The 72,089-nt window shown below is 38.2% G+C and overlaps 1 non-coding gene across 1 annotated transcript; it reads right to left on the bottom strand.

Moving 5' to 3' along the window:
- Positions 1–17,441: 17,441 nt before the first annotated feature.
- On the bottom strand, positions 17,442–17,514 carry Trnak-cuu (transfer RNA lysine (anticodon CUU)). Its single transcript has one exon. It is a non-coding gene; the product is annotated as a tRNA-Lys (tRNA).
- Positions 17,515–72,089: the final 54,575 nt, after the last annotated feature.

Consider the following 72,089-nt stretch of genomic DNA (forward strand, 5'->3'; position numbering starts at 1 on the left):
AAATGGAAAGTGTGGCTAACACATATTATCCCATGAACCATACAGAAGAAACTTATATATAACATGATTATAAATTATCATAATACATGTTATTCTTTCCCAAACAATATAAATTTACAATGTAAAAAAATACACATAGGAATAGCAAATCCTTAAACTTAAACAAAGGCAAAGCATAAGAAATTATTATCAAACATTCATCTTAATTGTGCTTGAAATAATTATAAATTGTCTCAATAGAAGACTCAAAATGAAATACCTATGTGAAGGGTATGATGGAAGTCAACTGTAAGATAAAAGAAAAGAAGAGACAATGAACCAGAGGACTGACCCCAGGCAGTCAAAGTGTTATGGGTAAGATCCATATTAAGAGCTGAAGGCAGAAGGTTGAGCCATGTGTACTGTACTTGCTAGAATTCACACTAATTAAATAAGAAAGAAAATAAGCTATGCAAATAACTAATGATCTATATTTTATTAAAGTTAGTTACCAACACAGTATTATTAAAATAACTGTCATATATTATAAGGTGATATATGCATTGATAATGCATGATCATTTTTTTGGTTTTGAATATTAGCATATAGAATCTTAAAAGAGAAGGAACAGGTGTTCTCTATGTCTATGAAAAGCAAGCAGTGATGCTTGAGGAAAAGTAAAACAGAAAACTTACTGTTCTAAAAATGTGTGACTGTTTCTCACAGTTTTGTCTGAATTACTTTTCAGTTTGCAGTGTTTTAATCAGTACTGCACCTTTGAAAATAAATTTGGGTGCTCATACTTGTTTTGAGCAGGCACTTAATGTATAACTAATCACTTAGCTATTGCTGAGTGATTGACTGCCCCTGTGAAAGTACACACATAATACTCACTTTAAGCCTTAACAATATATCAATAAGTAGAAAGTTATGAAACAAATTAAGACAATTATCTGAAGCATCCTAGCAAAAACAGTTGCTTTTACCCTTGAGTACTTGATCAATAAAATATCATTATTTTCTGGAACTTGCTATGATTTGGGAAAGTGGTTTTCAAGCTTGCCTCTTTTTAGTCAATGAAGAAGTGTCTGTATGCAAATTAATAATGTAAAGAAGCTCCTCATGGCCTACATAAGGACCAAGTACAAATAACTTCTCAATTGTCAGCCTAATTAGTGAGACTATTTGGGAGTAATTAAAGACTATGCTATATAACATATTACTATATTAATTATATGTTAACATGATTATATTAAACTTATATAAAGAAGAACAATATTCTCTTATAAATATTTTACTCCATTGCTCTGTCTTTCTGACTTGAGTTTATTTGAATATACTAGTGGTATATAGGACCTAAGAGAATGTCAGGTATATTGTCACCTAAGTCTAAAATGCAGCTACAATTATTTATCACTGACTTTTCAATGTGAGGTTTGTCTTCAAATTGGTTGGTAGAGAAATAATTAGAAGTTGGTCATTTTTCTGAAAATGAGTTTTAAAATGCTTCATATTTATAAAAACCAATTCACAATACTTGAGATTTTTATGCTTACTTCAAGAACTGTATGTATCTAATGCAGTAATATGAAAAAAACACTATTTTCTCTCCTCATATAACTCTCATTTCATCTGTCATCTATCTATATAACTGAAGCAGGCCTTGAATTCCTGATCCCCTGCCTTTACTTCTTGAATGTTGTGATTATTGCTGTGTACAAGCACTCCTGGTATTATCGCCCTGTTCAAAAGCAAGCAGGCAGGTAGCTGAGGGATGGGAGGAAGTGAGAGAGATAATAATGACAAGTCAACCCAAACAAACAAAATACGAAGAGTAAATTTAACTAAGGAAGTGAAAGGCTGCAATGAACATTACAAAACACAGATTAAAGAGATAGAAGAAAACATAGGGGGAAAAGTGGGGAATTGGTCTTTATACAGTAGTAAAATGTTCCTAATATATAAATGGATACACAGATTCAAGGTAATAATGATGAAACTACCAAAGGCAATATTCACAAAGCTGGAGTGAACTACCATGAAGTGAATATGGAAACAAAAGACTTCAATGAGTCAAAATAACCTTGAGTAAGAGGAAAGAAAATAAGAAGGCCTTCTGACACCTGATGTCAAGACATATTGCCAGAGAGAAGAACCAGTAGACAAGATGATAGCATTAAAATGTTCACATAGACTAATAAACAGTGTAGAGACTCCAGAAGTAAGCACATGCATTTCCAGCTAATTCTCCACAAGGATGCTAAAAACACACATTGAAAAAGGTGCAGCCTCTTCAACAAATAGTGCTGGAGACCAGTCACTCTCATGAGGTTGGAACTTGACCCCTGGCTCTGAGTCTGTTTAGATGCTAAAAGATCAAAGGTCTAAATGGAAGAAAGGGCTTTGAAATATGGGCACATGTAATGATTTTCAGGCCCATACAAAAAAAGCACAGGACAAACACACACATGCGCGTGCGCACACACACACACACACACACACACACACACAATGATAAATGAGATGGCATCAAACTGAACATCTTCAACATAGCAAAGGAAACAATTAACAAAGTAAAAACTAAACTAAAACCTACAATTGGAAGACATTTGCCAACTCTTCACCTGACAGTTAATATGTAGAATGTAAAAGAAAACTAAAAACGTAACAAGAAAACACAGTCTGATTTATAAATGGGCAAACAGCTCTAAATAGGTATTTCTCAGTGGAAAATAATGACTAATACAAATATTATATTCACAATGCTCAACATTATTAACCAAAGAAATGCATATTAATATTACAACATGATTTCATTTTTCTTTAGTTAGAATGACTATTATACACACACATATATATAAATTTATATATACATATATATTACATATACATACACAGTTACTTGTAGGCAAGGGCCAGGGAATGGGTTAGTGAGTAAAGCATGCTAGGCAAGCATAAGGACTGAAGTTCAGATCTCCAGAATCCATGTCATTGCCAAGAAGCGTGAGGGTCACCTGTATATCCATACTTGGAAGGTGGAGCCAGATTCCCCAGAGCAAAGTGGATAGCTGTACTTCTTTGATGTGCGAGCTTGTGTTCAATTGAGAAATCAAACACCAATGAGTAACCAAATAACATGGATAAAGCAATCCAGAAAAACCAGCATCAACTTCTGATTTACACACACACACACACACACACACACACACACACACACACACACGCATGCACCTTCACACAAATGTGCAGCCACATATATGGGAACACACATACACACAGTACACATGTATCCTTGTAAAATATATGTCCATAAGCAGAGGAATTATAGGGGAAAGTCATTGGTGTATAAATTATTTCAGCCATAATGGAGATACAGAAGATCCCCCTGAAACCAGAAACCCATGTGATCCTCCTACTCTGTTCCTGGTATGTTCCAAAGGATAGTAAATAACCATTCCAAAGACATGCCTTCATTAATGTCTGTGTTTATGCATCACTATTCTTAGTATCTGAGGTTTTGGATCCACCTAGGTGACCAGCAACAGATGAATGCATTAACATGTTTGATATATGTATGGGATGTTATTTGGTCATTAAATAATTTTTATCCCTTATGATAAATGTATGAAACTGGAAGATACTGTGATACTTGAAGTAAGCTAGACACATTGCCATGTGGAAGCTGAAGATAATCATTCTGACAGTGATTTGGTTTGATGTCCAAGAGAAGCTTCTATTTGAGCCATCCACATACATATATTGATGAAAACATAACACTGGACCTCATTAATATGTACAATTGTCACATGTTAATACAAATAAAATAGAAATGAGTCACTCTAGTATTTTTAACACATAAAAATAAGCTATAATTGTTGCAGTATTAAAAACAAATGATAAACTACCAATTATATTCAGAACAAGTACTATTTTTCACTCTAAGGAGATTAAAACATTTTCTATTAATTTCCCATTTACTAAAAAAAAATCAAAACTGTGCTCATGGCTACATTGTACATCCTTTCACAATTTGAAGTGTTTTTTACAGAATCTGGATGAAAGCACAAATAACTTCGATAAACTTCTAGAGTAGCAAATCAGGAGGTAAAGGCCACTGGCATAAGCACAGTGGAAAGAGGAGGAGGAGAGTGGAGGCAGTGACTGTATTTGTAAAGAACACGGAAGGCTCTCTGAAAGTAAAACAGAAGAGAGCTTTAGCATTCATCCTGTCTAGACTTGACACGGGACTACAAGTTGTGACTATCATGATGAGGCGTGGGAGTTTAATGTCTTGGCTCAGAAAAGAATTCAATGAGCAGAAAGGCTCAGGGAGTGGTCACTGAATTTAGGATGTAAAGAATAATTTTATACCGGAACATCTTTCATCTTTCCAGTCAGGTATGAAGAAACTGGTTGGCAAGTTTCTCCAAATCAAACATCATAAGAATCTGAGAAAAACTAGTGAATGCAAATTTCAATTATTTGAAATATTATTTGCAAAGCAAGGAATGCCTGCTCCCATTACAGCAAGCCCAGGCATTGACACACATGGGTGGTAATGAGAGCTTTCATTATTTTGAGGAGAGCCACACAATTAGTGATGGAAATGATCAGATTTTATCAATCGTTAGAAAAACAGTGATTCCTCTGTGAGGGCAAGTACCCCAGCTCTGGCATATACTATGCGAAGCTAAAGCAAGCCCAAAGAGTTTGGTGTGTTGACACAGTGGAAAATACGGATGCCTACAGGAAAGGCATCAAAGACGGCTAAGTAGAACCAGCCAGCCACCCAAATGCCTGCCAGGAAAGGAAAGAAACTGGGAAGGACAGAGAATTCTAACAGTTCCACTTGGCACCCCAGAGTTGGTGTGTCCCTTCTTGTTATTCTTATTGTGATCCTTTGTTCCTCATTGCCTGCTCCTTGCCTAGTACAAAAGCATGTGCTACTCAACATAAAATAATCACTGGGGAGACTGATTACGATGGTACTATAAAGTTATTCACTTAAAAAAAAACATATTTTCTTATCAGCCTGCCATCATGGTCACACCCATAATCCCAATATTGGAGAAGTGGAACTTGAGGACAGCCAGGGCTACATAACAGCACCCTGCCCCAAGTAGGAATAAATAAGAAAGATCTTTATCTTTCAGCTAATTATAAATAAACAAATATCTACCTCAGCTTGGCCATAAAACTGAGCAAAACACATCAACGGAAGGATCTCTCATTGTACTGTACATTCCACGCTATGTCATAACTAACCTCTTGACTGATGCCTGATGATGCCTTTGAAAACAGCCTCACCCATGCAGTGTCCCAGCACATTCACAGTGTGCTACTCAGATGCTGCCTAGCACTTTCCCATGCTTTACTCCTGGGCCTGAGCTCATTAATGGAAACTTTTGTCTTACCCTTTCTGGCCTCTATACACTTAATGTCAACTTCTAAATAACATTAAAGGATAGTAGTGCCATCTGCCTCTATTTTCTGAAGAAGTCTCATTGGGCAGGGAACAGAGGTCAAAATTAAATTTGCATCAGGGTGAATATCATGTCCAGATGTTAGCAAATGGGTCTAAAGTGATTACAAAGAACTTTAAATGCATATATCAATCCTTGGATGAGCCCATTCACATCAGGCTGCATCCCTCCCTCTCCTGTGTATCTGTTTGGTTAATTATTTCTCCCTGTTAGACTATAAATTCCATATAGCAACCCTGCAGCACCTTCTTTGTAAAGTAAATCATTATCCTTTGTCAAAGGAGTGCATAATTGCAACAAAATAACAGTTCAAAACTGCTTACAATTGGTTTTTTACATTTGACAAATAGGAAAGAGAATAATTGCCTCCAGACAACATATAACCTTGATTTAAATGACTTATTATGCACACTTTACACACATGCTGCAAAAATAATCTCCCTCCCTCAAAGCAGTTCTCCTTGCTGACAAATGAACTTGTTAGGTGGAAAAAATATATGTGTGTGTGTGTGTGTGTGTGTGTGTGTGTATGTATATATATATATATATATATATATATATATATATATATATATATATGTATGTATGTATGTATATATACACACACATAAAAATTCCCCTGTCTGTTTTATAACTCATGTATCTTATCTCTGCCCCATTTTTACCTCATTACCCTCCTTCGTAATCTGAGACATCATTTTCATCTGTGTTAAGGTCATAAAAGGAGAGTCAGCACAAATCTAAAAAATACAGAAGCCTATGACACAATTAAGGCAGGAAAATGAAGGTAAGAGTGGAGTTCATGGTCTTTGTTCTCTCTAATGCATCTGCCGTTGATGTTCTAGTGATGTCTGAACAGAGGGGGAAGGGAAGGGCTGCAGCTAGACAGCAGTGCCATAGACCCTCCAGTTCTATTCTTCCCCACTAAGCCAATTCCAGCTCTGCTTTCCATTTTCTTTCATCACAGGCAATGGTTATTACATAAATATTTGCAAAATGTTTAAAGGCACTTTAAGGATTTATGATCTAGAAGACTCATTGTCTTCCATAATTTTAAGTCTCTACTTCAAATGTTATTACGTCACTGGTCAAGTAACTTGCAGACTCTATATGCTGCATTGAGAGGTCAGTCTAACTCCCCTGGAAAGGAATGTCATTAGGTGGGAAAAGAGAAAATGTGTGTACAAAGGAGGACACATTTTAAACTATTTGAGAAGGGCCACCAGGTACTAATCTAGGAGTGAGCAGGCAGAAGTGATGAGATAATCATATCTGTGTTCCCAGAGCAGTCATGTATCCCATGAGAATATAAAGAGATCATAGCAAGTGCACTCTAGAGAGTTAAACCAGGTTATGTGAAGATACAGCATGACTGAGGGGCAACAATAGATAAGGTATTGAGGAAAGCCCTCTGGAGAGAGATGGTATTTAAGCAGAAACATACCTGATGAGAACGGAAATAACAAGAGAAAACAAAATGAAAAGTCATCCCTTCAGAGAGAGGTTAAGTGCACAGAGCATGGATATGAAAGAGCTTTGTGTTCTGAGAGGAGAGAATTCAGAGGATGGGACTGGGTGGGAGTGTGTGGATTAGACAGGCTAACAGGAACCAGACAATGTGGTCCAGCATGAAGAGTGTGGTGGTTATTGTAACTGCAATGAAAAAGTCTCTATAGTTTGAAGTTTTAATAGTTCTGTTAAAAATAACTGTGGCTTCTACGTGGAAAATGAATTATAAAGAGTCAAGAAAAGTTAAGACCTTATTATCAGACTTTTGAGAGCACACTAAAATAAATGAGTATAACTTATACCGCAATGTTAATAGTTAATCTAGAAAGAAACAGATTGATCTGGCATATTTGAGGATAAGAGAGGCTGAAAGAGAAGAGACTGATATAGAGGGATCCTCCTTAAATTCTTGTCATATGGATAACTTGTGATCTTACATGTGGTGGTTTATGAACTCTCAAAATCAATTAATTGGTGGAAAATAACATGCTAACAGTTTTGGTTGACATGTAGATTTCTTTCAAGTTATTGTTTTTTTTATCAGTATACAATAATGTTTTAGATCCATTATATTTTGTAACAAAGTGCATCTTTGTGGTTCTACTTCTTTTCTATCTCCCAACTCCCTAGTATTCCTGTCCCCTCACTGTAGTCTGCCACAACTTGACAAGACTCTCTTTCTCTTTCATGCCTCATGTGTCCTTTTCCTTCCCATCACCTGATATGAGCCTCTGTGTTAGTCACTGTGTGAAGAAGTCAAACAAGCAAGTAGAATATGGCTAAGGTTTCACATAAAGATGAGGAAAGGTCAATGACACACCCAAAGTAATGTTTTGGACCTTTTACAGTTGCTGAAGAGGTTGTGAGACATGGGATTACTGTCTCATTTGTTGGTTACATTGCTACATTTTAATGTAAAGCAAAAGGCACATACCTTTCTGTTACAGAGCTCACTAACATTTAAAAATAAAAAGGCTTACTATGCCTCAAATAACTTTTAGTCAATCAATAATATGTGTATCTCTTCACTTTTAATCAAAACATTTAAAAATAGAATCATTTTAAAAAGACATTGTTCCTTCCTGAAAGTTTCCATCAATATGTTTAAAATAACATCTGGACTATTTTATTTCTATTATGTATATGAATATGTGTGTATGTGGGTGTGTGCCACATGTGTGCAGGTGCTTGTGAAGGCCAGAAAAGGTCTTTGGATCTTCTGGAGCTGTACTTACAGGCTGTTGGGAGCCACCTAGCATGGGTGCTGAATTGAACTTCCATCTTCTGAATGGGCAGGAAGCACTCTGAATTGAGGCACCATCTCTTCAACCTCTCAAATGATACCTGACTTTAAAATTCACCTTTATTGTTCAAATTCTACTTTCTAATTGCTTAGCATAATTAGGCACTTCCTAGACAATAAATTATTTACATATGCTTCTCTTGTTGTGTATGTTATTTTCAAATTTTGCTCTTATGTGAGATGTGTTCATAGGGTTTTTTTTTTTCTCTTCTTTCTTTCCTTTTTTTCATTTTGGACTGTTAAATAGGTGACTAGTTTCATCCAAATATCTACCAGAATGATTATTCTTTTTTATTATATACCTTTTATTCTATAATTGTGGTATATGAAAATATGGTTCATTTTTCTGTCCTTCCCCTTCCCACAAAAACTGTGATTACAAAATTTTCACCAGAAATTGTACAGTTAAACTGTTCTTTGCATCTTACAATTTATAGTGAATCTATAGTACTGACTTTAGTTAACTAAATTCCCCATCCTCTTTCTTCTCCATATATAATATGCCTTTATTTAACTGCTTAGCTCTTTCAAATGTTTAAATGTAATTTTCTTTTAAGAGTTGAACGCTTTGAACTAGTCACAATGCATTATATTTTTGTGCATAAAACGCATGCAAAGACAGAAAAGGAGGCTTTTCTCCCTATTTTTAAAGTGATTTTTTCACCACTAAAACATATAGCTGAGTCTGGAGAAATAAATACTTAAAGATAAAAAGATGACATTCTTTATGGATTTCCGTGGTTGTTGGAAAATGATTTAATGATAGCTTCCAGTCGGGGAGAATCTCTTTTATTAAATTACATGTTTCTTTGATTAATACTTAGCTGAGTTTTTCTAACCAGCTCCTGATGGTGGTCTGCTCGCCTGGCTAGGGTAGTGGAGACTATGTATAAGTAGGCAGAGAATTCCACCCTCACTATTAATCTATCATTCTTAGTTTCTCAAAGAATGCAGAATGATTCCCTGTTGGTGTTGGGGGGAGTGGGCAGGGGGATGCTGCTGTTGTTTTCTGGTGAATTATTTTGTTTGTTTGTTTTTGCTTTGTTTTGTTTCTGTGTGTCAAGGTCTCAGGTAGGTACAGCTGGCATTGATCTCCCAATTTTCTTGCCTCTAACTTTTGAATGATGAATTAATGGTATGTGCAACCATACCTGGCTCCGTATTAACGGACCTAAGGTCCATACCACAGCCTCATTCCCCTGCTTAAATGTTTCCAGGGTTTTGCCAATATATTTAGTATCAAACCCAACTCTTCACCAGGGTCTATGAGGTGTGTAGACTTTGTAATTTGCTCTCATCCCATGTTCATCTCCTATAAGATGTTCTCTTGCTGCTTCAGAATAAGCAAGCTGATTCTACTGCCTGGCTTTTCCTATGGCTTGGATGGAGCATTGGATTCCCAGATCTTTTTATGCTGAGCTTCCTCCATGACTGAGGTCAGTCTTTAGCTGTCACTTCCTCAGAGACATATTCCCTGCTCCAATATTTCGGATTTATTGACCACCATTGCTTATAAAAACCATATCTAACCTTTCTTAGATTTTATCTGCTTCATACTTTCCATGCCTTTTAATTATTTTGTTTTGACTTTTCTGTTTATTTATACTTGAAATTATTATTGCTTTCTTGTCTACTATCAAACATGTTTTGTTTTGTCTTACTTGATTATTAATTTTTTAGACCTGAGAATTTCCTAAGTACATAATCATGTCTTAATCCAATCTGTACCTCATCTCCCCTCTGCTATTTCTCACCTATTTCCCCCACTACCACTTTTCACTTCCAATTTCATTCCTTTTTTGCTTCAAACCCACTCACTCCACTTAGTGTTGCCTCTAACTCATGGGCATAGGTGCAGGATCATGAGTAACCTCTCAGGCGATGCACTCCAGAACAGACTCTCCCTCCACAGCAGTCATCAAGTATCAATAGCACCTCTGCTCAGGATGGGGCTTGGTGATCCCCTCCTCCCTCCCTGCTGAGATTTTTGTCTGTTTGAACTTGTGTGGGTCTTAGGACTGTATGTAGCCCAGTTGCGGTGAGTGAGCTCATATGTACAATGGCCCTGTCCTGTACAAAAACACTGATGGCTGGTCAGTTTTATATCGGCTTGACACAAGCTAAAGTCATCTATGAGGAGGGAACCTCAATTAAGAAAATTCCTCCATAAGACTGGCTGTAAGCAAGCCTGTATGGAATTTTCTTCATTGGTGATTGGTGGAGTAGAGCTCAGCCCACTGTGGGTGGTAGTCTTGGTGAGCAAGCAAGCCCTGATGAGCAAGCTAGTAGACAGCATCCTTCCACGGGCTCTGCATCAGCTCCTGCCTCCAAGACCCTGCCCTGTTTGAGTTTTTGTCCAGACTTCTTTCAGTGATAGACTAGGCTGTGTCACATATGTGGAGGTTTCAGTCAAATAAACCTTTTCCTCTCCAGGTTGCTTTTGGTCCTGGTGTTTCTTCATAGCAATAGTAACCTTAACTAGGACAACTGTCAAGTATATTGTTTTACATTTAGAACTCACAACAGTGTCAAAAAAATAAAAAAAATTTATGAAATCAATGACTGAAATACGGTTTCAAGAACATTAAAATATTATTTCAATCTAGTAAAACAAGTTTTATTACCTTCAGCTTAGGAAAACTAGTGGAATGCTCACATTATGTCCCTTCTCTGTAAAAGAAAAAAAAATTCACTAAAATTCCTTTTTTTAAACTATTTTTTAACTATTAATTTGACTTGTTGAAATAATGTAGATGACATTTATCTCATCACTTTGTTAGCTGTCAGAGTTGCAATGTGAACAGTGTCGTATGTTCTAACAGTTGGCTCCTAGTTGGCACTGTCCTGGGAAATTGTTGAATCAATAGGAGGTGAGACCTTGCTGGTAGGTGGATACCACTAGGGGTAGATAACTGAGGGTTATGTCACCCCTCCAGTACTAGGTTGACTCTCTCTCCATTTCCTGTCGTGCCTTTAAAAAGTAACTGGTCACACTGCTCAGGCCACATTTAGGCAGCCATGTTGGTAAGGTCAGCCCTGAAGACACAGACATACAAGTAATATCATATGGACTGAGCATGTTGTATTTATATATATTTAGGAATACACATGCACACATACACACATATCAACAATTAAAGAAAAAGAGACCATGAATTTGAAGGAAATAAAGGATGGATACATGGGGGAGGGGGGTTGGCGAGAAGAAGGAGAAGGAGAAAATGGTGTAATTATAATCTCAAAAAATTTTTTAAAATATTATAATAAAAACATGATTGGTCACTAAAACCTTCTGCAGCCTTGGGCCAAGCCATTCCAACTGCCATGCTTCCCTTGCCATGATAGATTCCATACTTTTTTTTTTTTTTTCCATCTTACCCTTAACATTACACATAAATACGCTTCTCTTTCTTGGGGGTGTTCTCTCGGGTGTTTTACCACAGAGAAAAGAAAATTAACCGATACATTACTAATAAATTCATAAATCAACACTTAAAATAGTTGTGGTAACAGAGATGGCAAAAACAAAGACTGAATCTAAGTACCCATTATAGTCTGGATTTTTGGAAAGCGTCTTTCATTGGTTAAGCAGAGTTGATTATACAAGCAGAGACGTGTCTGTGGTTTGAAGCTAGTGCCCCTTCCCTTCACCCTCGTCTTAGGGCCACCATCAGATCCCATGGGAACCTGATGCCTCAAACAAAGGCAATGTTTCCACCCTCAGACAGAAGGCAGGACGCACTGGGCGAGTGTGCTCGGGAATGAAGCTTGTTTCTGAGGCTCAGGACCCAATCACGGCTTGACGCCTCAGGCAAGGAATGTCAGGACAAGAATTCATCTGCCTTTGCCACGCTCTGTGCACCTCTTCAGGCTTTGCGATGTACTGGAATGCTTCCACAATATCTTTCCTAGGATGCTCTACAGTCAGGCTAAAAATATCAGAAACAGTGAAGCTAAAAATAACTTTCATCTGTTCATCTCTGTTTTTGTCTATTTCAGAACATGAAATTGCTATTTACCTAGTCAGTTATTGCTTGTCTAAATCTCCCACGAAGCACCAAAGCCTCTGTGTTCTGCGTCTCAACACTCCCTTGTAGGTGTCTCAGGTTTACCTGTGGCCAGCCCTCCTCTTCTTACCATTATCATAATTTCATCTTCCATGTGTCTGGATTCCAACACAGAATGCTTACATCTGACTTTTCTTACACTTCATCACCCCTCGGAGTTATATTCTCATGACTGGCACAGGCTTTGAGAAGAGAAACATTACTACTTTTCATTTCACTGCTTGAAATCCTATCATGACTCCCCTACAGCGTTCCAGAGGCAGTTCAGGTCCCTTGACCAAATGTGTAAGGCTCTTCATTTCCAAGTGCTCAAACAGTACACTGACTAGAAGCTATGGCCATATTCCAGAGGTCCTACATATCCAGGACATCACACCTGTTGCCTGTCCGTTGATAGCCTGCTTTCCTGTTTAACTCTTCATTCAGTTACCAACCCAAAGTTCACATCTTCTGTGGTATGTCCTGTACTTCCCCATTTGTAGTAAATTTCGTTTTTCCTTCCCTGTGCACTTGACTATCAAAGTCTCAGCATTTATTTACTATGCTGAAATACATAATGAATCAGAATATAACCTCTTGAGTGCAGAAACTACTCTTTCTCTGAATTGAAGGAACAAATATCCTAGAAATTCAGCACAAAACCTAATATAGAGGCTGTTCACAGAGCCTGTTCATTATTTAAAGCATAAAAGAAATATAAGTTGGGTGGAGATGGTGCTCGCCTTTAATCCCAGCACTCGGGAGGCAGAGGCAGACAGATCTCTGTGAGTTCAAGGCCAGCCTGGTCTACAGCAAAGCTATACACAAAGAAACACTGTCTCGAAAAACCAAAAAAAAAAAAAAAAAAAGAAAGAAAGAAAGAAAGAAATATGAGTGGAAAAAGAACTACTTTCCCCTCATGCAATGTAAATAAAAAATGAACAAAGTATCCTTTCCCCTAATTAATTAATAGTTGTCATGTTACAGCCTTTGTAGAAATCCAAAGGAAACCCATGGAAGGACATGTCCCTGATTTCTGCCAAGCTGGTCATCTCTTTGGGTCAAATTTCATCTGGCTTCTGGGTGTTCTACCTGCTTTCTGCTAGCCTTTCCTCTCAAAGCTTTCTTTAAATCCGTGAAGCTCTTTATATTTCACATCATCAGAGAGTCTCAGGAAAGTCGGGATTGAGAGGATAATGAGGTTAGCAAGTCCCATCTCCAAAGGAGCCCAAATCATCTATTTTGACAGGTGTAGCATTCAAGGATAATTCATGGCCTATCTGCAAATGCACTGTGACAAATTTTATGGAAGTAATGAAATTTTAGTAATCCTAGACAGCCCCACCATGATCTCTGCTATTGAATATGTTTTCCTGGAGATAAGGGGCCTAGAAAAAGAGATTAAAGCTGCTCTTTTAATGAGATTGAGGGAGGGTGGCTTTGAGATTTATGATATGATAGTAAATTGGCTACAAGTGAAAAAGAAGAGTTTATGGAATTGGCTATTACAAAGCATAACCACGGTGAAAGATTTGTTAATGGTTTTATGACTGAGGTTCTGTATACCAGGCTTTCTTTTAACTAAGTGTCTTCGTGTAGCCAAAATAATAACAACAAAAACTTGAAGTGTAGCTAGCTATCCAAGTAACACAAGGTGATTGGGATGGGGAAGGGATACTTTTAAATAATTGAAACTTAGCAGGAAAGGTTAGGGAGTAGAAAGTTTCTAATCTTCCTTTAATGAATTTCTTTCTTCAGTTCAAGACCCAGAGAGATAAATGTGATAATTCCAGCCAATTACATGAACATATTCTAAACTTTCCTCACCTCTCCTGTTCCTTTTGATATTCTTAACCTAACGAATTTTCCTTCCTTCTAAATTCCACACAAAACCCATTAATGAGGTTGTAATGCATTTTAGCAATTTCTTTTAAAACACTGACTAATATTAGAAATGAAAGTTATTCTCCAACACACTGAAAGGGGCATTAGGAACTTTATAATTAGCAAGCTTATAAAAAATGGCAAAAATATATTTATTTTGACAGCAAAATATTGAACCCAATTCCATAGCCTTATTCTTTCTTCAGTGTTTGGTGCCTTTATTCATATGGTTTTACAACTGCCTTGAAGTTTACCCTTAAAATAGATGAGCTGTCTCTTAAAGATGCCCAGCTCCTATCAGTTGGCACTCATTATTTAGTCTGTTGCCCTAGATCTCCCCAGCCCAACCAAGCTTATTTCTGTCTCTACAACATGCCTATTCTTTACATTTCAGGTGCACAACGTATGCTCTTTTGTGACTGATTTCTTTCCTTAAAGTCCATCATTATTACAGCACATATTATTACTGAATAGCATCCCACTGTACTGATAGATCATATTTTATTTGTCCATTTGTCAGCTGAGATATATTTGGGACTTTCTACTCGATTTTTTATGAGTAACGTGTGAGTATGTGTAGGCACAGATTTTTTTTAAGATTTACTTTTATTGTACGTATATGGATGTTTCATCTGTATATATGTAAGTACACTACATGGATATCTGGTGCCTACAGAGGCCAGAAAAGAGCACTGGATCACTTGGAACTGGCATCATGGATGGATGGGTACTGGGGATAGAGCACAGGTCCTCTACAAGACCAGTAAGTGCTTTTAACCGCTGAGTCATTCTCTGGTCCTGTGTGAGCAAGTTCTGTGTGTGTATGAATTAATATTTCTGTATTTGGTGTTTCTAGCTCAGAATAATTTGCTGGGTCATACAAAAATTCCTTGTTTAATATTTTGAGAAATTAGTAATTGTTTTCCAAGTTAGGAGAAACACTTTAAGATAGCCGGGCGGTGGTGGTGCACGCCTTTAATCCTAGCACTTGGGAGGCAGAAGCAGGGGGATCTTTGTGAGTTCAAGGCCAGCCTGGTCTACAGAGCGAAATCCAGGAAAGGCGCAAAGCTACACAGAGAAACTCTGTCTCAAAAAACCAAAAAAAAAAAAAAAAAAAAAAAAAAAAAAAAAAAAAAAGATTCCTCAGGCAGTATTTAAATTTCCCCAGATACTCTTTGAAAATACCAATCTCTTGTCTTTTTGGTGTTTTGAGACAGGGTCTCTCTGATAGCCCTAGCTATCCTGGAAGTCCCTATGTAGCCCCAGCTGGCATGGAACTCATCAGGTAGACAAGGCTAGACTTGAACTCAGATCTCTTTGCCTCTGCCTCCCAAGTGCTGGGATTAAAACTGTGAACTGCCATGTCTGGGACACTTGTGTTTCTAGTTCTGTTTGGTATTTTTGTAACGACTAAACATACTGAGTATCTATTTTGTGTGCTTATTGGACATTCTTAGATCTCTGGAGAGAAGATTCAGATATTTTTCCCATTCTAAACTGTGTCATCTTTTTAAGTTATAAGAGTGCTTTTTATGCTTTGTATGAAAATTTATTATGATTTACAATTTTTTTCCTTTTTTATTGAGATTTTCTATTCATTTTACATTCCAACCACAGATTCCCCTGTCCTCCCACCCCCCAGCCTTCCCCCGCAACTCACCCCCCATTCCTACCTCCTCCAAGGCAAGGTCTCCCATGGGGAGTCAGCAGAGCCTGGTACATTCAGTTGAGGCAAGTCCAAGCCCCTCCTTCCTGCACCAAGGCTGTGCAAAGTGTCCCATCATAGGTACTCGGTTCCAAAAAGCCGGCTCATGCACTAGGGACGGGTTCTGACCCCACTGCCTGGGGGCCGCCTATACAGTTCAAGCCAAACAACTGTCTCGCCCATCCAGAAGGCCCAGTCCAGCACAATTTTTATACGTTTTCATTCTCTCTCAGACAATGAAGCTTTGGGCCTTTTTCTTTCCCTCCTTCACTCTTTTCTTTCTTTTCTCTCTCTCTCTCTCCCCCTCCTTCCCATTGCCCTGTCTGTCAACTATCTGCCTGCTTTTGCTTTCCAAGTACTGGGATAAAGGCATGGTTGGACTGCCTTTCATTTCTTTTTTTTTAATTGTTTTTATTTATTTTTCCTTTTGAGATTCTAATTTAGTTAAAACATTTCTCTCTTCCCTTTCCTCCTAAACCCTCTCATATACCATTCACTACTCTCCTTCAAATTCATGGCCTCTTTATTTAGCTAGTTGTTATTATATGCATATAGGTATACCTATGCATATATATTCCTAAATACACCCTAATCTTATTTATATCCAATTGAAGAAAAATTAGAATAAATTTTGAAGTTAATGTAAAAAGATGATTTCAATTACACAATGTATCTTAATTTTTAAAAATAGTCTCTCAAGATTATCGTCATTGTGAGAGTTCATACTCTCACCATGGCTTATCTATACAAACACACAGTGATACTGTATCCAGCATAAAGACATATGTCTCATTTTAAACATCTTTTGTCATAGCAATATTTTCCTAGTTTCTTATCTATTTAGCATAACAGTGCTGTCCTTTTATTTAATTGTTGCTGCCTTTTAAGCCACAGCTGTCCTAATCAGCAAATGCAGCTCTGCTGCTACCTCAGCGGTGAGGCCAAAAGGGCCATAGCCAGAGGAAATTCAGTTTCCTCTGGCTCCAACTCTTGAAAAGCTACAAAAGAAACTTAACTAAACCTCTGTCCCTCTAAAGAACTCAAGATGCAAAGGTGAAGGTGGAATTCTGCTCTTCGGAGAGGATGAAGAGCAAGTAGCTCACCTCCTCTCCTTTCTCACATCCTCCAAAAAGCCCTCTTGCTTCTCCTAGCCCTTCCTTATAACCCTTTCTCACCTGGCTACTCCCTACCACTTTCTCACCTGGCTACTCCCTACCACTTTTGTAGTGGGTAGCCATTCCAGCTTTGTTCTGGAAGTTCCAACCCCCATTGAGACTTCGGCGACTGTCACGCCTACAAGGCGGGGCCAAGGGAGGACCCTGGGGACCCGAGATCTGGATCGGACACTCTCTCGGTTCCAGGACCCTGGATGGTGGAGGTGGACAAAGCAGAGCTCCAGAGAACACCGCTGGAATGTGATACACCTTCCCCAGACCCCTCGACCTACCTATCCCTTAATTTGTAAGTTATGTCATTAAATAAATCTCCTTTTAACTACGTGGAGTGGCCTTAATAATTTCACCAATATCTGGCGCCCAACGTGGGGCACGAACCCACAACCCTGAGATTAAGAGTCTCATGCTCTACCGACTGAGCTAGCTGGGCGATATTGGTGAAATTATTAAGGCCACTCCACGTAGTTAAAAGGAGATTTATTTAATGGCATAACTTACAAATTAAGGGATAGGTAGGTCGAGGGGTCTGGGGAAGGTGTATCACAGTCCAGCGGTGTTCTCTGGAGCTCTGCTTTGTCCACCTCCACTATCCAGGGTCCTGGAACCAAGAGAGTGTCCACCGATCCAGATCTCGGGTCCCCAGGCGCCTCCCTTGGCCCCGCCTTGTAGGCGTGACAGTTGCCGAAGTCTCAATGGGGGTTGGAACTTCCAGAACAAAGCTGGAATGGCTACCCACTACAAGGAACTTCCAGAACAAAGCTGGAATGGCTACCCACTACAACTTTCTCACCTGGCTCCTCCCTACCACTTCCTGTCAGCTAGTTGCTGACTCAGCCTCCTGACTGCAGGTGAATTTTATGTAACCAAATACATCTTTGCACCATTAAACAAATGTTCCAAAGCATAAACAAAAGTAACACACCTTAAAATAATATTCTACAACATGACAGCTCCTATTGAATGGCAGCTTGGAACTCTATTTTTCTAGAATGATCCTAGGAGAATCAAGATTGCAAATGCATAAAGCCCTCATTCTAGAATGATGTCCCCACTATCCTATCTGATAGCTTCAGTTTATTGTAAGCTTTAGTCAACCTATCTAGTATGGAAACATGTTAGATAGACTTGTTCTTTTCCATCTTGAAAAGTAAAGATATCACTTACATTTATTCTGTCCTTCCACAAAGTCCAGCTTTAGTACATGATTTGGGTATCAAATGGAAACCCAGGGCCAGGGATGGCAAGAAGCCTCATTGGATAAACTCACCATCTGTGAAGCCTGATTGCCTGAGCTTGATCCCAGACCTCAACATGGTCAAAAGAAAGAACTGACTCTATCCAATATGGTGCCCTCTGACCTCCATATCTTCCTGTAGTTCATATGGGTCACATACATATACATAAACAAGTCAATAAATGTAAAGCAATATAAGTCTAACATGTTTTCAGTTATTTGTACAACTCAAGGGAAAAACACAGCAGGGTTTTTTTTTTTTTGCTTTTGTTTTTGTTTTGCAGTCCTGTCAAAATTAAGTACAAAATGGCGGCACACTTTCAACAGGGATGAGGAGGTTCCACATCAAGACGCTGTAACATCTCATACTCAGTATTCCTCTCCATAGTTACAGATATATTTGCTTGAAATCTTCCTCGTGCTATATCTTGCTGAAACAGATAATCTAAATATGTCTGCTTTCTATCGAGGAGGGAATGACCTCCACCCCTACTGACCTATTCCCCCAAAAGGAAGAACAAGAGGTCATTCTTAACCATTTAGAGGAAAGAACAACCTTATGTCTTTTTCTGTGTTCTCCACTTGTTTACTACACAAATACAATCAGTGTGAAGTGGTGTCAATATCTCTGTGACAATGTAATCTTACATGGAAAAGACGTTGGCCCTTATCCATCACTGGTAATGAGGGCACGTATCCCTCCCTGGTAAAGAAGATTCTAAAATTTCCTTGTTATGTGCAAAGACTGTTTGGCTACTCTTGGTTTACTCATAAAAATGTTCAAGGTGAGTAAGTGACTGTGTGCTCTGTTGGAAATCCTGTTGTTTGGAACATTTCACAGTCAGCCCAGTGATAACATCGTGGTGACCACACAGCTGGAACTTCTCTCCTATGAGTCTAACGACTTTTTCTCTTAATACTCCACCTCCTTTGGTTCCGCCCTTCCAGACAGCACAACACACTGTGTGCTGATTTATTCCACCACGCAGGCTGCTCCTGCCTTTTCTTTGTCCGGAATATATGAAGGTCACAGAGAAAAACAGCGTTTCTCGTGTCCTTACACACTGTTACAGAAGCCAGCACCTCTCCCAGCTTGAGGTTATTATTTGGTGATTTGAGCCCTGCTTGGTCTGAACGGCTTGATTTATATCCTGCCTTCCCTTAGATTAAAAATACTGCTGCTTGTAGATTTCAATGTGTGCTTTCATCGAGGCTTTAAGTTTTATTTGCTTTTTGACATTGCTTCTCCTGTGACTTTACAGAGATGCAATTTCAGTGAGTTTCTTTATCATATTAAATAGATACCATCTCCACCTTAAACACAACTCTAGTCCTTCTTCAACTGGCTTTCTTTTGTCCTTTTTTTTTTAAAGAAACCTGCAAGTATAGGATGGAAGAATAAACTATTGTTAACCTCAGACTCCTTTGAATGCTTGAACATCTGTAGCCCCACTGAACATGCCCTGCAATGTCGAGTTCATTTTCTTACTAAGAAACACATTCCACTTCCAGGGCCTCTTTCTGCTAAAATGTCTGTGTTTTTATTGAAATGGAAACTCTTCCTTTCAACTGTGTCTTCAGTACCTTTCCCTCAATATTAAATTTCTAAACGCTCTCCCTTAGGACACACTTTGAGAACGTTTTATATTTTCTTGCTGCTACCATCCCAAATGCTTAGTCACTTCCACTGTGGGACTTAGGGGATGACTGCTTGGTGGTAATAACCCCCTCCAGATTATATACTGCAGTTCTGTTAACCATCCTAACATACAGGACCAGCATATGTCCAATCAACAGTAATAATCTCACTTCTAAACTCTAACTAATATCTTGAATTGGTTTAACCTAAGACTGGAAACCAGTGCTTGTAGAAGCCACACTGTCCTGTAATTCTTCCAATTAAAAAAAAATCCTTAAAGTCAGATTATGTAACTCTAATTTTGGAGACCCTAAGTAGGGTTGTATACCTAAATTACAGAAGTTGTGTGGATCTGCTTTGATTGCATTTTGCCTTATTAGGTTTGACCTAATGTTTCTCAGAGAATCCTGATAAGCATTGATCCAGACCAGTAAAGCAAGAGTGAGAGATGTTATACAAATAAACAAACAAACAAAAAAAAAAACAGGCAATATGGACAAACCTCTTTACTTGTTGAAAGAAAATATGATGGAGAAATGAAAAAGGAATAATATTATTTCCCAACATTAGACTAAGTGTATATGTGTGTATGTGGCAAAGCATAAGGGAATCAAGTGTGAGACAATATTCTAATTAAATGTGCACTAATTATTGTGTAAACCTAGCCAAAAATAAATGCATAGCTAATAATAAATACTTGCTGGTGAATCAGAAGCAGCGTTATTAAATATAGAGTCAAACTATTGAGTTTCAGAGTTCCCAGGGAAGCCAGGTTATATGTTGTGCACTTACTTAATAACAAGAAACTAACACAGGCAGCAGCCTTACTACAAGGAAAGAAAGCAATGCAGATAGTCTATTCGTGTCAGAAGTAGGACAGGGAGGGCTCAAGTCCAATTATTACTGTGGGGAAAAAATGGAAACTTTATTTTTAAAATATTCTTTAGCATCTTGCCACAGAATACTCCAGCCATTATTCCAGTGGCATAGAAGAAAATAAAAATCCTGACCTCATGGAGAAACAATGCAAAGTTTAAATGCTTACCTGATACTGAATTAAGAAGGTGAGAAAAAAGATGGTAATGGGAGTAAAGGCTCAGTGGATGTGGTACTCAACTTTTAAATGTGATCTAGCAAGAATCTGGTGAAATACTTCTGGGCTTACTGAGAAAGATGGTGGAACTAGTTAAGGAAGTGGGTAAGAATACATCATTTAAGACAGAAGGCTTAGCCTGTGAAAAGGCAGAAATGCCCACTCCTAGTGACCAAGGGAACCGCAATTACCTATCCTACATGGTGAGCACAAAGCAAATTATTAAGGCAGTGGAGTTGGAAATGATGATGGCCTCAGTTGAAGGCTCTTGGTGTTTTGAAATAAAATAGTGTCACTCACCTTTGAGAGAAGTGAGAAGCCATTGGTGAGTGCTGCCAGAAACTAACACTGGAAGGGGATTTCTGGATACTCTACTGAGCACAGGCTGTACGAGAGGGCATGGGAGTTGAATTAGGAAGAAAAATGAGAATGCACTTAGAATAATAGTGTTACAAAATCGAAAATTAGCCACAATCTTGGTGAGATGTTCTCAAAATTCTGAAAACATTTGTAAGGTTTACCAGGACCTTAATATGTTAAATGAGAAAGTTGTAAATTAATAGAATATAGTTATATTTTATGTCCTTAATCTTCAGACCTGTACAAAGTACAAATAAATCAGTATCAAAATAGCAATAGCACAAAGGAAAACATCCAAACAGAGCTAAAAATTCAAATTTATTTTTAATAATATCAAGGAAGTCAATCTTAGATGAATTTGAGACCACCTGAAATTTCTCTAAGTTTGTTGTATATATTAAATGTTATATGATCTGTGTTGTACTAGAGGTATAATTATATGACAATTAAACCAATCCATTCCAGAGCTATCTGGAAAGAGAAAGAATAAATTATTGTAATTTTTAAAGATCATTATTTCAGAACTTTGCCTTCTTTCAAAAGTACAAAGTTAAGACTATAAAGCATAGTTCTTATTTTCTGGGCTTTGAGGAAAAGGTCTCTATCTGTAGTCCCGGCTGTTCTGAAACTCATTATGTACTATGTAGCCCCCACTGGCCTCGAACTCCTAGAAACCTTTCTAACTCAGCTTTGATTTACACACATGTATATGCACCGCTAGCACCTGACTAGTCAACATCCTTTATCTCCATTCATTTTCTCTTATTATCAGTAAAACAAAGTAGGTCACTTTGCTTAAAGTGAGGAAACATTCACTCTCTCTTTTTATTGGTGGGGACTGACATGATAAACTTCTTTATAGTTAGTTTAGTGTCAAAGAAATAAGGGAGAGTTAAATTACATGCAATGAAGTCTGGCTGTGTCTCCTGGAATCTACAAACACAGATCCAATGGCAGGCCACCAGGGTGACTAACAATGTCCCCTATCACCTTGGTGTATCCACAGGCTTCTGCAATTTCTCTATCTTTAGTAGGAGATCAACCTAACAACTGTAAGAAAGTTGCATATGTCAGAATTGATGGATGTCATTTCTCCAATTAAGTGACAGAAGACTGGCTTATATCTTGGCATTCTCTCAACCTGGTACCACCATTTCTTTCTCTCATTAAGTTGCAGGTATACTACAATGCACTCTATTAGGAAACTTATAGGACAAGGAGCCCAGCAAGGGTTCCTGCCAGCAGCATAGGAGGAATTGAAGCCTCCATCTAAGAGCACACTGAGTCCTGTTTAGCATTATTACAATGAACCCTTCAGGAAGAACTGCAGTTGACTGCCACTCTGCCAGAGTTCCAGAAATAGATGGTACAAGGACCCAATGCCTGTGTCCACAACCAGGGGAAAACATGTGTACTTCATTCTTTGTAGCTAATTTAGGAGATACATTGTAACTCATAATAATACAGGGCACTTACATTGTAACTCATAATAATACAGGGCACTTTTTCTACATGACTTGGTTTAAAAGACCAGTGAACAAAACAGTGGAGAAACACTGAGTAGATCCCTTTAATACCCTGATTCTTGTGTCATTTCTGAGGGATGAAGGTCAAGCATAAAAGCAGAAACAAATGAGATTGACTTGAAATAACAATAAACCCTCGAGTACTAGGCTGAAAGGATTCAAAGAGAACAAGACCATATTCTGAGTGCTGAAATGCAAGTGCCATCCTCCCATTCTGCTTTGCCTCAGCCTCCGGAATGGGTGCAGCAGCAAATGTGGGGCTTTTATTATTCTACCCTCTTTTCCATACTTTGTGATTTCAAGACTTTACATTCAAATAGTAAAATGACAGCCTCCCACATGCTTGCGAGATGGAACTAAGTCTGCCATTTAACTATTTCTTTTGCTATTTGACATGCTTCCATTTTCCAACCATTGAAGTTCATTTGGTCTTCCTCTTAAATTGTATTGAAGCAAAAGACACAACCTAAGAAGCACCATCTTTTTTATGGCAGTAAAATTCTTTCTTATTTGTTAAAAGTCTGGGATGGTGTATCTTACAGAGAAAGTTTAGTTATATAATGAATAAACATAGTACTAACAAAGCTGTGACAGTGACTATTGATTGTAAATTTGGAAGGATCTAGAACCATCTTGGATAGAAAGCTCTGGCCATGTCTGAGAGAGTTTCTAGAGTACATTCATTGAAGTCATAAGATTTTACATATGGTAACATTATTACATAATCCCAATTTCTAGATTACAGATAAAGGAGAAAGAGAGCTGGATGCTAGAGCTCTTACTTTGTTTCTTGACTGAAGACAAAATGCAACCAGCTTCCTCAGGCTCCTGTTACCATAACTTCTGTGTAGGGCTGGACTGTAACCTTGAGCTATCAGTCAAGATAAACTCTGCCTTCTTTAAGTTTCTTTGGTTAAGTATTTTTTGTTGTAGCAACAAGAAAATTTACTAAAACAATAGGATCCCAGAAAAGTGGCCCATCACTGTTTGTAACAATGGTGAGTTAGAGAGATGGATCTCTCTTTAGAGTTCTGTTGCTATGACTCCAGGAAATATATTTGCTTTGAATGCAATTACCTTCCACTGTATATTGCTGTGGGATATCTTTCTGTATGCTGTGAATATGTGTTGCTCCTGATTGGTTGATAAATAAAACGCTGATTGGCGAGTAGCCAGACAAGAAGTATAGGCAGGGCGAGCAGATGAGGAGAATTCTGGGAAGAGGAAGGGCTGGGTCAGGAGTCACCAGCCAGACACAGAGGAAGCAAGATGACAAGGCAGAACTGAGAAAAGGTATCAAGCCATGTGACTAAACATAGATAAGAATTATGGGTTAATTTAAGTGTAAGAGCTAGTCAGTAATAAGCCTGAACTAATGGCCAAGCAGTTATAATTAATATAAGCTTCTGAGTGATTATTTTATAAGCAGGCCACAGGACTGCAGAGGCTTGGCGGGACTGGAGAAACTTTCCAACTGCAGTATATTCTTGTATGGTTTTAGAATGGCATAAAATTCTCAGTGTAAGTAGCTTTCATCTACTTGCAGCAGAAAACGACACAACTAGTTACTGCACATGGCTACTTTTCAAAGTCTTCACAAGATGTTTACTCAGTTCAACTTCTTTCTCCCACATTAGCCAATCTGGCTATCATTCTCCAAAGATGAATATATTAGTTATGCTAAAACTCATAGTTAATTTAGAAATTGGATCCTCTCTCTTATTAGCAATGTGTTCTTACATGAGTTATCTTATACTCTTGAAGTTTCTGTTTACTTTCTCTACAATGGTGGTGATAAGCTATAGAACAAATGGTTCATTTTTAGTGGTCATATAAAATAATAAAAATGAAATGTTTTAACTCAAGTCTTTGACTTGAAAACATAAAAGGATTAGGGTTATTGTAAGTAGTATGCCACACCACAATGGATTGTGAATACGAGTGTGAATGTTTGCTCTCATTTAAGGAAAATGATATAATTATATTAATTTTCTTAGCACAGAAATTGAATGACTTGTAACAAAATGAGTAAAACTGAAATAGAAAGGTCAACGTCCCCTACAAGTACAGTAAGTTACTCAAGTATATTGAAATAGAAAATTGGCTTGTGTTACTTTAAGTTATGCCATTAAATTCAATCACTGAAGAAATGGCTTGAGCCAGGTGAGGTAACAGATGACTGTAGTCTCAGGACTTGGGAGGCAAAAGGGGTAGGAGTTCAAGGTTGTCCTCTACTATATAGCAAGTTTGAGGCCATCGTGGGCTACATAAGACCTAGTCTAAAAAAAAAGAGAGAGAGAGAGAGAAAAGGTTGTTTCACAAGGAATTAAAAAGAGCAGCTAGGAATAGTCGATGATTGTTTCTTAGATAATAAGGATAGAGGTTGAAGATGGAATTCTCTTAAGAACAGTAGCCAAGAAAAACTTACTTCATTGGGAGAAAATCGGAGATCATTCATTCTTTGTCACTAGAGCCTCTTATGGAATACTAAACCCTCACCCCACTTACTGGATAACCAGAGACTTCCAGATGGCAAGCTCTCTCTTTTAAAATATTTACTCAACATTGGCATCCTTCATAATATAAATGAGGACTGGGAAAATGGCTCAGCAGGGCAAGCACTTGCTTCCAAGCCTTGCAACCTGAGGTCTATCCCTGGAACCTACATGGTAGAAAGAATCGACCCCCTACAAAGTACCCTCTGACCTCTGCATGTGCCCTGAGGAATGCATGCACACCAAATAAATAAGAAAAATAAATAAATAAATAAATATTTTAAAGTAATATTGATCATAAAACAAAATATACTTTAAGTAATATGCTTTATATTTTTCTTCAAAAACTGGTGCTTTATAAATATATGTACAAGTAATAAAGGCATTCCTTTATTAATCTCTTCTCTAAAACTCATTAAAATTCTATAGTTGCTGAAACCCAATGATAATTTTATCTTCTAGGAGAGCATGAACGCTAGCCTAACTACAAACTTCAGCACATTCCTGCCAAAAGCTGTGGTACTGGGAGCGTTCTAAGGCTTGATGCCTGCATTAAGATATTACTGGCTCTCTGGCTCCCTGGCTCTGGCTCTGTCTGTGTGTCTCTCTCTCTGTCTCTCTGTTTCTATCTCTGTCTCTGTGTGCCTCTGTCTCTGTCTTTGTCTTTGTCTGTGTCTCTTTGTGTTTGTCTTTCTCTCTGTGTCTCTCTCTAAATATACGTGTGTATGTGTGTGTGTGTGTGTGTGTGTGTGTGTGTGTGTGCATTCCTGAGTGTCTATATCTACAACTACTCATGCATTCCATATGTTAACATATACAAAACAAGACAGTAAAGATCTAGCAATTCCTGACCCTAGCAGTTCATGATTTTTCACTTTCTTGAGATGCTACTCTTTGACCTGGCTGTATTACAGAAAACCCTGTGACCATAGCTCCATGCTACAGAGTAGTGGACAGTGTCCCAAACAAGGAACTGACACATATTCATATAAACAAAGTTATAGTTGTAAGGGAAGGGAGGGGACAATCAGTGTCACATGAATGATCAGGCAACACAGAAGAAACTTACAACAATTCAATATATTTTAGAACAAAGGTTTGTAAGAATGATCCACACTGGTCCAAAATTATCTCCATTCCATCTGGAATGCTCAGAGAACTGAGTGGATGATGGTGTGACACATTGGCTCAGAGTAGATGAGGCAAAATCATATCCAAAAAAAATAGTCTTCTCATCTTATTACTTGTAAAGAGCTGACCTTGGCATCTATTTCGACCTCATTGAAAAACAAGGCAAAAATCAGAAAGCATTCTGTAACAAAACTAGGTAAAAGAAAAGTGACATAAAAAAAAGAGAGCTGGGGGGCTGACTCAGCGGGTAGAGTACTTGCCCTGCATATTTAAAAACCCAGAACCCATGTAAGAGTCAGGCATGGCAGCACACATGTAATCCTGCCACTCCTACAGCAAGATGGGAAATAGAGAATTCTAAAGAGCTCCTGGACCCAGCTAGCCTGGCACACACAGCAGCCAACAACAGCAACAATAACAAAAGTGACCCTGTCTCAAACAACATAGAGGTAGAGAAGTGACATCCTACGTTAACTTAGGACCACATGACCTGTGTATACCCCTACACACACAAAACCTTTGAAAAGAAGAAAGATACAAAAGAAAGAGAGAGCAAATGAAGTATTATTTACTAAAAAACAATTAGTGAGCCAGGTGTGGTGGCGCATGCCTTTAATCCCAGCACTCAGGAGGCAGAGGCAGATGGATCCCTGAGTTTGAGGCCAAGCCTGTTTACAGGGTGAGTTTCAGGACAATCAGGACTACCCAGAGAAACCCTGTGCTGAAAAACCAAATGTGTGTGTGTGTGTGTGTGTGTGTGTGTGTGTGTGTATGTAGTGTTACATATAACATTACTTCCACATGTGTGCAATGGGATGCCCCTCCCCATATAAATACATATAAAAAATTTAAATCATTCCACAAAAATCCTAAGCAGCAAGAATGGGCATAGCTGAAAATAACATCACTGGACATTTAAAAAGACGGAAGAAACTGAATTTCATAATAGTCTATCCAAATGTTTAATAGCAAAAGTGATCTACTCACATCTTATAGGGAGGGCACCTGCTGTCTTCTTATCTCTGTGCCTCTTCTCTATGCTGAGAACTACATGAAGACCCAAATTATCCCAACCATGCACTCACCTCCTAAATGTATTTTAGCTATACCATACACTAGAATTCCTTACCTAAATGAGACGTGTGTTCATTTGTACGCTGATCACTTTTGATGGTCCATCCTTCTTGGTCTGTATCACTTGTATATACTTATAGGCAGATTCAGTGTGGCACCTGACCAATGTTTCCTGTAGTTCATGTGCATAATGTCTAGTCATCTCCTAATAAATGTAAGGGAGACACTGAATACTTCTAGTCACAAAGCAGTGGCAAAGGTAACAGGGTGTCACTCTTGGTTGGTGTGACAAAGGTGGTGATGTGGTACCACCACGGTTATATTATACATTAGTTATAATACATAATTTATTATAGTTATGACTATATCATAGTCATGAGCCATGGTGCATTTTTTTCAGTAATGGACATGTTTACAACGCTGGTCTCATAAGACTATATTGCCTACAGAAGGGATAGCTCTTTTAACCTATGTAGCTAAACACAAGGATAGTCACACAATGACAAAAATACCTAAAACCTCATTTTTCAGAATATACCTCTTTATTAAGAGACATGAGACTCTGTAACACAAAAATTTCACAATCTTTAGGACTTTACTATGTTAGAACTGTAAATATTTTGTGCTGGTTGGCTCATTGGTTTAATAAATGCATTTCTTTGTTTTTAAAGTATGTGTATGGGTGTTTTTGTTGCATGTATGTATGTACACTACAGGTGTGCCTGGTACCAAAGGAGGCCAGAAGAGGGTATTAGATCTCCATGGGTTATAGTTACAAAGGGTTGTAAGATACCATGTGGGTACTCAGAATTGAACCTGGGTCTTCTGCAAGAGCAGCCAGTGCTCTTACCTTCTGAATCTTCTCTCCAGCTCAATAAATACATTTTTACAATGATATTTTGACTAATTGCTCTTGACTTGTGATGAGTTTACTGTGACTTCCCCTTTTACATACTACATTACACTAGCATCTACAGTATACTATATCAAATATGTTCCTCTTTCCTGTTCCGTGGTACAGAGTGTCTGCATATTATCTTTGAAAAGAGCAAGCCGTATTTCCCATGCCACTAAGAAAATGAATTCTCCATTATTTTGAGGGTACTTGGTAGTGCAGCCTCCCCCATGAAAGCCTCCAGGTGATCATGATGATAGGATGACATCCCAAATGCACTCTGTAAAACACTACTTAGAAGACACGGGTAAGGTGACCTTAAACTCGTTGAATGAATCTATGCGACAGCAAATGTGGAGGTATAAGAAATCAAGTTCAAGTTTGTAGTGTTTTATTCTTGATGAAACTTAGAAAAGAAGTACTACCATAGGTCTAAGGAGTGGTGAGCAGGGCTGTATTAAGGAAGACCAGATGTAGTTTGGATGGATGGCCTGTGGCATGCTCAAGTATTATATGTGGTCTCCTGTAGACCATGATGCAACAAGGATGGTGGGCAGGGAGGAGGAATAGAGAAACAGACTAGGGCTGATTTTTCTTAAGCTGGCATGGTCTGATACAGACTGCCAAGGAGCTTAAAAACTATAAATCTAAATGTACCATTGTTATGGTGAAGGTGGGAGATTGAAACAGATTTCATTTAATCACCTGTCAGGAATATTTATAGTATTTAATTATAAAGAATGTGATATGAGCATGTTTTGGAGTTATAGGCTCCAATTGAAAACATTTCCCTCTAAAAGAAACAGAGGCTCAGAAGACTTGGGAAGCACATGAAACTTGAAGCTCAGAAAGAGAAATTCAAGTAGCTCACAAAATTTATAAGCCCGGGGAAGCTCAGAAAGTTGCAAGATTCATGGGGATGCCCTCCAAGTGTATATAATCAGGAAACAACTGTTGGGGGAGATGCGTCCCTCTCTGGTGAGGCTTCCTACAAGTTGGGTTAGGTAGCTGCCAGGAAATAAGAGGCATCACCATTGCTTGGCTCGACTTTTCAACAATGCAGCTGCCTTTGAATCACCCATGTTCATGTAACGAACCACTTGTCTATACAACTGTACACAACCCAATCACTCATTGGTTCACTAAGCTAGACCTTAGTGGGATCATTTCTTCAGTCTGCTAGCAGTGCCCTATCCCTATTGAGAAGATATTTGCCCAATTCTCCCCAGGAAAAGTCACAGAGCATTGGTTCTCCATTTGTGATCTGAGCTGAGCATATTTTACCTCTCTTAGAAATTCCCTCAACTAAATAAATAAATGTAAATAGAAGTTCTGACAATGGAAGGCGTAACTTCCTACAGTCTAATTGTAATTATATTCCTAACTTAAAAAAAAAGTCATCCTCACAGCTGAACTTTGATGGTAAGAGACATGAAAGGAAATAAACGTACTATCTTAATATCATCCACACACCAAAAGCATGGAAGTAATATGGATTAAATACTGAAATCTTTTAAAGCACATTTATACACTGAATGTCATATTGCTGCATACAATCACTGTAACTCCAGTCTCTGCAGTATTAGCCTAAAGTCTTTTCATTGGGTTCAGTGACCCAAGTAAAGTCTTTGGATGTACACAGCTGCAGAGAAATATATTCTGATGAACATCAAGTAAGAATTCCAGAGAATCTTCAATATTAAAAACTAGGCAAAGGCTTTCTCCCTACCCCCACCCCCATAATTAGGAAATACGTGTGCTTCTCTCTGATGTTATTTTTCCTATTCAGTGTGGAAATGTGAGGAAGCAGTTTTCTCCTGCACATTCTCACTCAAGAGTCTTTTAACAGGGCCAGGCACACAATCTTCCATTGTGATGAGTTTTCTCATCATCCAAGCTACCTTGATTTCTTTCTCTAGAACACTGTGTACAGAATGGAGGTCAGAAAATTTGTGACCTTCGCTGCCTTCCTCTTCATGCATTCTGAGGGCTGAAGAGCTGGGATTCCATTATCACTACATGATGCCATGTGTTTTTCAAGCTTACAGTGAAGTTCTATGACCTTGTCTAATAGGATTAATTTTTAATATGGTATATAGATTGTGAGAGGCCATTTTTTTCTATGACTCCAAAAGTCAATTATGAAGCAAAACTGAAAAACATCCTCATTATTTTAAAGACCCTCAGTTTCTGAGACCCCATGACTAAATTTTGGGGGTGGGAGTCTCAAGATCCAAGGATCCATAATGGAGAATACACATTTTAGTTTCATCTCACCTTAATGAGAAAAGAATTAAACTAATAGTAGTTAAATATTTCCTGCTACTTTAATATAAATCTTCCTAAAATATGAGCTGTGTGCTGAAAGCAGTGTTCATAGATGAATCATTGTTAACTCAAATCTCAGATGGCATTCCACTAAAGTGACATAATTTAAAAAGTGCTGAATGATAAATAACTTGAGAAATTGCTGTTAGACTGCCACAGAAGCAAAGATGTCCTGAATCGGTGCATACAAGAATCACACTAAGATACATGTAGTTATTACAAAGATAAAATCAGAGCTTCATCAAGTGGTTCAACTAGCAATTGAAGTTAAAAATCTAGGACAGCCAGGAGACTAAACTGAAGGCAGGAGGTGAGGGCTAAGGGTGTGTGTGTAGGGGGGTGTAGGTTACAAAGCTATGTGACTCTGTGTCTCCTTTGTCCCTGTGCTTAACAGACAGAAGGAACAGGAAGAATCCATGATACAGGTTTGGGGAGGTTGATTGAATGCGTAATTGGGAAATATAAATTTACATTGTGTTTATGTCCATTGTCAGAGAAGTAAAGACATGTCCAATGGTCGATAAGCCAGAGCCATTAAAAACTCAATTATGGAAGGGTCTGTGTGCCCCTGACCAGCTCCCCTCCTAATGGCTTTAGGAAGAGAGAGACACATGGGTAATACTCAAATACTGGGCAATCGTTTCGTAATATCTATTTAAAAGGAAGTCTCCAGCTGCCATGGTCAGTGACCAGCGATGGAGAGAGGCCTCCGGTTGACAAAGACAGTGAACATCCTAGCAGTCTTGAAGATGACGCAGGATACTGTGTCCTGCTGCAGCGGTCCAGCAGAGTGCTAGAGCTGTGCCATCCCTTACCAGGAAGGGTAGGATGAAGGGCTGTTATCAGCTAACCTGTGAACACTAGAAACAACGTGCATTACATAGAACATAATGTCACACGTGTAAATGAGAGATATACAAAAGTTTGTCCACAAAGTAATTTTAGAAAGAGACACAATTATTGGAGAATCGTGATTACTTTTAGAAAGGAAGCTGGGATGGAGCTTTGAATGGAAAAACTCGACTCATTTTTAACTTTTTGAGCAAGTATGCCTTTTGAGTATGTTGACCACACAATTCCAATTTTTAAAAAAATGAAATTTAATTATAATCAAATAGAAAAAGCAAGTCTCATTGTGTTAGAAAATGTTTTCTCAGAAAAAAAAATATTTATATAGTTTCAATAAATGAGAGAACAGCAAATTCTTATTTCATAGCCAGTAAGAATGAGTTTACAAGAAAAGAAAACATTGTTTCAATCGATGTACCAAAGAGGGGGAAAGACTACAAACTCTTGCAAACTGGTATCCATTTCTCTCATTAGGGCTTTGGGATTACTATTTAAAGAGACTTGATTATGAAATGATTCTTTTGATACTCCATTTCTATTTTATCCAGCCTGTCTGGAAATGCAGATGGATAAAGTAAATTTCCATTTCCCGACACAGTAGTTTCAGCATTTCTGCTCTACATATTTTTATACTTTGTGTGTACAACTATTTTATATAGTGGGCTTGTTTTATTAACAACAATCTTAAACAATTTTTGGTGGTAGATACTGTCTAAATTTAATTAGAATAAAGTAAATTAATAAAGAGGACAATCAATTCCAAGGCAAAGGTTTCAAACTCTTTTAGCTACAGTTATATGCATTAAGCTTTCTAGAATGTAGAGAACAATGCACCTAAATTTTCTTTTTTTTTTAAAGAAAGGGGAGTAAAACCCTCTGTTCTCCACAGTAACCTATCTTTGTGCAGTCACTGGGGAAGCAATGCTGTGCTGGTCGGTCAGTCCTATGAGCAAGTTAAACACTCGAGCAGGATAAATAATGGGCACATTTTGAAGATATATTAAGAGCTGACCTATTTTATAAGCTTGTTTATCTGGGAAGCTGTAAAGTTAGATTAGCCTTCATGAATTCTCAAGACACAGAAAACCAGTCCTGAAATTCCAATAACACTGACAAATGAAGGAAGTGTGTGTCAGGGCATCGGATGTCTTCCCTGCCTCACCCTAAATGATCCTATGTGATTTTTCAACTGAGGGTAATTTTGCCCCCATAAAGGATATTTAATAATGTATTTATGTAGTTTCTCATTTGCTTTCTTGCTTGCTTTTTTTTTGTTTTTTGAGAGAATCCTAATAATATAAATCTTCATTTAACTTCTGCCTCAATCTCCACAATGCTGGGATTCAAGTATATTGTACCATATTTGGCTTTAGTTGTTTTGGTTTTCACAACTAAGGAATGGAGTGATACTGAGTTTATTAATACTCAGTAGACTCCATGACTGTTGCTTAAAAGCCTAAAGTATCCCTCTATTAAGCCATATTCTTATTACACATGTACAACAAATAATTGTCCATAGGAAAGTGCCGGGGGATCAAGGTTAGGACACCCTGCCTAGATCTGTCCTCACCTGGGGCCTGCCTGCCTCTCCCTGAGCTGGATAAGATTCATTCTATTTCCCCTCTTTCCTCAGCTTAGTAGAGAAGAGAGTGGGGGCCAAGGTTGGAACTAGTCCTCTTAGCTCTGGGTTTTGTTCACAGTACCAGTGTTGAAGCTTGGGTATCTATTTCACACTCTGAGAATGAGTTATTGAAGCAAGTAGAGGTTTTCTATATGGCAGTCCACCACATACTTTCTCAAAAAAAAAAAAAAAAAAAAAGCTTATAGTAAGCCATGCCTCATGGAGGAGACAGTGTGAAAGGCAAGGAGATATAGAACTACATTACTTTTGGTAGCAAAGTAGTATTTCATCCACTCCTCCTGAATGACAAAATCACATAATGGATACATTGAGAGCCGTGCATGCTCTCTCTGTCCATGTGGCACACAAAGAGGTTATGAAAATTCTGAAGAAAAGAGTGAATGCCAGACAAAGGTGTTACTCTGGCCAAGGTGATCACGAAGATATTAGAGAGAGAAAGCAAAAACAATCTGCATGATTAAATCCATGAGCCTTTTATTTAAAAACCCCTATATTTTATTATGTATATTGCCATGCACGTGTGCACTGTTATGTACAAGTGCAAGTCAGAGCATAGCCTGTAGGACTCAGTTTTCCTCTCCTACCATGTGGGTCCCTGGAACAAACTACAGTCCTCAGGCTTGGCAGCAAGCACTTTATTTACCGAACTATCTCACTGCCCCATTAATTTTTTTTCAAGTCAGCATTTTATTTTAGACATTATCTTCTTTTTCTCCAATTTCCTTTACATGTACATATGTCCTTTAAATTATTTATTTAAGACAGAGGTATGTGTGCTTTCCTAGAGAGGTTAATGAGTACTAAACCACCTAAGGAGTCACAAGAAAAAAAAAACCTATGGAATTGGCTAACTCTTATATTTGGTAAAATGTTCTATAAATAATTGCACATTAGAAATACTCATCATCTGTTTCCAAAGAACAAGTAAAAATAGATACATAACAGAATGGAAGCAGATGTTGAAATTCTCAAATATTAGCAGAATACTTCTCCTAGTCTACATGTAGTTCATCTCCTTTTAAAAACAGTATTTAATTTAAAATGACTGACAGATATTTAATACTTACAACAGATCAGTTTTTCATATAATACAATCTGTGCAAAATGATATGCAATGAATCTTTTAATGCTATGCATTAGAAGACAGAATCCAATAATGTGAAAAGTGATAGACTCAGAACAGGGGTGACCAGGAAACAGCACGGTTTGAATCTGCCATTTTCTTCTAGTGAAGAATGACTGTGGTAAGAAAACCTATTCCAGATATGAGTGTAGACAGAGGTCGACAGAGGAAAGACAAGGAAAGAATATTAAGGAAAACTTTACCTTTCTAGATTGAGAAAATCTCTCGAGAAATATTCTTCCTTTGGGTATCTCCGTCTTTGTTCTCAGTAGCCTCACTGTGACTTTCTTTAACCCATTTATACAAATACATTTAGGAAATGCATTAAGGTATTGAATCTAGAGCCACTGGATTCCCAGAAAACCAAGACCAGTTAGAACCATGTATTATACAGTTCTTCCTAAGCAGTGCCTATGGAAATAAACACAATGCATGCGTGCATGCACACACGCACCCACACACAACAGCAAGTTAAAAAATAATAGAACATAAGACAAGTCCCATTTTTCATTTGTAAAACAACTGTCTATATATATGTAGTAGTTTTTTTTTGTAAAGTCTATCCTTTGTGTAGAGGTTTCGAATACTCAGTACAATGCCTTGAGCTTGAAGATAAGAACTAGAAAGGCATAGGAGAAAGCAAAGTTGTTTAATAATGGTTTTCTATTAGCTTTGAAAAAGATTTTAAGTACAGCAATGTACTTGGCTATTTGAAGCAGGGCAAGGCAGAAAACTGCCAGATGACATAGGGTCAATCTCCTATGATTCTCTATTTTGCTCTGAAAGTGCTCAGTTTTTACTGTGTTTTGATGTCATATTTCCTTCCTAATTTATAAAAAGATTTTTTTAAATAATTTTAAGAAGATCCTTTTCTGTTAACTCTTAAATATTGGATTTTTTTCAGAACTGTGTCCTAGATTTTCATTCCTTTTTAGCAACACACTTTCCCCAGAAAAACTGAACAATTGAAAATGTTTAAACTTCCAAATATACACAATTTCTAAATTAGATTTCATAATCTCAAAGTTCTCTTGAGGTCTTACATTTCTGGAGAACGCGATCTGACACCTGTGCCTGCAATTCTTTAAACTACCAGCAGAGGGTGATGGTGCTGTTCACTGATTTGCTCAGTCTATAGGGCCAATGTCTTGGTTCCTATTACATCATGTAGTAGTACATTGATCCTACTATGATGTAATAGGAGCCAAGACATTTATTTGTAGTCCTAAAAGTAATATTTTGTTATAAGATTTGAGATATTCTATACCCAAATATGAATCATCTGACATAACTTTTTATAAAGAAAGAATTTTAAGATAAAGCAGCAAAATTATGTCATTTGGGCTAACAAAGCTCCCCACATGAGCCACAAATTATCTAATGAAAGCCTAGTACCACCCATGAGAAATTTCCACCCAGGCTGTTGGTCAGAGTTGTCATGTGACTCCCAAAACAATATAGCCCATTGTTGTTGCCCTTAGTTGCCTCCCAGAGGTTGAAGGTGTGCCCCTATACTGAGGACACTGATACTTCAGACACAGGACTCGAAAGATTTGAGCTAGCTCTAACCTGAAAGCCTCCTTTTTTATGGTTTAGCTTTTATGGTGCCAGAAAATACTACATAAGCTTCCAAGGGAGGGAAGTAATCAATGGTCCTGCCTGGCTGTGAAGCCTATAAAGCCCAGCAATGAGCAGCATGACAAAATATCTAGAAAGGTGCAATCCCATGTCTTGGCATAACCAACAGAGATCTAATTGGTCATAAGATACTCTCATTAGTAGGAAAATCATTTTTGCTAATACAAATCTAGCCAACTTCTCAGGCCTAGTGAATTCATACAGCTTAGAAGAGAACCCACCACCATCATTTTACATTTTACTATACCACCACAATTTGTAACTGCATTCTAAAACTTACTCTTATAGCTACAGGTAAGTGTAGCTCTTACCCACCATCAAAGAGGCTTTCTCTTTACAGCAAACAGAGACCATTATAGAAAACCACAGTTACTCATAACTCAGAGATCAATGGGTCTTTGGAAGCCCAGCTCCAATCTCTCATACAATTTTTGCATCTAAGGCTTGGGAAACATCACTCAAAAGAGTAGATGGAAAGAGTGTAAGAGACAGTAAAAATAGGAAATCTACTGTGAGATTATGTCTCCTAGAGATGGCAGGAAAGCTATACCCTTGATACCTCATGACATAACTGTCTAAAAAAGACCTGAATGATAACAATATCAATAGACATGCTAATGCAGAGAGAGGAAATCTCATAGGACCTAACCCTTACACAAAGAACTATAGGCAACTAATGACTACTGAGGGAGAATTAGTCTCTCCAGGGATAATTGATTATCCAAAACAAGGTGTTCAGCTCTAAAATCTGTGGTGATATTTTATTTGTGCTGAAATGTGGTGATATTTTATTTATGCTTCAATAACTAAACTTTGCCTGGAGATCATAGGAAATAGCAAACCATTTTAAATAAACAAAGAAGGTAGGCAGGGCAGCGGTAGCACACACCCTTAATCCTATCACTTAGCAGGCAGGATCTCTGTGTGTTCAAGACCACACTAAAGAACAGAGCCAAGCGTGATGACACATGCCTTTAATCCCACTACCAACCATAGAGACCTGGAGGTCTGTACAGACAGACAGAAAGTGATAGAGCTGTGTAGGAAGAGGAAGTAAGGTAGGTGGGCTAAGAGAGCCAATGAGAGGGCAGAACAGGAAGGCAATAAAGGCATGGGTAGACAGGAAGTAACTTGCATTTGGAAGTTGCAGAGTTGGTGAGGTAAGGTTAGCTGTGGCTTTCCCTATTTCCCTGATCTTTCTCTAAGGCTTTTATCCTTATATTTGGCTCCGTGTTTTTTATTTAATAAGACCATTTAGAAATTTGTCTACAAAAATCATATGTACAAAAGTCACAATTAACAGACTCAATTGGTAGTAATTATATAAGTTTGTTTGTGTGTGTGTGTGTGTGTGTGTGTGTGTGTGTGTGTGTGTGTAAGAAGAAAAAGAGGCCATCAATTTGAAAGGGAGCAGGGAACATGGTAGGTCTGGAGGGAGGGCAAATGGGAAGGGTTGGAGTGAAAGCAGGGAAGTGAAATAATTGTATGTTGGTTTCCAAGTTATAGATATAAAGGAGAAAGCTGGCAGAGGCAGAGACAGGCCATCTGGAAGGGTTCAGAGTGAATATGGCTAGAATGAGCTGGGCCATGAGAGAAGAGAGCAGGAGGGGGAGCAAGCGAGGTGGCTTGGCTAAGAGACTGGCTGATGTAGCCAAAAGGCCTGAGTTTTATAGGGGCTGGAGAAGCTGGAGGAAAGGCAAGCCCAACCGAGTGCCTGGGCTGGAGAAGTTTAGGGTAGGAGACTGATTATGCTGGCCAGGAGGATGCTATAGCAGGTAGAACATGATAGGTGTTGGGAGACCCTGGCATTCAGCATCCACTTTGATATGTTAATAGCCATCTCAGCCATTTGTCCTAGGTTTGAGAAATTGTGGGAGATGGGGTAGATTTGGTCAGCACACACTATATGCATGTATAAAATTCTCAAACAATAAAAATTTATCATAGAAAAATTGTAATGGGATGTTTTATTAGTTTCTAATTTACATATTGTCATGCTCTGGGTAGGTTTTCTCCCGTTTTAAGAACCTTTAGTGCAGGGGGATGTCATAGTTCACCCTGCTCTTTCTAGCTGGTCCCCAAACCCCATGCAGCACCAGACCACTAGCACCCAATCAGAAACAATGCTTTTGTTTCTACTTGGATTGTACACATCTTGCTCCTTCTGCATATCAATCAGTGTTTATTTCACTTCTCTTCCCCTCCACAGTCTCCGCAGACAATATGAGACCCAGCTGATGTTTGTTTATGCCTGTGGAGATATTTTTAACATTGGTCTAACATTCAGCCTCACCTTCTCTCCCTCTAATTGTAGCTCTAGTTCTCTTTGTGTGGCTCCCTCAGGGAGTCTCAGATAGCTAAGAAATACCTTCTGAAGCAAAAGGGAGCTTCCTTCTTCCATAGTAATCATTATCCATCATGGAAAAAAAAAAGAAAAAAGAAAAAGGAAATACAGGAGGTTCCTTCCAAACCCAGGCTGTGTTTGACTTCACTGCCACTTCTCAGTTTCTTCCAGAACCTGGATGATGCCAAGCCCCTGTGCCTGTCCCTTAAATGTTAAGTGAATGGATGAACGAAACTCAATATGGGACTGTCAGGAGGGAACCCCACAACACTAAAAGCTAAATACAGAGGCATTTGTCTTTTCCAGTTGCGTCAAAAACAGGCTGTTGATCAAATGGTGAGGCATTTAGCAAAAAGAAGAAATTGCAGATAGAAGTAGTAAGTGATCCTCAGAGAGCAGCTGACTTTCCACAAAAAGGATCCATCTTATTTTCCCCGTGCCTGGATTTCCTATGAGGCCAGGAGTCCTTATTTGGAGACGGACTTGAAATCTTCTGAAATCTTTAACATGCCATAAATTATGAAAAATACATCATAGAAAAGATATAGTATGTCTGAAGGGAAAAAGAAAAAAAGAAAAAGAAAAGGTGAGCATATAAGCCTGGGAAACTCCTGTGTTTAAAGACCTCGCCAGCAAGAACTGGCAGCTGCTGCTTGGAAACATTTTTCTGCATTTTTGTTGTTACAGCAAAACGGCACATTCGAAATGTCTCTGATGCAAGAATTAAAAAAAAAAACAGGTTCCAAATATCAAGAATATTTCAAAATCTATGGAGCAAACAACAGACTAAAAATACAAGTCCGAAATAAATCGAGGAACAACAGAAGAAACAAGGAAACAAACAGGAAATCTCTGCCCCACCGCTGGGGAGATCGAGGCTACATTGTTCCAATTGAAAAGTCTGACAGGAAAAAGAAAACATCATTTATGCCATTCATCTACATCCCTCAGTGCACACACAGCAAAACTAGAACAATGCAGACAACCCAACATTGGCCACTGTGAAAAAGCGAATCACAATGCTGAACTCTCAAAATCACGGACGTCAAACATCAGAAAAATGAGATAAAATAAGATGGTTGTCAAAACTGCAAGGAATAGAGGAATAAGAAAAGCAGGAGGAGAGATTCTGGAGGCAAGGGTTAGCATGGGGAATCCGTGATAAACAGTATCTAGTTTCCAGAGTCTCCCCTCACAAGCCTTTGTCACACTAATGAATGCTGCTATGATGAAAGCAGCGGAAGACAATTGCCTTAATGGCTTATGATAGAATGTCTAAATAGTCAGCAAAAGTAGCAGATTCCCTAGAAGACCTAGAGAGTGAAGAGCCAGGAAGACACCCAGCAGGAGCTACCATTTCTCTGGGTCACTAGAGCATCTCAACAAAACAAAGTTGGAAGCCCGATGCAGTTCATCCCAGACCAAGTATTTCAAGAAGAAAACTGTGTAATGAAGATTTGCGACTCTCGGGAGACATTGGTGTGGGCATCAGCCTGGACCTTGTCCCTCAGCAGGACATCTCCCCCACACCACCAACTGAATGAGGGAAATTAGTAGCAAGAGGAAGAACAAGAGTTTTAATTCATTGAGAATGGCTCATTGTGGAGACATAAAGACAATGGGTTGGAGGGAGTACCTTCCTGGAATTCTCTAACTCTGAAAACACTGCGATATTCAAATTTGGGGTTGTTGTTTTTTTTTTTTTTTGCAGTGTTAACAGTAACAACAACAAATCCCCAAATGCTGCTTCCCAGAGTGGGTTGCTGTAGATGTAATTCTAAACAGTCTCATTAAATAAGAAACACAGAGCCAAACAAAGAGTTAAAAGCCCAAGAGGTCAGAGCACTAGTGAAGCCTTTAGCTTACCAGTGGCTGCCGTCCTTCCCCTGAGAGAGAGACCTTCTCCAGTGTGATCCATCATTTTATTGCCTTTCTGTTCTACCTTCTCATTGGTTCTAAACCCAACCACGTGACTTCCTCATCACTGCCTGTCTATACAGACCTCTAGGTCGCTATGGTTGGTACTTGAACTAAAGATGTGTGTCACCATGCTGGCTGTGTCCTTGACCACACAGAGACTGCCTGCCATGTGATTGGATTAAGGGCATATGCTACAACTGCCAGACTTCTGCTAAATGGCTTGCTATTAGCTCTGATCCCCAGGCAACTTTATTTATTAACATACAAATAAAATCACATTTCAGCACAAACGAAATGTCATCATAGATTGTATAGTAGCATATAGTGGCGGCACCAATGAAAAGAACTGTGAAACACATAGACTCTTTCTACCCTCTTCTATCTTCACTTAAGAGTAAACACTTAAAAGACCAAAAGACAAAAGGAATGAGTCATGGCCCTCAGCAGGTGAACACAGGGATTAGCCATTCTGATGGCTCTCTGATCATGATCAAGCTGCCCACCCCCCCCCCCCCATTTTCCCAGGAAACTCCTATCCACCTTACTTCAGGACTGTCCTCCCAGAAATGGTGTCATTGATGCTGTTCTACTGTGTACATGCTCCAGGCGATGACGTCCATTGATCCTTCAACAGCCATCCCTGAAGGGTTAATGAGCAAACTGCCTCAGGTAGCTGGAGAACCTCCAGACAGGAAAATTGACTGACTGATAACACCTGTGGGGTGTCAGGATCTGGGCCGCTGCTGAGAAACTCAACACACCAAGTTGTATCTGTGTTTACCAGTTTGAGTCTGCAGGGGAACTGAGCAGCAGATGGAAACTTCCTTCTTCCACACTATAAAAGGGTCAAACCTTCTGCATCACCTGTGTAGAATGTCCATCCTTGCAGAAAGACTGGTGTCTTTCAGTTGTTCTGATTCGAGAACAGTTCTGCTCCTAGGAAAGGCCAGTCTCAGTCTTTTGTTTCTGTATCACCTCTGCCAATCTTAATCTAAAAATCCCTACTTGTGGGGTTTTTTAAGGAACTCCCTGGACTGTCACAAGTCTGTCTTCACACCTTTCTAATGTTCTTCCTTCCAAGCTCTTTACCTGGTGTGGAATACATGCCAAATGGCACAGCCATTTTCTGTAACCCATGATGATTCCAGCACCCCTTATGATTAAGACCTAGCTCAGCTGACAGTTTTCTAAAGAAAAGAGGTATAAGGTTCAGATGGTAAAGTCTTGTGAACCAAGCCTGACAACCTGAATCTGATCCCTGGAACCCACATCTTGTGGAAGGAGAAAACCTGGTCCCAGAATTGGTTCTCTGACCTCCAGATGTGTGCCATGGTGTTGGTAAGTCTTCTACTCAATATAAAAATAAAAATTTACACACACACACACACACACACAACCAGGAAAAAGTTTTCCTACTTTTTCACTACTCCCTACTCTTACCCACTTTCCTCAAGATTAAGAAACTTTTCCTAATCCATATAAAATTTGTAGCACTTTAGCCTAAATTAGAGATAATACATAAAAGTCATTTTCTCCCATGTATTATAAGCTTCTTGAATGAAAATATCTGGAAGATGAAGAAGTAAAGGAAGGACTCACACCCTCCCTTCTGCATTCAATCACATTGTACAAATGTTTCCAGTCTCCGTACTGAATCTGTTCTTCTCACCTGGGACCTGTCTTTTCAGTGGCTAACAAATGCTTCATGAATGGAAGGTCTAAGTCCTTTTATGTGCGAGTGGTTACATTGGCACAGCCTACCAGTTCATCACATTTACTCTTCTACACTGGATCTGTGCTGTTTTCTCTCTTCCTCAGAGAGTTCTGTACTCAGGAGCTTTTAAAGAGAACCCTTAAATTCTTCCAAGAGCTATTCCTCTTCCTGAAAAACAATCCTGCCTAGTTCTCCTTTTTGTTTTTGCTTTTGTTTTTTTTTTTTTAATTTTTCATTTAACTCTTGTCCATCCTTCACATGTTCACAAGTCTATTATCTCTGGGGAATTTTCTCCCTAGTCCTTAATTCCAGTTCCTTTTTAAATGTTGGTAGACTTGTATAAAATTGAGTTCCATTCTTATAGATCATGTTTTATATTTAGTCATTGAACATTATCTAAAGTCAGTATCTTACTTATTCATTGAATGACCCACATCCCACTTTACTTACTATAGGCTCCCAGAGAGCAAGGAGTTTTGTTGAATAATTCTAACCACTCCATGGTGCAAAATAACTTGAACGCTTTGTATCATACACATTAATTGTACCTCCATGGTAAAATATCCCATTATCACAGACTGGAGTTCTATCAGTTATTCTCACTTTTCACTGTGCCAACTGAGATATGAGAATGAAGATGCCTAGTTTCTATGATTGATAGTTCCACAAACATTCCTGACATTTTTATTGAGCTTGGTAAATTCACAAGAAAAGCTGACTCCTACCCCGCGCTAGTGAAGTCATGGATCTTGGAGGAGAACCTACTACTTCCGCTTTACTAAATCATCATAATCCTCAACAACAATCTAAACATTTGTCCCAATACCCACAGACAAATGTAGTTCTCACCTACCTTCAACAAAACTTCTCCTTGCAACAAAAGAAGATCATTACAGAAAACCACAACCTATCAAAAGGCAGAGTTATGGAGCCAAATCCCAAGGGATACAGCTACAAAATGCTTCAGCACCTAAGGTTTAGGGGAAATTGCAGAAGAGGGGGAGCAATATTGTGAAAGTCAGAGGATGAGAGAATTTGCTGTGAGATTTTTGCCTCCTTGTAATATCAGAAGCTCCACCCATTAAGTCACCAACATGACTTCCCTAAACACAAGCTGAGCAAGGATCACACCAAAAAATAAACCAAAGTGGATGGAGCAAAGTCCTTGAGGCCTCAGTCCTACACAAGACCACAGGCATGCATCTATGTTATGCTGACAGGGGGAGAAATAATCTTCTCCAGGAAAAAGCATACTAAGTGGTTATCTAGTCACATGGTCAGTCCTAAAAACGTACATTCAAGTAACATTACACAGACTCAGCATGTTATATTTAGGAATATAACAAATATATACATGTACATAAATACATGTAACAGCAATTAATTAAAAAAGAGGCCATGAATTTGGAAAAGAGCAAAGATGGGTATATGGGAGTCTTTGGAGAGAGGAAATAGAAGGGAGAAATAGAAGAGAGTAATTATTTTAATCTCTAAAAAACTCCACCTCATTCTTTTTTTCATGCCAAGTGCTATCATTTGTTTGACTATGAATATAATCAATCATCATGATTGGAAAAGAAGCCATATAAATATAAACACTTCATAGTCAATGGATATCATGTGTGGGTACACATCTGTCATCTCATCACTGGAAAGACTAAGGCAGGAGAATCTGGGGCTCAACACCAGTCTGGACTATATTGTGAGACTCTGGCCTCAAAACAAATGAATAAAAAAGGAAACCTTTGTATTTGTTTTCATCCAGTGGATAAAGAAATTAGTATGGTCTACATCTTACAATGCTTTGTAGGTGCTCAAAAAGAATTCACTTTGCGTAGAAAGGAAAAATATTGAAGAAATTTCTTAGTGGATGAAAGGGAACTCTGCACTACTAGGTTTCAGTCTAAAAACTAGAAGAAAGTAATTACAGAAATAGAAATTTTGTAACACTGGCTTAGGACAGAACAAAAGGTAATCATGTATGGGTTACTCTAGTGAGCAAGTCCTGGTATAAATCTTAAAGAGAAAAGCACACACACACACACACACACACACACACACACACACACACACACACACACAAATGCTACTGCCATGGGAACATTTGAAAGGCCAACTATAAAATTTCCCCAAAGCTTCTTTCAACTAGTTGGGACCAGACTGAGCCAGTGGTGCCAGTTTAATGTGTATAATTCTACACTCCCTGAGTTGAATGGGACCACAAATTTCTGTGAGGATCCCAGGGAAACCCTTTCTGTTCTGTCTCCTCTGTTTCCTCTCGAATTACAAATCAAAGGACAGTTAACAGGCATGCAAAGTAGCAGACTGGCACTTTCACGCTCTTTAATACAGGGATAGTAGCAAATGATGCATAAAGGGCCTGTGTGCTGGGATTTGAAGGATGTCATGAAAGCTATTTTCCTGAATAATCTCCTCTTTAGGGCCACACTGGCTAAAACACTGACTAAAAGGAATCCATTCCTTTGGGCAAGAACTTTCCATTTGTCCCAAGAGAAAATAATCAGGCAATTCTAGAAGATACATTTCTTTGAACAAGTATTTTGAACTAATTGCATGCAATAGCTAAATTTAATTTAAATTTTTACTTTAAATGTATCTTTTACTGAAAAACTATGATTACCTACTGTAGTCAACATGACAGAATTGTCCGTTGTACCTTATTTTAAATTAAAGATATACGAAAATAAATTACAAATGACATGTATCAGAAATAATTTTAGATATTTGTGTTATGATACTATAGAGCACCATGCTCACCCTGGCTGTCTGATCTTCTCATAAAGAGAAAGGAATTGAAATCAAGGCAAGAGGAAATAATACAGATGACTGAGCCAGAAATCAGTCTTCTAATATAATAGAAAATTAAAGGCTAGAATCATTGTCTACATTACTCTAAAAAAGTCTGGTTTTCTAAGGTACCTCTGTGTGTATGTATATGTGTATATATGCATACATATAATATTGAAGTGCTCTATTCAGTAGTTAGCTTAAATGAGATGCTTATAAGATTTACATGCATTATTATTATTAGAAAATGAAAGAAAATATAATGAAATAATTAAGAAAATATTTTAATATTTTAAAAATAAAGACTAAAAGACTAATTTCCTTAAGATTCCTCAAAGTTTAGAATTCCACTTAAAGACCTAGGTATTTTGCAAGTGTGTGTGTGTGTGTGTGTGTGTGTGTGTGTGTGTGTGTAGATGTGTGCATGTGCATATGGAGATTGAAAGTTAAGTTCAACTACTCTCCACCTTATTTTTTTGAGACACAGATACTCACTCATGCTGGACTTCACTGATTGGGCTAGATAAGCTAGACAGAGATCTGCTCTGTCCTCATCCATTGCTGTGATAAGAAACCTGTGCTCCTCTGCCTGGCTTCCACATGGACTCAGGTCTTTGCTGTGGGCTGGTCTTCCTGTATGCTATGAATATGTGTTGCTACCATTGGTTAATAAAGGAGCTCCTTTGGCCTATGGCAAGACAGGTTATAGCCAGTCAGGAAATCCAAACAAAGATACAGGGAGAAGAAAGGGGGAGTGGGAAAGACACTGCAAGCTGCCAGCAGGGATAAGATGTAATAGAAAACAGGTAAAGCAACAAGACACATGGCAATATATAGATTAATAGAAATGGGTTAAGAGTAATAGCTACCTAGCAATAAGCCTGAACCATAGACCAAACAGTTTGTAATTAATATTAAGCCTCTGAGTGATTATTTTTATAAAAATGGCTGATGCCTAGGCAGGTCCAGGTGGAACTGAGAAACTTTAGTCTACAGGTCTTCATGCTTTCAAGGCAAGAACTTTACTTTCTAAGTCATATCCTCATCTTAAAAAATTAGTTTTGCCGGGCAGTGGTGGTGCACGCCTTTAATCCCAGCATTCGGGAGGCAGAGCCAGGCGGATCTCTGTGAGTTTGAGGTCAGCCTGGGCTACCAAGTGAGTCCCAGGAAAGGCGCAAAGCTACACAGAGAAACCCTGTCTCAAAAAAACCAAAAAAAAAAAAAAAAAAAAAAAAAAAAAAACCTAGTAAATTACAACTAGTAAATTTAGGAGGTATGTGCTGGCTCTTGAATCTTCCAGCAAGAGGCTCACTGATAATGTCAATGTTATTCCAACAGTATAATTAGCTGCTGTGGAACAATTCTCTTGTACACTGTAAAGATTTGTCACTGGAATTGGTTTAAGAAAATGCTGATTGGCCAGTAGCCAGAGAGGAAGTATAGATGGAGAAACCAAACTAAGGATGGTGGGAAGGAGAAGAGCAGAGTTAGGAGCCACCAGCCAGATGCAGAGAGAGCAGAAGATAAACATGCCATGCTAATAAAAGTACTGCCACATGGCAAAGCGTAAATAGAAATATAGGTTAAATTAAAATGTAAGAGCTGCAACTATGTCATAGCAGCATTATTCATAATAGCCAGAACTTGGAAACAATCTAGATGCCCCTCAACCAAAGAACAGATGAAGAAAATGCGGTACATATACACAATGGAGTATTACTCAGCTGTATAAAAACAATGACATCATGAAATTTGCAGGCAAATGAATGGAATTAGAAAATATCATCCGGAGTGAAGTAACCCAGACTCAGAAAGACAAACATAGTATGTATTCACTCATAAGTGGACACTAGATATAAAGCAAAGAATAACCAGACTACAACCCACAGTTCCAGAGAAACCAGCTAACAAGGAAGACTCTAAGAGAGAAGCATGTATCACCTTGGGAAGGGAAAACAGGTGAGGTCTTTGTAGTAAACTGGAGGTGAGGGAGTTAATAGAGTGGAGGAGATGGGGAATGAGAACATGAGGGAACAGGATGGTTGAGCTGGGGGAGGGACAGAGTGGGAGACCTTGATAGAGGGAGACATTATGGGGTAAGGGAGAAATCTGGTGCTAGGAAAATTCCCAGGAATCCACAAGGATGACCCCAGCTTAGACTCCTAGCAATAGTGGAGAGGGTGCCTGAGCCGGCCTACCCCAGTAATCAGATTGGTGAATACCCTAACTGTCATCATAGAACCTTCATCCAGTAACTGATGGAAGCAGATACAGAGATCCACAGCCAAGCACCAGACTGAGCTCTGGGAGTCTAGTCAAAGAGAGGGAAGAGGGATTATATGAGCAGTAGGGGCAGGGGTCAAGATCATGATGATGGGGAAATCTACAGAGAAAACTGAACCAAGCTTGTGGAAACTCACAAACTATAGACTGACAGCTATGGAGCCTGCATGGGACCAGACTAGACCCTCTGCATAAGGGAGACAGTTGTGTAGCATTGTCTGCTTGAGGGGCCCCTGGCAGTAGGATCAGGATCTATCCCTGGTGTAAGAGCTGGCTTTTTGGATCCCGTTTCCTATGGTGGGAGCCTTGCTCAGCCTTGATGCAGAGGGGAGGGCTTAGTCCTGCCTCAACTAAATGTACCAGGCATTGCTGACTCCCCATGGGAGGCCTTACCTTTTTGGAGGAGGGGATTGGGGATGGGAGATGTGTTGGGGAAAAGGCTGGGGAGGAGTTGGAGGAAGGATAAGAGGGGAATGTGTGGTTGGTATATAAAATGAATTAAAAATTTTCTTAAATAAAAAAAGTAAGAACTAGATAGTAATAAGCCTGAGCTATTGGCTGAGCATTTGTAATTCATATTCAGCCTCTGAGTTGGTTACTTGGGATGAGGTAGTCAGGACAGGAAATGTCTGTTTACAATAACAATGCCATTTCTAACAGTTATGTTAGAACAGACATAGATATTTTATGGTGGAGCATAAAATAAAGAAAGCACTCCACATAATGTCATTTAATAATACATTCTTTTTCAGTGACTTCCTGCCACTGACAGCCTGCTCTTGTTTTATTTAACATGATAAATTTATCTCCTTTTCATAGAAAGAAAGGTTGAAAATAAAATTTCAGCTATGGAAAATATACTTTTAGATTCTCCAAGAGCTGGAGATTTTTAAACCAAATATTCTCTCACTGACAGAACTAGACAAAAACTGACAATATTTCCTGGCCCTTTTCTGAGAACACAAAATTCTGCATGTTTTTTTTCTTGGGGGGGAGGGGGGTGGATAGTAGATAATTCTAAATTTTGAGTGCTCACTAAACCCTTTTTTTATAAGAGAGAAGACAAATTTTCAACTTGTAGTTTTATAGTGGATCATGAAGGGAAGTCAGAGCAGGAATTCAAGCAAGGCAGGAACCTGGAGGCAGGAAATGAAGAAGCAGCCATGGAGGATTGCTCTTTATCAGCTTCTTACCCTTGGCTTTCTCAGCTTCTGGCTGTTTGCTTATATAACCTAGAACTACCCTGAATTCTGATGGAGCAGCCCATGCTCATAGTGGGCTAGGTTCTCTTATATCAACCATTAACCAAGAAAAATCTCTCAGCCTTGGTTATAGGCCAATATGATGGTAGTATTTTAAATGAGGTTCCTTCTTCCCAGATGACCCTGGCTTGAGCCAAGTTGATAAAGAACTAATGAGTACGTGTATATGACACCCCTACACCCCACTAATTTGCTTGAGATTTGAAACTACTGATTGAAAAAAAGGTGACAAAGGAATATAATAAACTATATGTTTCAATTTTTAAAATACTATTTGAACTCAGTTTAATCATCCCTCTTGATGCAAAACCCAACCCACTTTATTTGGAATATATTTACATAACAGTTTCATGAGTTCTTGAAGCAGAAGGTAACAGTCAAGCAATTCTCCTACTGAAATAAAAATGAAGACAATAATTTGTAAGGCAAATGTTTCTGTTAAATTACTAAATATCCAAAGAGCTATATGCCAAGTAAGGTACAAGATAAACATTTTCTCCAAGTATTAAAAAGTATAAACATCATAATAGCAGAATAAAAAGAAGTAAATACAGAACATTATTTATTGTTAAAGTTAAGAGACCAACATGCTGCCAGTGTTAGGGTCCATGAATCACCCCACAAAAGACCACCATTCACATATGCAAATGCAAGAGGGTTTATTTCTCAAGAGAAAATTCCTGCATGCAAGGGTCAGCCACACAACAAAATGGTGATGACCCTAAGAGAAGCTCTCAGGCTCCTTTTATGCCCCACTAGGGGAATTCCTGGGACAGTTAGGTTATCGCCAACAGCCATGATTGTCTAAGCAAGCAATGATTACATTAGTTTAAACTTGATGGGCTTTGACACCTTTGGATGCATCAGGACATGCCTAGAATGTATCAAAAAGAAAGAGAAGGCGGGAAGAAGGGAGGGGGGGTTGCAGGATCTGCCCTCTTCTGATTGGCCAGCTCTAGCCTGCCAGGACCCAGCAAGCTGTGGGACTCAGGGGTGGCTGGGGAGGAAGTCACAGTCCTGGCCTCACTAGTAAATGGAAGTGAGGAGCTGTGCCAAAGGTGGGGACTGAGGTAAGTGGGAGTGGCTGGCCCAAGTCGGGGGGGCCCCCCCAACCCCTTGCCCACACTCACTGAGGTTTGGCACAGGCTCCACCTGGCAGGGTCTCACCAGAACCTGAAGCATGAATAGGAATACAAGGAACTCAATTTCTTATAAAAATTAGGTTGCAAAGTTTCCTTCTTTAGTTAAAAGATGCCATATGACAGAGAGTTTGTTTTGCAGAAAGGAAGCCCTCAGAGACTTAGAAGAGTGAATATTCATTGATGCTTGCTCAGTATTTGGCAACAGGCTCTTCTTTTCCCTTGAGACCAGGGATTTCTCTCTCTCCCTAGCTGTAATTATCAGCAGTTCACAGACCTCTCCATAATCTTATGAGCACATCTTGTTAAATACAACAGTCTTGTTACACTTACTTGGACACCAACTTATCCACATACATGGAAGAGGCTTAGCTTCATCAGAAATGTTTGACCCTCTTATAATACCATAGTTTTTCAAATATTAGTGAGTGATGAGACAGAATTTCATACATGAATTGGCCAGATGCTGATAGGTGCTAAGGCTCTACAATGTCAACATTCTTAGCCACCCCTTAACTGTATTTTTATCATAGTTTTATTTTAATTACAACAAAAACTTATATTGGGATAACATTTGGTGAGAATATTTGACCTCATAATGTAACCTCATATGTTCTCAATAAATAGTAGATTTGTACAATAGTGTACCTTGCCACATATCTTAGCAGCTATTGTTAATCCCACCAGTTGAGAATAAGACCACTACCACAATTTAAAGCCAAATTTGAAGCAAGCTTTAATTGAATACTGGCCAGGTGGAAGGGCTCTGGCCATGTGCATACCCAGGTTCCTGGGAAATAACCTCAAGTCACAGTTTGCAGTGGCTTAAGTATTTCCCATCAAGTCAGTCAGGAGCAAGCATACATCCTGACTTACCTCAAGCCTACATCAGATTATGGACAAGTGTACATCCTGACACATTTCCTGCCCATGAACCTCCCACCTACATGTGATCAAGCACATCTGGTGCAGATGGGTCAAACAAACTTGTTTGGGGAGTGAAAACACGTGGCTTGTTATCTCCCGTAAATAATAGCCTCCAGCATTTTAGGAACTATCTGTCCCTGGGCAAAGGGCTTGCAGATCAAAGGCACTTTTGTTTCATGGACCTCTCAGGCATAGTAATTAAAACTTAAAACGTAACTTTAGCTCTCACACTATATGTTCACGAAATCACTTTTGCAATGTAAAATCTAGTATTGTACACAAGCTCCTTGTTTTAACTGAGGGCCTCTTAGGTATTCTGCTTAATTTCCTTGGGGAATGAAGATTATGTGCAGAAAACCTTACTTGTTGCTACCATGTAAGATCATGCTACATAAGTGAATAATGCACATTTGCTTCAAACCTTTCAAGATTTCTCCCCCAAACTAATACAGTGTGTGATAATTCCTAAATCAAATGAGTGAACATCAGTATATGGCTTGAAGCAGGTTACAAAATGTCCTAACTAGAAACCCACACATTTGTAAAGAAGCAGAACCAAATTAAATGCTATATAAATCTTGTATAGGAAAGAAGATGAAATAGAAGTTAGAACCTTTGCCTGGTTCTAACACACACAACTGCCCTATTCCCAACAGAACATGTTCTGCAGCTTTGGGTTTCAGCCCAATCAATGACAGCATGAAATAGATGGCCCTGGACATTTATTTTGGACATTTTGAACAAGTTCTGTTTTCTAAAAACTCTCAAAAAAGGAACCAAATTATTTGCTTTATAAAATGATATGCATAACAGCATGAATTTTCATCTACATTTATATATGTTGACTTAGCCTTCAAAAGGTCTATTCAAACACTTTTATTACTCATGAATAATATAATAATATTTTTCAATAGTATAATGTTTGGACTTGGCAAGTACTTTATAAATATATGTGCAAATCTAAACATCCAAGTTTTAGGGCTTCTGGTAGCGTGACTGGGCTGCATTCAGTTGAGTTGTTGGCCAAGGGTGTCCCATGGAAATCCTCAAACAAACCAGCCTGTTGCTAAGATAATCAGTTGCTCTCCACAGACTGAAAGTAGGGGCCTCATGGACAAGGACAACAATTACTCACACAACTCATTGAACATGGAGAAGTCAAGCTTGTGCCCACAGGGAACCTTCACTTCTACTTTTTAGGGTCTTTGGTATTGAAAGATATGCTGCAGGCTACCAAAAGAAAAGTGTAAACACCATCACAGCCATACAACATTTGACTTACAACCCTGCCTGCAAGATATGCTAGGGCAATGGTGGCACAGAACTTGTGGGAGTAACTAAACTATGTCTGATTTTCCAAGGCCCACTCTGTGCAATGGAACCCATACCCAACACTGCTTGAGTAACCAAGAACCAAAGACTAGATAGCCCAGAAACCTAGGATAACACCAAACACTACTGGTCTAAAATAAAACAGCTATCAATATAATGATATTCTGCTATACTCATAGATAAGTGCCTTATTCAATTATCATCAAAGAAGCTTCCTCCTGCAGAAGATGGGAACAGATGCCAAGACACACAGTCAGACATTACATCGAGAGAGAGTCCTTGGAACACACAGCTCTAAATGGGACGTTTCCATCAAATCCCTCCCCTCAGAATTCAGGGAACCCCATGTAAGAGATGAGGCAGAAAGAGTGTAAGACCCAGAGAGATGGAGGACACCAGAACAAGGCCCTCTCAATAAACTAAGCAAGGTTCATATGAACTCACAGAGACAGAAGCAGCAAGCACAGGGCATACATAGGTCTACACCAGTTCCTGTGTCTGTCTATATTAGAGATTTCAGTCTAGTAGTTTTATGGGACTGCTGAGTGTGTGAATAAGTGAGTCTCTGATTCTTACGCCTGCTCTTATGCTCTTTCCTTTCTATTGGGTGGCCTTGTCCAATCTTGGTGTGAAAGATTTTGTTTTATCTGCAGTTGGTAGTGTTTTTGGGGGGTGGTATAGTGAGTCTGATCTTGTCAGAAGGAGCAAGTCACTAGAAGTGGACTTTGACAGTTCACACCATTTCTCATTGAGAGACTTCCACCATTCCCTGTTATCTGTCTGCTCCTTGCGTCTGCTTTAAGATGTGTGCTCTCCCTTACCCTTTTGGAGGAGAGGATGGGTCTGGGGAGGGGGAAGGCAGGGGAGGAGCAGGAGTAAGGAAGAGAGGGGGATCTGTGGTTGGTATGTAAAACAAAAAAATTTCTAGAAAAAATGGTGTGCTTTTTTTCTCAGCTTTCTGCTCTAGCACCATGCCTACCATGGTGGTGACAGATTCTTATCCTTCTATAACTATAAGCCCAAATAAACCATTCTTTCATAAAGAATAAAAATCCAGGTTTTGTTGTTGAGATTCAAACTCACTAGGAAATAAAAAATAATGAATAAATAGTGAATATGATGCCCACTTAATTAATAACCTAATAGAAATAATATGGGGGGAAACTAAAGAGAAAAGTACCTTTTAATATCTTTGTTGACTGCTAGCAAAATTTGAGTTTGGAGGGATAAATATATTTCAGAAACAGTGTTAAATCCAATTTGACCAATATAGAACCTAAAGATAGATTGAAAGAGTTGACTTATAATCATGTTGGTATGTCATAATTTATACAACTTCATATTTATGAAACAGAATTTGTTCCAAGGCCAGTGATCAATAATGAGATCAGTTAAATATTTCATCAAAAAGTCTTTTGAAGAGCACAGGGATATCCAATCACATCTCCATCAGCAATCATTTATGTTCTGAAAGTGCTTACAAATCAATGGATTTAAAGACATTCCAGATTTCTGGGGGAAGCTTATCACTTCCTGTTCTAAGTACAAATAATTTCTCTTTGGAGTTTATGGTATTTCTGTGTTTAGATGAATTTCTAAATGGTCTTATTAAATAGAAAACACAGAGCCAGATATAAGGGTGAAAGCCTGAGAGAGATCAAGGAAATAGGGAAAGCCAGAGCTAATCTTACCTCACCAAATTGGCAGCTTCCAAATGCAAGCGACTTCCTGTCTACCCATGTCTATATGCCTTGCTGTTCTGCCATCTGATTTGCTCTCTCTGTCCAGATACATCACTTCCTTTTCCTGACAAGCTCTATCACTTCTGGTCTGTCTGTACAGACCTCCAGACCTCCAGACCTCCAGACCTCCATAGTTAACTAGTGTTGAAATTTAAGGCATGTGCCACCACACCTAGCTCTGTTTCCAGTGTGGCCTTGAACTCACAGAGATCCAGACATTTCTGAAACAGTGAAGTACACACTTGAAATTTTCCTGAAGTACATAATCCTTTTCAGACCCACAGGACTTGGCCACACTACCAACAGAATGTAGCATCCTCTCTTTTCTGCCTGTTTTGTTTTTTCAACTACTATTTTTAGAAGTAAAACCCAAATTACCGAACTACAGTTCTTATTTGATAAACTTAGTTTGATGTTTAAAAGCTTTTTTCCTCTGGATAATATCATATATCTCTATTTAATTCTACTTTGCTTTAAGAAAATAAACCTTCTTGTCAAAGACCATTGATTTTTTTTCAAGGCTCATAATTCTCATAACATTGGAATTTATACGTCACATTTGTGTAAGAACTTTTCAGGCCGTGGTAGATGTGTACACCTGTCATCCTAGTACATTGGGGCTGAATCAGAAGGAGGGTGGACCTATTATAATTCACCCTAGAGAAACTATTTTAGGTATATAACAGGGAATGAAATAAGGGTAAAATATCACAATGAAGAGGAATAGAAGGAGCATGCTACAGGTTCAAGAGGGAAAAGAAGCTCATTAAAACCAAACATAACATGTAGAAGATGGAAATGACAAACTCTTCAGAGGCAAACTGTGGTGAACCCTGTCATTACATTTTGTATGTACACGAAGCTCAGCTAGATACTAAGATCCAGAATGTGAGCTTGAAAAATAGCAAAGAGAGTGGCTAGCCTGCTGTCAAGAATGTAATAGGACTCAAGCCATATGTTACATGATTTGGTATATATGTGATCAGATCTGAATATGTTGGCTATTATTTGAAAAATTCAGTAAATTGAAGAATCAAAGGGAACAACTTCTCTTAGTAATATTCAGCTAGAACCAAGGGATAAGAGAGGGATGATCCCCAAGAATAATGAGATTTAGCTCAAAGCATTAAAAGTATTTTTTTTCTGAATGGGTATTAAAGAGAGGTAGATAGTTTTAATAATTACTTCATTAACAGAAGAAAATCATAAGTGTTTTGAAAGGGGAAAGAACTTGAAATGACTCAGGATATTGGCTCAGGCTGCTATGCGGATTCCATCATCATTTGTTGATACAGAAATAAAGTAAAATGAGGATATTCTTGGTGAACATTCTGAATTTGAAATGTCAAATACATACTTATTGTAAATGTCAAGTAACAGGACGAGCAGAGCTCCATGGAGAGGTAAGGGGGACACAGAGATTTGTCAGTAATCAACAATCAGCGAGCAGACTTAAAGTGGTGAGAATGAATTCATAGAAGAGTTCGTAGAAAAGGCACACCTCATTTCAGCACTTAAAGATGGGCTGTAAAATAAAGAATCATTAGAAAAGAAAGCAAGATGACTAAAAAGTGGAAGACCTGATGGATGACATGAACGTAAATTATAGAGAGTGAACAAATATATCAAATCCCATGGAAAAAATTTGATGGAGGCAATGTATGAAGGACATCATTGACCTAGATGCTTCATTGGAGTTCTAGGGATGGAAGATGGATGTGAAGGATGTGGAAATAAATTATACATGAAGTGAGTCAATAAGAGTCAAATTGCCATTTAAAGAGTCATGTCACATTGGATGGCAAAGTAGCAGCAGTCACAGTTGGGTGTGGAGTGAAGAAGTCATTAGTGTATGGACGAGATTAAAATACGACTATAATGAACATGAGGAATCTCTCCTAATATTGTTTTAGTGTACAAAATAAGGTAAAGCGTAGATTGTGTAAACTGAGCTAGAGTTGAGAGGAAAAGATGTGGACACCTCCAACTGCAACCGCTGACAATTCTGAGGACTAGAAGGGGGTTCTGTGGTACTGAAAGATAAATCTCTGTGTTGTCCAACTGTGCTGCCTAACTTTCTATTTCCAACTCAATACTCTGACTAATGTCTTTGCATGTCTGTGTGTGTGTGTGTGTGTGTGTGTGTGTGTGTGTGTGAGAGAGAGAGAGAGAGAGAGAGAGAGAGAGAGAGAGAGAGAGAGAGAGAGAGTACCTGCACACACATGGATGAAAGTGCATGTGGAGGAGAACACTGGATTCTTGAAGGTAGTTGAGATAAACCTGATGTGAGTGCTGATAATGGAACTCAATTCCTCAGAAAGATCAGCAAGCCCTCTTAATCATTGAGCCATGTCTCCAGCCTGCAACTTCCCCTTTTTAGTGGCTCATCTTCTATTTTCAAGGTTTTTGTTTGAGTATATTTGAGCATATTTCAACAGAGAGCTTGAATGAAATAAAGTTAAATTTCTTGGAGGTGCCAGAATCTATGATCTTGTACACTGGGAATCTGTAATAAAGACACAAAATTGTACTTTCCTAAAACACTTGACCATTGAACAACTTTGGTGATATGAAATCAATTTGCTCTATTATCCAGCCTTTGCTTCTGTCTCTAATTACTTCAAGGTTGATATTTTGTTTCTTGATATGCTTCATTCTTTTCAAAAGTCTTTATTTCTTCCCTGTCTAACTTATTCACCAAAGTTCCATCTAGTAAACTGGTACTCTTTTTCACCAAACCATGACCACTTCTGAGGCTTTGGAAAGCTTGTCTGAAATGGCTCTGAAATTTTCACTTTGACATGAGAATTTCATTGTCTCTCATAGCTTTTTATTTACACGGAAAGAAGTGTCTCCAAAATATCTAAGTCATTTTTTAAATGTACATGAAACAATGTGTATATGTTTTTTCAATATGTACTAGCAGAAAGGACAATATGGACTATATTAAACTTCTACATCAGTGCTATCATTTTCAATTTCCTAAAGGCAGAGAGACTGTACACGCTGCCTTATAGGAGCCCCAAGTGTTCTCTGCTTCATTTCTTCCAGAAGCTTCAGATGCTCATAAATACAACACATGCCAAGCAGTGATTTTTTTTTTTTAATCATAAGATAGGGTTTGACTTCCTATTGAAGGATAGTAAACTTCCTTTTTTAATGATGCTTGAATTTAGCACAGGAACCGAATTCCTTTCAAATTCAGTACACTCTACGCCCACCTGTTCAGGCAGGTCTCTTATTAAACTGTTAATGCTCACAGTGAAGAAAAACAATTAAGACCTCCCGCAAGTGCGCGCTTTCCTACTTATATTTATAACAAACACATGTTGCCACGACTGCTGTTTTGCATTTCAAACCAGAAACCCTGGCTTGCAGACACTTCCATGCATTTAAAACCTCAATCAAGCAGAAACCATTTGCTTTTTCATAGTAATTTAAGCACAGAATCCATTCCTGGATTTTTTTTCTAAACAGCACTTTGTATGGTGTTATAGTTTACCACTTGAGTTTTTTGGGTTTTCTTGTGGTAAGAAAGAATTACTATTTCAGCTTCAAGCGCTTGATCTCATGGGGAACAGAAAAGAAGGTCAATTTTGCAGCAGAGCAAAAAACAAATCCTAAGATTGGGGATGTGGCAGGAAAGAAATGGGAAAATACTGGTCAGCTCTGGGAGCAGCCAAACTCATGCACAAAGCTCTTCACTGTGAACAGTTTTAGCAACTACAGAAGCTTTTTTCTGACATTTAGCTACTTAGAAGTCAGTCCACTGGATGTCACAGAGCAGAAAAGTGTGTATACATATGTACGTACATACATACATACATACATACACACACATATCATATCTATGTAACAGATTATCAAAAAGAAGAATTAAAAAAAGAAAGTGAAGAGGTAAGAAGAAGAAATCAACAAAGGTGAGCTTAGAATTTCTTAGTCAAGTCTCACCATGGGACAACATAAAATAAAGCTTACTTGATGTGGTGATATTTTATTTGTGCTGAAATGTGATATTTTATTTGTACGTTAATAAATAAAGTTTGTCTGGAAATCAGAGGTCATAGTCAGCTATAAACAGAAGTCAGTCAGTGGTAGCACACGCCCTTAATCCAATCACATGGCAGGCAGAGTCTCTGTGTGTTCAAGGACACAGCCAAGTGTGGTGACACACGCCTTTAATCCCAGTACCAACCATAGAGACCTGGAGGTCTGTATAGTCAGGCAGTGAGAAGGAAGTAAGGTATATGGTTAAGAGCCAATGAGAAGGCAGAACAGCAAGGCAATAAAGGCACAGGTTAGACAGGAAGAAGTTCTCTTGGGAAGCTACTGTGACGTGGTGAGTTAAGGTTAGTTGGCGGCTATTGCTTTGATCTTTACAGCTTGCACCTCTGTATTTGGCTCTGTGTTTCTTATTTAATAAGACTGTTTGGAAATTCATCTACAACTTAACAACCATCCCAATGGCTATTTTGGATTTTTTTCATGGCTAGTTTAACCAGTGTATGTTGACCTAGTTAACAGTCTAGACTAGACAGACTCATTTTAGTAATAACAATTATCAGTCACCTATCTAGCTTTATTATATGTTAAGGTCATGATTCACCTATTTTAGGAACAATAAATATTTTACTTGCTTCACAGAGCTATAGTTCAATGCATTAAATAAATATAATTTTACAATTAGACATCTGTATATACATAGCACTTTTGAATACAAGCACATAGTAGTCTCTAAAGGATTAGTATCAGAAGCACACACAAGTTCTTTCCCCAAGGAAAATGTCTAGGTACATAAAAACATATTTACAAACCTTTTGACACCAGGTTTCTATTTATGTAATTCAGGTACAAAATTTCCAAAGCTAATATTTGCTTTATATTTATCTAATAATAATACTGATTTATAAGGGTGATACCAATCTTTAACATGCAATTCAGTATGGAAAATTACTACTTTGATTTATATGAAACAATTTTGAAAAAATATTTAAAGTTTCTAAATGAAAACCATTTGTCAATTTAAAAACTACATTTTGTAGGGAAACTAAAGGATTTGAGTGAAAAAATAAGAATGACTTTGATCTTTAAAGCCAAACAGGATATTTGTGGCATGAAGTTTGTAAGAAAATACAACCGACACCTTAAGATTTCATGGTATCTAATTAAACTCTCTTTTGATACACTTGCTGGTTTATATTAACAGCATAAATCAAATATTTAGACATTAATTTGTTAGGGATAACATGCATGATTTATATGTTGGGGTTTCAGCTAGTTAAGTAATACATATCAGAAAATATGGTAAAATTCAAAATTTGAAAATGAATTGTTTTTACTATGTGGGTTTATACTGCTTGTATGTTCTACCCTTATATGTGCACACAATAGAATCATATTCTTTTTACATTTTTTAAATAAAAGGATACATACAACATTTACCTATAGCTTAATCTAATTCACAAAAAACCATAGCCAGGATGTATAGTTGTATGTATAGTTGCAAACTCAGTGGAAATAGTTTGAACAAAATAAGAGGGAAATTAGTTTCATGTAATTGAGAAAACTAGGATAAAATTGGCATTGAAAATATTTGGAACCATTTACTTGGTAAGCAGAAGTGGTAGGCTGATCTATCTATTATCTATCATCTATCAATCATTTATCTATCTATAATCTATCTATCCTCTATTGATCTATCTATATCTATGTATTAACCTACCTGCCTATCTACCCATCTATCCCTTCCAAGCCTCTGCCTCATACACTCACACATTTTCAAATACTAGATATCTTTTGTGTATACCTCCACCTTCTCTTGCTGCTGATAGGGATTCCCAATGTTGTCTAAGAATGACTTTCATGGGATAGAGACCTGAATATTATTACAGTGGTTCTCCCTATCCCTAGTATGGTGATTGGAATATATAGTTCACTGTGGTCATGAATACAAGGTCCACTGAGGCATCTTTAAGATTAACTACCATTCTTTAGGTCCTTGATCCTGTATTCAGAGTTTGGCCTTACCTGCAGATGGATAAGAAATAAAAAATGTACAGAAAAAAAAATTATATAAATTTGTTAACACTGTTATCATTTCTTCTAATGATAACGTGACTCCTATTATTTACAACCACCCTAGAATTAATTCAAAGAACAAAATATTATTGGAATGAGTCAGCAATGAGTCAATATTGAAACCCCAATCACAAAAGAGTAACTAATTCATTTCAAATTATGTGTGTATTTTCTTATATGATTTACAAAGGAAGGAACCATCAGGTTGCCTAAGGAGCTAGAATTTACTGTCAGCTTGACACAGGAGAGCCTCAAATGAGGAATTGTCTAGGTAAGATTGGCCCCACAATCAGTAGTTGACAATAAAAAACACCTCTTCTCTTCTTAGCTACCACTTAATCATGGCACTGACGAAACTATAAAGGAGAGTTCTAAATTGAGTATTCAGCTATGCACACTAAAACCTGGGATTACCTAACAGAATGGGGAAGGGGCAACTACTGGAGCAAGCAAACTGGAATCTCTGACAAAAATTTATTTTACTTTCTTCTGCATTGCTGTCACTGATATAATTTATGGAGCCTGACAATTAACTGCCTTGGCCCTGTTCCTTTTTGAGGGGGCAGAAATATCACCTGTTCTACTAAACATGACTGTCTCTTTGTGATTTACAAGAGTGACATGATGCATCCTATTTTAGAATTTAAGCAAATTGTGGCTGAGCTCTTTGTAGGTAACTGCCACTGTCTTAGAATACTAAACTTCAGAATCCAATAGGCATGCTATGAGACAAATAGCCTTGTAAAGAGATCATGAATGAGTGTATGGGCCCAGACTCAGATATGTGAACATTCCAGCTAAATGCAAACATAAGCCATCAGCTAAGTAAATGAATTCCCCTTTGATTTTTTACAATGCCTGGGATCAAACCTAGGATTTCATACATGCTATGTAAGCAGTTCATCACTGAGTGACACAAACCACCCAAATGAGTGAGCTTTCTCATTACCAATTCCAGCCTTAGACCTGCTCTTATCTTAGCTGATATTTACTGGGGAGAAAAAAGCAAAGTAGTTCTCACTGAGCCAAAGTATGCATTAGTAAAGGAAGTATAATTGTCATTGTTCTAAAGTTCCGAGTTTGGAGCTAGTCAGTGATGTGACAGTACAGGACTGGCTCATACACATGGCTCAGAACTTAGCACCCCATATGTTAAAGTATGAGATGGGACTAGAAATACAATCCAGTGCTGGAGATCTGTCTGGCATATAGGGCTTCCTGGTTCAACATCTAGAACTGCAAAAACAGAAACAAAACTATATGAAGGGATTCCTGTTATCTCATTTTAATAGCAAAAGACACGGGGAAAGCTTGCTTTAAGCCATATGATCACTTAGTATATCATATCTAAGATGTTTAATCTTGACTGTTATCTTGATTACCTGAAAAAAAAAAACACCCAGGAGATTACTAAAATACCACTTTGTGTTTGTGACAGACATACAGAATCTATTAGGGGTTGAGGGACTTGAATGTAGAATCATCATCCAATAGGCTGGGAGCTCAGACAAAGCTGAAGAATGAGATCCTGTAGTTCACACATTTTCAATCTGCTTCCTGTCCATCAGGAGGTGAGCTCCTCCACACCTTCGCCATGACTATCTATACCTCATGAACAGTGGCGGCCACAGATCATCAACAGAACCTCCTAAAACTATGAGTCAAAATTAATCTCTCTTCCCTTAAGTTATTGTGTCAGCTATTTGGACACAATAAATGTGACTAAAAAAAAGTATTCAGTCAATGCTATCAAGGTAACTGTGGTGGTTTGAAAGAAAATAGGCCCCAAAGGGAATGGCACTATTAGGAGGTATTGCCTTATTCGAAGTAGGTGTGGCCTTGTTCGAGGAAGTATGTCACTGTTTGGGTGGGTTTTGAGGTCTCCCATGTCTCCCAGTGAGACAGTTCACTTCCTTTTGCCTGTGGGATAAAGATATAGCTCCTTCTCCACTCTCAGCTCCTTCTCCAGTACCATATCTGCCTGCATGCTGTCATGTCCTGCCATGATGATAATGGACTCAACCTCTGAAACTATGAGCCATCCCAATTAAATAATTTCCTTTACAAGAGTTACCAGGGTCATAATGTCTCCTCACAGCAATAGAAATCCTGACTAAGACAGTAACCCAATGCTTCCTATAACTTTTTCCCCACCATCTTTTATATAAAGCATTTGTTGTTTTCTTATATCAGGTTTGGTATTATATACTATATAAGAACCATATCTCTGTGACATGTGGCTTATCTGTTAAGATCCTTTTTATTCATCAGGATGATTAAATCCTCTTCTGTCCACACATCAGATTATAACAGTCATGGCAGAGCTATAAGAACTAAAGTCAAAGGTATTACCTACATGTGCTTCCATAGAAAAGTATTCTGACCCCTGTCTTACAGAGGTTAATAATATCTGAGATACTATATATTCAAGGAATTAAAAATTTTCAGTATAATTTAAAGAAGAGAAAGAAAAGGTTCCAATTTCCTAATAGGTTTGAGACAGAAAAGGCTATCCATATTAGGTTAATTTGCTTTGGCCTACATTTTTGTTATAAAGAATAAATTATGAATTTTTAGACAGAAGGTGACATTGTTAGATTTCAGCAAGATTATATTATGAAGATGTTCTACACTGGTAATATAGAATATGAGAGCTCACTCAAGAAATGACATATTTTGGGGATCTGAAGTAGAAAAGAAAAAAACTAGAAGAAACAGAAATCTACAGAAACTCCCTGGGTGAAAACAAGCAAGACCAGCAGAATGTTATCTATCTTAACTTTAAAATGGGCTACAAATTTTAACACATCTCTCTTCCAAAAGTAGACTCCAGTCACCCCTTATATGGATGTAAACCAGATTTGGAAACTTCTTTCCAATTAACAGACTATCTCAGAGAGCCCATGTGGTTTTGAATGGGAGGACCTGAAGAACATGACATGTATCTTCTGTACCTCTTTGGATCTTTCTTTTTTCCCACATAAGGGAAATTTGGCATAGTCTCAAAAGAATAGAGTGCATCCATTGGTCAGTTGTATGTAAGGAGGGACTAAGGCCTTCCCAAGTGTCTTACACTGATTTTCCAGGAAAATGAAATGAGCCACCTAGACCCTGGATCCAAGGATACAATTAGGCCTTATCTGACCTGATGATAGGCCAGAGCAACATCTGGACCACAACCTCATGAAAATCTCTGACCCAGAGCCAAGCTACACTTCTTCCAACTTCGGACTCAAAAACTGTGAGGTGAGTGGGTGTTTTTTATTTTCAGCTACTGACTATGGGGCTCATTTATCATGTAGTAATAGATAGTATAGCAACATTAACAGAACAAAATGGGAAATGGAGGAGTAGAAAAGAGTCAGGGGTGAAGAGCTTGCTATATGCAGTGATGGACATAAGTAATTCTGAAGATGACTTAGGAGAGCCACATAAACATGTCTTATAGAATTTAAGTATGCCACACACATCTGTCACCCCAGCAGTAGCTAAGGATCAACTTATCCTTGAAGATACCTGTCTATTCAATTTCCAAATTTTCTGATTCTCTTTTGATTTCAGTGAGAACATTCTCATTTACAATCGTTTGTTTGTTCTTCTTCATTACTGACATGTGTACTGATTGGTGTACTATAGTTCCCAAGTTAGCAAATAACTGTTACAAGAGAACCTGTAAAGGTAAGTGCACCACTCCTCTGTCTTATCTTAATAAAGAAACAAGGCTCTCAGTCAATAACCAGTGCACCTGGAATCTAGAAAACCATCAAAACCCAACTTCAGACACTATCAGCAAGTCACAGGAATTCAAACCCCAGGATTTGGTCACATTTTCTTTAGATTCTTTAAACACATTCAAATACAATGTCTTTAACTTGTAATTTGCTGGAAATGTACAACAGATAAGGCCTAGGAGTTTGGGGAAGTATCCAAATGTATGCATTCCAAAGGAAGGAAATGATCCTGTGTTATTGCCTTCCTAGGCTCAGTTTCTGGCTGCTAGCACAAATATGCCCCGGTATCATGGTTTGGATGCCAGCAAAACTGCTTTCCTGGAATGGTTGACTGCATTGGCATCAAAATCATAGTTCCATACAAAGAAAGACCATCTATGCAAAGTTTACCAACTTTATAAAAGATTAAATTTGGAAATCAGAAGCAAGGAAAACATACACATCAAATAAGACCACGGATCCAGAAAAAATATAAATATCAATACAATTTCCAACACTGAGAGTTACCGTTTAAAGTTTCCATAAATTGATATCCAATGCATTCTTAGTTTATATTAAATATCCAGCATATAGTAGATCATCACTTTTAATGAAACATCATAGCAGACAATAAGAACATGGTAGATAACCTGGGTCATTTCCATTGAGTGTGTTATACCATGAACAAATGGGTCACCTTTTCCTATTACTAAAGGGATTACATTTTTCATGTGCATGAAATCGTACATGTACACGTACACACACACACACACACACACACACACACACTCACAACATTGAGAAGCTGAATTACCCACTTCCTGTGTCAGACGTAATGAATTCTCTTGCTCCCCTTAACACCCACAGGCTGTTCTGCCAAGTTTAGAACAATAACCATACGTAGCCTCAAATGTCTTCAAGCATTTTTATTTGTCCTTCTGTCCCTGAAACAGTGTAATTCCTCCTTTGCTTCAGTATGCTTTTCTTTCATTTAAAAAAAAATCTAAGAAAAGCCTTAACAAATTACTGAGAAACCCTTTCATCCTGGATAGAAGTTTTAGCTTACTCTGTGGTTTCGAATATGTGGGTGGTGAGGGAAATTCAACTTTGTAGACCAGAATGGTGTATACTTCTGACTAATATTGAATACAAAATAGAAATTCATTTCTCACCATAGTAGGGGACACATGTGGTCAATGAAGGGAATGTTAGCCTGACTTCAATTATTTGTGGTCAAAAAGGAACACAGAAATCTGAACTATCCCAAATTAAATGAACTTATTTTATCCCAAGATCTGTCATTGTATTAGAATAGGACCATTCCATCTGAATTTAATTTTTCAATTAAAACAAGAGCAACATGTTCCTTGTCCTTTGTGAAGCTTTGACAGACAGTCTGTACCCCAAGTATCTACACTGAGGTGCTTGCAGGACAACTGGGAGTAGCTCCCCTTAATTTGCTCAGAAAGAACTCCCACTGGGGGAAAAATCACGGAAAGTAAACATACTTGTACAACATGGTCACTTGGCCATCTCTTCCTCATGGACTGATGTCCCTTCCCCCAATACCAATGCAAAAAAGAAAAAAAATCAGAAAACACATGGAATCTTGGTTGAACTGCAAGACAGTTTAAGGTCTGAATTCATAGATAGCGAAGCAATCATCCCTAATCGCCCTCAAACATGCCAAATGGAAAGTTTTTTTTTTTCAAAAGATCTCCACCAGAATGATTCTCGTCAGCATTTGTGTTCTGACAGAATTGTTTCTATGATTGTGCACCCAATTTCCTATAAAAGACTCTCCTGAGGTCCTTTCTGAATTCGTGAGAGGAAAATGAACAAAGGGCTTCTGTGCTTTATTAGAGGTGGGGAAAAGAAGCTTTTTAAAAATGATCTCAAAAGGAAGAGAGAGTTTTCTCCTGGAAAAAAATAATCGAGATGAAAACAATCCCTTTACAATATGTAGGGGTTGTCTCAGAGGTTTAGGGCTATTCCCGTGAAGAGGAAATAATCAAGGCCACTCAATCAAGATTTCCTTGGGGCATAATAAATAATGAGGCTTATTATAACTTAACTTGTTTTTGCTTTCTGTGTCTGTGTAATAAATATGCACCTGATGAAGTTATTTATTTTAAGGAACAGAAGCTACATTTGGTTATTTATATAGGCACGTTATGTTCTGGAAAGGTGTTATGACTTGTTCTCAATCTGTGTGGGGGAATTAACAGTGTTTGCTCGGTGTCCTGAAATAAGTTGCTAGGAACTCAGTAATTCCTGAAACTTCTGACAGGGACAGAGGACTAAGGGAAGGTTGAGAGATTGTAATTCAAATAGGTGCCTCTGCATCATCCAGTGAGGCCGTGAGACCACAGCACTGTTCCATGAGCAATCACGACGGTGGTGTTTCTATTGTTCATCAATCAATGAACAATGGCTTTTATTATTTGCTGAGTCTTGCTTTTTGTTATTGTATTTTTCCTTATTCACTGTTGTGTCTTGTTTTTGCCCAGACTTTCTGTTGTGGAGGGATTTTTCAGACATAGAACAAACACCACACCCTCATTAGGTCATAACTGCTTTCTATCTAGATCCCTGGAGCATGATTTATATGAGTAGATTTTCCTTTATTAGCCCCCTTAGTAATGAAGTAATCATATATATTAGCCAAAGTTAAACATGTGTACCTTTGACTTTCTGTCAGTGTTAGATGAGATGAAAAATCCTAGCATATTGTTCAAATGTTCTGCACGACAGAAAACCCTTTATTTTTCTATTTCACTGGATTATTCTTACACAAATAATAGACTCTTCTAACACAGAGCATACAGAAACTAAAAAAGGTGTAGAGTAAGGCATTATCCAGTATGACATCAGAAAATGGGTTCAGTGAATTGATGCCTGATTCAATACTCTAACTTTATTCTGGTAAATCAAATGGGGTAGTAATTCCTCAGCTTACTTTATAAATCCATTAAAGAGAAAGTTTTCCAGGGAATGACCACCAGGCTTCCTAGTCTATTTTTGTTGCTGTTGCTATTGCTGATAACATAATACCAAATACTGTGCAAGTTATGAAGAAAAAAGGTTGAGTTTGGTTCATGGCTATGGCCTGGAGGTCAAAGGATTACTTGTGATGATGGTCTTCTTGCTGATAGGGTCTCAAGAAAACACAGGGCCGTGCATCAAAGACAGCGAGTGCTGGGAGATGGCTGAAGAGTAGACCTTCTTACAACAAAATCCAATATCGCAGAAATCTGCTAATAACATGGATAGACCTGTCCTTTCATGAAGGTAAGCTCTGAACTCCTCTTGGAGGGGCCACCTTGTCCTTTCTCTTCATATCCCCGGAAGGGATTCAGTTTTGGCATGAATCTTGGAGAAGATTACCTACATTTATATCATAGTAAATCATAGCCAACTAAGTAAATGACTAAGTGTGATGGGGGGTGTTGATCATCAATGTCACAGGGTCTGGAACCATCTGGAGACAAGCCTTCAGGCACACCTCCTGTTTTCCAGCGATTCAGAGAAACTAGGAAAGCTGGTTCCTCTATCTAGTCTCTCCACAAACAACGCATTTTGTACATGTGACCTGACTTATTTATTACCTCCAAATCCACACGGCATATCAAGCAGAATGAGGCAGATTCACCACCAGTTTAAAACAGTAACCTATGTAGGATTAATTATATAATGATATGATGTTTGTGGCTTCCAACACAGGCAAGACTGGTGCATGGAAAGATAAAATGTTTTTGTGAAATATGGCTATGCTGTTTTTTTAATGTCAGCATTAATTTTATCATGATACAAAACTCACGCTAACATTAAGAGTACAAACTTATCAGACTCTTTCATTCTCTGTAGGGATTCAGTACTTAATTTGATACTCCATTTAGTCTGATACTTTACTGAATGCATGATTAAAGAAACTTAGAAATTTTCCAAAATATCTAAATCATCTTGGCTACAAATATTAGTCTTTCTTTTAAAAATGTTCGTGCTTTATTCATTCATTTGTGCATGTGTGGCGGCAAGCAAGCCACAGCTGACTGTATGGAGCTGGTCCTCTCTTTCCTCCACATGGGTTTCAGGGATCTAACTCATGATACCTTTATCTATCTGAGCCATCTTGAGAATTGATCTTTCTTATGATCTTTTCTGGTTTGATGTTAAACTATCAGCTTTGAGAAGGATTGTTAAATATTTATTCACTGTAACTTGTCCATAAGTAGCAGAGGGATGACTACCTTTCATTCTGAATTCTTTCTCTTTAATGGGTCAAATACTGACCTCTGTGTTGTATTTAACTCATACTATTGAGTATTTGGGAACATACTCATTCTAGACGACAAGAAACTAATTGTGAGCCATGTCCCTGTTGCATCCCTACTTGGACAGTGGCATCTAAGAGCATGACTTTTTTTTCCTATACCACTTCTGCACTATGGGGCATGCAGTATGATTGTCTTTGACCCTCTGTTCTTAGTACCTGTGACTCTCATTCCATTCAGTAGTAATAGAATGGGAAAACAGAGGATTTCCAAAAACACTTCCTTAGTCTCCATTTAGAAAGTAAGACTTGGTGTTGGGTGTCTTGGTGGTGCATGCCTTTAATCCCAGCACTCAAGAAGCAGAGGCAGGTGGATCTCTGAGAGTTTGCAGCCATCTTGAACTATGTAGCTAGCCCCAGGACAGTCAGGACTACATAGAGAGGCCGTGTTTTTTGTTGTTGTTGTTGTTTTGTTTTGTTTTTTTAAAGTAAAAACAAACCAAACACAATAAAATGGGACATGGGTTTCTAAACCTTCTGATGCCCAAATTTTATCTTCCCCTCAGATTTAACCTGAAAATGGTTATTAGGAAAACGATATAGACTATGTGCCCATTGTCATAGACTATTATTCTCTCCTTACCTGAAAAGATAAGTGTTTTATGTTATATGGAGGAAAGTGGGGCATGCTGGTCTTTGTGATTCAGGTCATTGGCACTTAGATGGTAAAATGTGCCACCCGCTCCTGACATCTGCACACCCCATCCCTGGACAATGAAGGCTTTGAGATACAAATGGGAAGCAAGCACAAGATAAAGTAACTGGATAACAGAATGAAGTACTTGAATAAAATTATGTTTCCATCACTACCTGTCTTTAGAAACCCAATGCTTAAACTCAGTAAGGCAGATATTAAAGAGGTTTGAATACTGTCCTTTTAAAACTAACATGTTTTATTCTAAGCACCTGGATAGAAAGACAAATATTTACTCAGTCATGGGATATATGGAGACATTGAATGTCATGTATACAGTAAGAATGGATGTGCACCTTCATTCTGAATTATGGTTAGAGGCTATATGTGCCGATTATATGAAATAGATTTTTTTAATTGTAAAAAATCACAATAAATATAAGCAACATCTGTAAGAAAGACATAGAATTAAGACATATTAGTGAGAATTGTATTTGCACATTTCTGAGTGTGCATATGTGTGAGGGGTATGCAAAGATATGTGTGCACATGTATGTGGAAGCCAGACAGACACCTGTGGTGTCATGCTTCAGATCCTAGCCCCCTTTTTTTCTTCTCTTCCTTCTTTTTTTTATTTTTGAGAGAAAGAGAGAGGGTTTCTCACTCACTTAGAACTCACTGGTAGGCACAATGGTCAATAAGTCCCAGAAATAAACCCTATGTTCTTGCCAGGCCCTGGAATTACGAGCTGATACCAACCACGTATCTGTCTAAAGACTGAATTTAGGTTCTTAAAGCACTCTGCCAACTGAGTTACCTCCCCAACTTAAGAATTTTTCTCAAACTGAAAAAAAACTAGCATTTTTATCTTTGATTATTCATTTACATGATGATCAGTTACTTATATGACTGTCATAGTTCAGTGTATTCATCTTAAAATGTCGAAGCTAAGATGTGGAGATTTCATTATGAAGAGGTAGTTTTCACACCTATGTTCTGATTATTTATTTTGGGTATAAAAGTCGAAAAGTTAACTCCAAAACAACACACCCTATATAGCTACTTATTTTACTTGTATTAAATTGAATTATTATAAAATTCCTCATGCAACAGATACTCCTCAGGAGTAGGAGATAGGGTCGTAGATCAGAAGGTTGATAGAACCTGGATGATTTAGTCATTTGCATTCTAACACACTTGTTGAGATTTATGATTAATAAATATCTTGACAGGTATGTATTATTATTATTTCTGGCTTTGTGAGAACTGTAATTATTTTAGAGGACACAGAGTATTTTCAAAAGGGAAAGAGTGATTTATGCCATAATCAATTACTCACCTACAGCTTTAAGATGGTTATTTATAAATTGCTTAATCTATTACTTTATTTAATGGTTGCTTTCATTATGTATTCAATTAATGTTGTAAACATAGTATTGATTCTAAGGATAGTGCTTTTTATAAAATATGCTTGATCATAAAATGGAGCATCAAAGTTTGAAATATAAAAATGAACCTGAGCCTTGTTTCACTAACACTTAGAAGTGTGTGTAAACCTTTCTGCTTCTGAATTATAGACACAAGAGACAATTCAAATATCAGAAGCACATATCTCAGAACACTGCTGTTTTTAGTGGCAATTATCCTATTAAATATCCCCTAATTCTGTACCCTTAAGGAAAATATTTTATGTGAAAAGATTCTTTTTTGTATACAAGAGAGCTAAAAAGGAAATTTAAACTTCAGACACCATTTTGTCAAGGTTAGATTTACGTTTGTGAATATCGAGTCTCAGAGATGTGGATGAGTTGTCAAAAATTTGAGGGGAAATTAATTTAGTCATTTTCCACACATATCCCATCAGGCTTGCATATGTGCACACAACCTGAGGAGGCTTTGGAATGGGTGATCTAATGGTGAGTTATCATCCCATTTCGCTTCCCTAGAATGTATCTTCACTGCTCACAACTTCATCCTATGTACTTACATCATCACGTCCTAGTAAATGTGCTTATATTTGTTTATAAGGAATTTTGAGGATTTCAATTGTCCTTTGTATAGAATCATTTCGATTTTCTATTTCCACTACTTAATATTGACCCCTTAACTTTGCTCCTCTGTATTCTGACGGCTGCCTTATTGATTTCTCTTTCCAATCAACACTACACACTATTGCTAGACTTGTTGCCAATCCTGTGTTGTAAGACATTCACTTCTTCTTGTTTAGAAGAAACATCAATTGCTTAGCTTCAAGTTGAAAGCTCATTATCATGGTACACCCCCCCCCCACTAATTTCTCAGCCTTCTCCCCATACATTTAGCCTCACCTGCCCTAACTTCTGGCCACATTCATCTATCTAACTTGCCTTTCTTCATGTCTGCTGTTGTTTTCCTGATATTGGTCCCAGTTTTCTACTTTATCTAAAATTTCATAAAAGATTCATCCATAATTAAAATCTCAAAATGGTTATAAATGTCACTACTCAGAGTTCACATTCTGACCTACACTATCATAAGATTGTTTCAATGGTAATCACAGTACATATCATATATGATCCTTTAATAAATGCATTTCTGTATATCTAGCCACATTTCTAGAACAGCAGCACAAGAAAATAAAAGAAACATTCCATTTTGCTTCTGTGTAGCTGCAGTGTCTCCAGTCACATAGATGTGTTGTTAGAAATACTTTGGTTGAGTTTTAAATAATTTACATTATTCATGTTTACCCTGTTAGAATGCAATATGATATTATTTTTTCAATTAATGATTCAGGACAATATTTGTTGATATTACAATACTGGCTTATAAAGTCATCAGAGATCACTAAAGATTGTCAAGCTATTTGTCCCCAAGGCAAGGAGATACAGACTGCAAAGATGTGAGTGAAGGAGTTCTGTATCCTAGGGACTGCTCGTACCCAAAGCTTTATTTTAATCTGTCGCCTGGGGGAGGCCTACAGATGTTAGTGTCCTTCTCCTACACAACAAGCATCAAGGTCCTGGAGCTTCACCTCTAACACTTCCTGCCCCTCCTTCTTGCTGGATGTCCCTGCAAGAAATGTTTGCCTGCAAAGAACTGGATTGTTTCTCTCTAGAAACAGAAAATACCTTGAAGTTCAGACAAGAAAAGTTTGGACTTTTGTTTGCGATAACCTCCTATCTTATTGGAATGAGTGCTGTATTTCCAGAGAGCAGAGGACGTGAAACTAAAGGCTAGTGTTCTCAAGAGTGAGGGACAGTGAAGCCACTGTGAGCCCCATGCCCTCACATCACCTTCCTGGGCACAGAAGTTGAGTGGAACTTCTTTCTGCTGGGGGACACCCTGCACCAGACCCCCCCACCTATTATTGCTTCCTTCTCAATACCAAAGGAAATTGTTTCACTTCTGTTTTGTTAGATGGAAGGTCATAGGGCATTAGGCCAAGGGAGCCCTCAAGGAATATAAAATATAGCAAGGGTAAAAGTCTCATGCCAGCTAGGAGAGCAGGGATTTGATTTCCTGTGGGAACTTCCAGTTATGTCCCCTACCCTCCCCAAAGTTATGATTTCTCCTGGATTCAATATTAGCTCCTGTTCATTTCTTTTTGGCCTTTCCTTCCTGTCCTTTTTCCAAGCAGCCTTGGTTTCTGTTTTCGGAGTCTGTCTCTTTTACCCTTCAGAGTTAATAGATGTATTGATTTCATCTGCACTAGCAAAGCAAAAAACAATAATGTTTTTTTGCCTTAGGATTTTCTGAAATTTTGTGTTTAA

This window comes from Peromyscus eremicus, chromosome 12, assembly GCF_949786415.1.
Source record: "Peromyscus eremicus chromosome 12, PerEre_H2_v1, whole genome shotgun sequence".
Classification (NCBI taxonomy): Eukaryota; Metazoa; Chordata; class Mammalia; order Rodentia; family Cricetidae; genus Peromyscus; species Peromyscus eremicus.